Source organism: Asparagus officinalis, chromosome 7 (assembly GCF_001876935.1).
Source record: "Asparagus officinalis chromosome 7, Aspof.V1, whole genome shotgun sequence".
Lineage (NCBI taxonomy): Eukaryota > Viridiplantae > Streptophyta > Magnoliopsida > Asparagales > Asparagaceae > Asparagus > Asparagus officinalis.
In genome coordinates, this window is record NC_033800.1 from 27,724,046 (window position 1) to 27,796,134 (window position 72,089).

Below are 72,089 nucleotides of genomic sequence, written 5' to 3' on the forward strand. Positions count from 1 at the left end.
TAGGCAAACAACGAGTTGGAGGATGGATGGAATAGAGCTTCAACGATGATATCCAAAGGAGGTTGGCGGAATGTCGGGTTGAAGCCTATACAATTCAAGTTAAAGATCAAGTTCAAGCTTCATCCGCAAGTGTACCAAGTCAAGCTTAATTGAAGATCAAGATTGCTTGGGTAATGTAGTTTTAGATTTTATATTATGTGTGTTATATACTCTAAGCTCAATATCCATACACACACATTTATTGGATTCTTCGTATATATATATAGTTATATATATATACATAAGTTTTAGTTTCTATGCATATATATAGTTATATATATATACATACATGTGTTTTGAGTTTTTATGATTATATATATGAAATTATATATTTCATATTTTCTATTGTGTTTTTGAAAACATTGCATAGAATATGCAATTTTGTGAAAATATTATATTATTAGTTTATAGACTTTAATATCAGTTTATACATGTTTTACTAAGTCTATAAAAACATTTCACAAAGTTTCAAAAGTTGGTTTATGTCAAAACATCAAATTTTAAGTATCTTATATTTTCATGTTTTGGACTATTTTGTAAAATGATGTTTATTATCATGTCTACAATCATTCCCCAAAGTTTTACATTTTTTGGAATTTATTTGATATTTTTAAACAGCTTTTTAAAACCAGCAAATCAGGTTTTTCATGTGTCAGATTTCGGTCGACCGCACCGGTCGACCGATCATTTCATCTTTCATCACTGGGCGACAGAGAGTCTGTCGGTCGACCGGTCCGGTCGACCGAAAGCTCCATCGGTCGACCGCACCAGTCGACCGATGATGGTCCAGAACGTTTCTTCGTGTTTTGCTCTCCATCGGTCGACCGACAGAATTTCCGGTCGACCGACAATAGATCGGTTGGACTTCAACGACTATTTTCCTGAGCTGTTTGCTGGGGTTGTTTTTGTCTTTTGGCTTGGGGTTTTTGACTGAGATTTAGAGTGGGTATAAATACCCTATTGCTGTTCTTTTTCAACTAAACTAAGAAGTTTTTAAAGAAGTTTTTAAACAAGGGTTTAAGCTTGTTTAGTTTGGTTTAAGTTTGTTTTGGGTTTGCTGCTACAAAGAGGAGTTTACATCAGCTTTTGAAGAGTTCATCTTCAACATTTTTCATCCTCCCTTTGTGTTTATAGAGAAGTTTCCTTAACTCTATTTCCTAGCATTTCTACTATTGTATTTCATATCAATCTTATTGCTAGTTCTTATTGAGTTAAGTTTTATTGAATCTCATTGTTACACACACCCACACACCCACTTGAGCTTATTGTATTTTCATACATAGTATATTAGGGTTGTGAGAGATTGTAACATTGAATTGTGCTTAATTGAGTTCTCATCTATTATTGTAACATTGAATTGTGCTTAATTGAGTTCTCATCTATTGTAGAGAACAAATTTATATTTGTTACATTATGAGTGTTGTTAGGTTTTCAGTGAGCTAGAAACCGAGTGTGTTGTGAAGTTTTCGGTGAACTAGAAAACCGATTGTGAGGAGTGACGTTGATCGATGAGCGTTGAAAACCGACACTGTGAGGTGTAAACGTTATTCGGGTGAGCGTAGAAAACCCGGTTGTGATAGTGAATTTCTCCCCGGGAGTGGGGAGCGGAGACGTAGGACGGAAGGTCCGAACTCTGTGATCATATTGCTTGTTTGAGTTTGTCATTGGCGCATTTGTTTTTTGCATTTATCCTATATCGCCAATTGTGCATTGCTCATTTATTTCATCCACTATCTTGTTTATAGTGTTTACCCTTGTGTTAGTTTATATATCCTTGCATATATAATTCATCATATAGGATATATCTCATTGTTCATATTGTTTATCCTAGCTCATATATTTTGTTGTATTTCATACTTGCTAGGATAACTTGATAATTAATTTTAATTGGCATTTAATCAGATTAGATTAGCGTAAGACCCTAATCAACCCCCCTCTAGGGTCTAACAGATGAATCTTTAAAGAGAAATCATAAATAAGAGTTATTTTTGTCATTGAGAGACCAAATTACAAGGTCCCCTATGATTTGAGGGACTAATGAGCATTTTTGAGATTTGAGGGAGTAATATGGGATTACTCTTAGGGGGGTTAGTCACCTAGAACTTTTTAAGTAGAACTGGGATAATTGGTAAAGTGGGATAATTTTTTGACACTGGGATAATTTAGTGGAACAATGATGGGTAATTCTTAAAGTGTGATAATTTGGAAGGATAATTTGGTGGGATAATGATGGATAATATTATGAAGTTGCATAATTTGGTAGGATAATTTGATGGGGGTAATGGTGGGTATAAAATACTATTGTTAATAATTGTATATTAAAAATAATATAATATTGATAAGCATATTCTAGTAATAACTATAAAATATAATGCAATAAAACATCACTATTCATCTCAAATAATAAAATAATTTACAAATAAATAAAAATCTAAATCCCTAGAGTGACTCGACTTCCATCATCCCACATGGCTTTTATCATCCCACAGGACATCTGCCATAGAATTTCTCCAAGCTCCTACAGCTGCTCGTTGAGTCTGTAACTCGTCTTCTTTATCGGAGTCATTGTCTGCATCAGCAACATTTCGTGGAGCTTCTAGTGGAGGATCATAAATGTCGAAGTTCAAATCTCATAACATCATAAAGAAAGAAAAATAAGCATTTTTCAGCCATTAACCCTTTGGACCAATCTCATCATGATCGCTGAAACCAAATCAGCAAATAAATGAAATGTATACAGGAATCATCCATGGCCGCTAAACAGATGATCGACAGATGAATTATAAATATCCCAATCAATTTACTGAGCCGATTTAATAATAATAGATATCATCATTAACCATTCAACATCTAATCATCAATGTGATCGCAAAGTTGCTTTCTAACTTATATAAAAAAAAATAGCCCGCATATCTTTAGCACTAACCCACCAACACTATATTCTTAGGGGGTGTTAGTCAATTGGGACATTTTCATGCAAAATAGGATAATTGTTTAAGTGGAATAATATTTCGCTAGTGGGATATTTTAGTGAGATAACTAGGAACAATTTTGTAAAGCGGGATATTTTGATAAAATAAAAGATATAAATACTCTTTATGTATTTTAAACTTACTACTATTAATTGATAATTGCTTACAAGAATGTTCGTTACTATTAAATAACTTTTGGTTAGACTATAAGATATTGACAATTATTATTATGATGATGGTCTAATGATGGTGATAACCATAATAGGAAATAAGTAAAGAAAAAAATAAAAAATAAAAAATAATAAAATAAATACGAGTTCTAGTTTTTTACCACGTAGTTCCAAGCTAAAACTTGGAATAATTTGAGAGACTAGAACTCTCATTTTTGTATAGAAAAATAAAAAAAGTGGGATAATTTTGTACAATTATCCCAATTCTAGTTTTGTTAAAGTTCTGCTTGACTAACACTGTAAAATTTTATTCTAGGTTTAGTTCTATGTGACTAACACCTTAAAATTTTATCCCACAGATTATCCCAGTTCTAATTTTAAGTTCTAGGTGACTAACCCCCCCTTAACCTAAACCACTGTTGTGGAGAGAAAACTTAGATCAAACAAATAATAATAAAGTAATTTAACGTCAAAAAGCTATCAATAAAGTAATACATCTTAAAAATAATAATAAAAGATCTAATCATCACAAAAACAAAGTAAAGACAGAAAAATGAACGGATGATTGACTTCATGGCAAAGAAATTTTCTAGGCGGAGAAACTAACCAAGAGGGAGGGAGGTGACGTTTCACTTTTTTTTCCCAATTGTATTCTTTCCAATATGTGGGATAATTTGAGAGAGAAGAACTTATGGTTATATATATAGGTAGTATAATTTGTGGGATAATTATGACCAATTATCCCAATTCTAATTCTAGTAGAATTCTACTTGACTAACGCACAAAAAAAATAATATAGTTCTAGTTCTACAAAAGTTCTACTTGACTAACACTATAAAAAAATATCTCATTTTCTAGTTCTATGTGACTAACACCTTAAAAATTTATCCCATAAATTATCCCATAAATTATCCAAGTACCTAACTGGCGGTTTGGATGCCTTGTGTAAACTTGGGTGTTTATGATGCAATATGGAAAGTGATTGTCCACGTCATTGTTTTTCATTTGAATATTTACATTGTTTGGTTAGAAATCATTGTGAATCCTAAAATAATAGTAATACACTGTTTGAATTGCATAGTGTAAACTTAGAAAATGATTGTCCTGTGGAGTCCATTCAAAAGTTTCAATTCACCATGGGTAAGATTACCTCCATAATTTTTTGTGGGATTAATTTCAAAAATATGGGGGATTAATTCCCAACTACTTATATGTTTGGGGATTAATTTTAAAATATGAAGATTTGAGAGACTGATTTCAAATTATTAAAGATATCGAGAACTAGTATCCAAAAAAAAACTTAGGGGCTGTTTGGTTCGTTTTCTAGACATAGGGAAATGCATTTTCATGTAAAAAAACACAAGTTTTTAGTTTTCCAAACTTTTCCAAGAAATAGATTGTTTCGCTTTGGTTCGCACAAAAAAATGATGAGACACCAATGCATTTATTTTTCTTGTGTTTAGTTCGCATGGAAAAAAGGAAAAACTTTTTTATATGGTAAAAAGCTGACGTGGCTGCAGTTTTCGTCGATTTCACGAGGTTGAGGAAGGAATTTGGGAAGAGAAAAAAATCTAATGTGGCGGCGATTTTCATCGAGTTTCCCTTCTTCAACCCTAGCGAACCAAAGATGAGAAAAAAAATACCGACAGAAAGCTTATATCCTACGTGGCCACGAAAAATCTGATGTGGAGCCGGTGTAAAACTTTTCCACCGAGTTAAAAAACGAACCAAACAACCCCTTAGTAACCACATTTATCTCTCAATTAATATATACAACAAGAAATTTGATATCTCAAAGAAAAAGTTTATGTTTCCAGGGACACATCACCAATTGGGTAACACATCAGCAACTTATACTGGTTTTAAAGTTGCATGCAAGCACTGTAAAATGGTGAAAGCTGACCCCATGTTCTTACCACTTTACACCACTTTCACTCGAGAAATAATGCAACCAAACAGATCCTCACTAAATTGCTTTTGAAATCACTTTGCACTTCAGCAGTCTTTGCATGCAGTTTATGTTGTTTGCCCTAAATAGTTAGATATACGATGTATTTTTTAATTAAATGTTCGCCGCGATCAATTTTGCTTATTAAATGTACTAAAAAAATATGAAAAATTCCTCAAGGACTCAAAATATGGGACCAACAGGTGGGACATGTGAGATGTCCTCCTCCTATTACATAATGAGTTAGTCATCATTAATGATGACCAGCTCATTATGCAATAGGAGGGGGACACCTCACATGTCTCCCCTGTTGATCTCGTATTTTTGGTCACTGTAGCAAAGCTCAAAAAATATAGTTTCTTTCCTTTATTTCCTTGTGGCTATTAACGCGGTCAACAACAAATATTCAAGCCATGAATTGGGTCCGTTTTTAGCGCTCGATAAACAGTACACTCTTCGATCCTCTCCCTCCCTCCCCCTCTTTCTACTCACCTTCGATTATATTGTCCTTTCGAATATAATTTCCTGAAAATTTAAAAAAAAAAAAATCCCATGTATCTTTGATTTGATTGATTCTGAGAGAAGAGAAACAGAGGAAAAAATAAAAGATGAAGTTTTGCAAGAGATACGAAGAGTACATGCAAGGAAAGGAGAAGGAGCTCCCTGGGGTTGGATTAAAGAAGCTGAAGAAGATATTAAAGAGATGCAGGAGAGAATTCCAATCCGGGGATCATCAAATGGAGCCCAACCCAGTTGATGGTGGAGATTCAATTGCTAGACCCAAATGCCCTGATCAATGCCCCGGTACTTTTTTTTACACCTTTTCTTTTTTGAGTTTTTCCTTTACGTTTTTATTTTTATTTATTATTATTCTTTTCCATCTGGTTTTGTGTCATTTTGTTGGTACGATGCCCTTTTGATTGATTGCTCTCATGTTGAGTTTTCTTTTTCTTTTTAATTTTGGGTTATAATTATAAATTCATTGGGGGCGGGAAGTTGTCCTCTTTGCGAATTCTTTTTTGTTTCATTTCTTCAATTCTTTTTGCTTGATTTGTAGGATATAAATCTGATACATATCCATCTTTTGCTTTTTGTGATAAATATCAAGTCTTTTTCAATTGAAGATTACTTCAAAGTCAAGAAAGTTGTTTTCATTCTTGTTGCTTCTTGGTGTATTGCTGACATTTTTTATGTATGGAGCTCAATTTTGATTCACTCTTCATTATTTTATCATTTTCTACATTCTGAATGTCTTTCACGTGTATTATATTGTACCAAATAGAAATTGAAAGCAAAGCTTATTATCTGCATTGTAAGCTACATCAAGGGGTGAAAAAGAAAATTCTGTATCCGCTAATATATTTCTATAATATTTAGTTGGATACAAATATGGATACTAAATACCTATATCCCATAGGATATATATGTGAAATGAACATATGGTGACAGAAATATCTGAATATTTGTTGATCATACAAGTGCAATTGTTTTGACCATTAGATTAATAGTTTTTGAGATTAATTTTGATGGTCTGGAGATATAATCTTAGCTTTTGTACATGTCCAACTATTAATAGAACTCTTGTATCATATATATATTTTACAAATTTTGTTTTGTTTTTCTTTTTTGGACCTCGTATCTATTTTGCATATATATATATATATTATATATATATATATATATATATTATTATATATATTATATATATATATTATATATATATATATATAATATATATAGAATATATACGAATGAATGAGCCTCCATAATTTCTTCTGTGATTATTTATGCTTATTCTTAACTTATATAGAGAAAACTCATTGAAATTTGTTAAATTTTTTTAGCATTTCAAAGTAATCAAATATTTTAACCTATCCAACCAGTGCCTCAAATTATATGACTCATTTTGACCATCTACTATGTAAGTTATGATAACTATGAAGAACGAAACAATAATTTACTGTATCTACATGCAACCTAGTATTATCAGTACTTATCTAATGGAATGGATGTGTGCGTACTAACATCATGGGCACAATGCAACTCCAGTATTTCTTGAAGGATATACAGATAATTTTAATATTGTTTGATGAGTAAACATGCAAAGAGAAATATTTTAATTATGGTTAAACCATTACTAGGATATATGCATAAAGAAAACCCTAAAGAAAACTCTGAACATCTTTACATGTTGCTAACATGATAAATGACATACATAAGAATAAACTATACATGCATTTTACAACCTTTTAACTTTGCTTCCTATTTCAACTTGTTGCTTTGATGAAACTTTTGACAAAGGAAGATAACAAGCTCTGTAGTGTAAGTTCACTTACATGTACACTTCTTCAGAATCATGCTCGCAAATTAATCCTACAGTATCAATCTATGAGGTTTCTTTATAATCTTTTAGTCGTTTGTTTCTCAATGAAAAGATCCAAGTGTGATGAATTCATTGAAGGAGGAACCACTTCCTCGCTAACCGTCTCGATAACCTACGTGCTTACATGCAGTGTGTGATGGAAGTTTCTTCCCTGCTCTTCTTGAGGAAAAGTCGGCAGTTGCCAGTTGCTTCAATGAGCGCGCCCAGAAATTGCTCGAGTTGCATCTAACTTCAGGCTTTCGCAAGTATTTCAAGTGGTCTAGAAGCAAGAAGCGACGAAATCATGGAGTTTTAATACAAGAAGGCAGAGAGCTGGTCGCTTATGCTATCATTAATTCTGTTGCCATGAGGAAGATATTAAAGAAATATGACAAGGTATGCCACTTTGGGTCTTGCTATTAAGCTCTGGTATTTTCTTCCTGCGCGAGCCACGTATATTTAAATTGATCTATATCGGGGTATAATCATGAACTTGTTAACGATTAATTGCATATAGACCCCATGTAATTCTATTGTTCCGGATAAATGCCCTGAACTATTACCCAAAATGCGGATAGACCCACTGAGTGAATTATTATTATTATTACTCTTTTACTCTCAAGAGATCTAGTTGTCAAAAAACTGTTCTCTTTCTCACAGGGTAAAAGAGTAAAAAAAATCATCCAGGGCTCTATCTGCAGGAAAAAGTAGGAAGGTTCTATCCGAAATTGGCTTGGTACCGGGGGTCTATCTGCACTTGGGAGATAGTAAGGGGTTCTATGTAGGGTGGCACTAGAGGCACACCTTGTGCCACACCTTGGGGCACATCCCTCTCTCAGCTACAGTGCAAGGGGCCCACTTGAGATTTATTTAAAAATCTCAAGTGGGCCCCCTGCACTGTAGCTGAGAGAGGGAGGTGTGCCCCAAGGTGTGACACAATGTGTGCTTCTAGTGTTTTCCTTCTATGTATCTGCAATCGGGGGATAGTACAGGGGTTCTATCCACAATTAACCCATTCGTAAAACTTTTTCTAAATTTATGGACATGTGTAAGACGAACAATTCAAATCTAACTGGCTGATTCCTTTGTTTGCATTGCATATAGTAGGGTTTTCATTACCTTTAATTTTCAATTTTTTTAGTACTGTCATCATTACCTTTAATTATCAGTTCTTCTTTTTTTTCAACTGCCAGATTCATTATTCTAAACAAGGGCAAGCATTTCGAGCTCAAGCACAAAGCTTGCACATTGAGACCCTTAAATCTCCATGGCTCTGTGAATTGTTGGCTTTCTACATCAATTTGAGAGAGGAAGATCCCAACATGAAGGCGATCCCTGGCATATTTGGCAATTGCTTGCTCACATTTGATGATGAAAGACCCATTCTTCAATGTGGCTTATTTGATTCAGTGAAGCTTGAAGTGGATTTGACCTGTTCCTTATGCTTGGTGAGTTTGTGATTAATTTTAGTATTTTAATTCTTGTCGTGAGCTTTTGTTTTCTTGGAGTTTCTCAGGTACATTTCTCGTGTCCAATTTGGAAAAGAACTTGAAACTTAAAGGAAAAAAGTGAGTACTACATAATTTGTTATCAACAAAACCCACCAACTTAACCTCTTGGGTCAAAGTAATTCTTTGTTGGCTTCCCTTTGTTACTCTTTAAGGAGCAAAATAAGCCTACTTAACCTCTCATAAATTCTAGTAATATAAAGAAGTATGCATAAAATGTCAAGATTTACCTTTTGGAAGAGAACACTGGAACACCTTGCCACGAATTTATCACTAGCAAAAACACGCCACTGTTGTGGTGTGTTGTAGATTTAATGATAACGAAGTGATCATGATTGATAGTACATAGACAATCAAACAGGGGGGGAAAATGAAAACTAGATTGTTGGCATTTTAAGTACAAGATTCGGTAATTCTCCAGGTAGTTATCAAGATTCTTCAGTAGAAGAATTAGAAGATTCCTCGAAGAATCGATATTAGCATTAGCAGGTATACGTAGTACTTCTCTATTGAGATTATTGGAAGTGATCAATAGACTAATCCATCATCAAAAATTTAGCGGGTAGGCGTGGGGGCATATATTTGTTGTGTACGTGCACAAACCACATGGGGCTACCAGGGACCCCCATATTTATGATGTTCTTATGATTATAATCCAAATGTTTCCTGTGCAATTAGTTTCATGGGTTCATAGAATTACTTATTTATTTCAGGAGACAGTGTTCGATCCAGTTTCTCTTACCTGCGGTCATATCTTCTGTTACTTTTGCTGCTGCTCTTCTGCATCAGTTTCTATTGTCGATGGTCTCCAGTCTGCAGATCACAAAGCAAAATGCCCTTTATGTCGGAGGGTAAATTTCTTAACTATCTTTTCTAGCGTTATTTGCAGATGCTCCCCTTTGTTTTTTTTATAAAGGATGGAATATCAAAGATACGCGAGCGAGCCAGCTAAATAAAAGGATGGTCGTTACATCAAAATCAAACCATATCCCCAACTCCAAGAATATGGTTTACAAGTTTTACAATGCTAACATCATCAGACTAACATTTACACCCCAAACCTGTACATACACAAAACATAACTCCATAGTACCAAACCTAAAGCATCATGTGAGTGACAAAAACCTCTATCGCAAAAGGTTTCAAAAAACAACATTAGCAGCATCTCTCTCTTCATTAGCACAAACACCCTCTGACCCAGTGACAGGTGTTTCACATTAGTTTTTAAACTCCTATGATATCTTGTGTGAGAAATATCCAACTCTAATCATCATGTGACTCCCATAAGGAGTCAAAAACCAACGGTATAAACATCTTGGCATGAGGACTCGTAGGTATATGTGCTAAGAAAGTAGAATCAGTGTGACAAATAGTCACTTCTATATCACGTAGTGTTGTTGAAAAGATTAACTTTGGGTGCTCGTAACGTTCATATCAACATGCGCCAGGGAGGAGTATACGAGGGTGTTGTGCGCTTGGAGGAGCTAAACATGTTATTGAGACGAAGGTACCCTTACGATCCTTGGTTTTGTTTCTATACTCAGCAGCTATGGTTGTAATTAAGTGAAGTTTACCTAATTACTCCTCCTCTTAGCAGATGTCCCGTGTACTGGGAGAAGAGATTGCGGACTGAGAGAGCTGATAGAGTTCACAAGGCCAAGGAACACTGGGAATCCATGAGTCGAGCATTTGTGGGTGTCTAAGACTAAAGATTAATTCAGTTTTATTGGTTTCTTTCAGCTTTTTCCTATCATCGCCTGCGGAGCTTGCCTATGATTAATTTAGTAGCTTTTGTTTGGTGCATTAAACTTTACTGCTGCTTGCTTGTATTTAGGTATCTGTTTTATGTGTTTGTTTTCTCGAAGTAGTGTACATATTCCACGCTTGGTTTGGTTGGAGGGGAGGTAGACTAACGTAAGGGACAAATTAAAAAATTCGCTTTGGCCAGGAGTTTTTAGAGTGTAAGGTGAAGTAAAGTGAGGTGAGGAGAGAAAAAAAATGTAAAATGAACTAAAAAATTAAAAAGATGTAAAATGAACTAAAAAGTGAAGAGAGAAAAAATCGCTCCAGTTGGGATGGAGATGAGAGTGAGAAGAGAGAATAGGCTAAATGAACTAAAAAGTCATGTATCTCTTACCTCCCTTTACCTTCCCTCCTTATACTTCCTACCAAACCAAGCCTAGTGGGAGTCCTCTCGGGAAGCTTTACTGTGGATAGCTGTGCGTGAACTATTGGAAGTTCGCTATTGAATTTTACATTTCTGATTGATTCATCGTGTCACCGAAATTATCATAGAATTAGTATGCAAAGTGAAGAGATAAACTCTTCTCATCAGCAGTTTGGTTAGGGTGTCGGATTTTCCAAGGGATTCATTATCAGCGCTTATATTGGTTAAAAGCTTACAAATAACAACAATAAGAACGAGATCTTTATCACAAAATTTTGGTTTACCTAAATCAATAGTATTTTTCCATTAAGTTCTACCGAGGGAGGGTTATGTTCTAAATTAAGTTAAGTTTAACCATTGTTGTACATTTTTTAATTGCTTCTAATCAAGTTCTATTAGACTTCTGTAGTATCACTGCTCTTGTGATCTCACGGCTTTCCATAATTGGTATATATGATAAATGGCCTCAATCTATGTTCTCTCATCGTGTTTTAGGAAGAGTAACTCCTAACATTCTCATCAAAACAACTTTCATTTTTTTTTTCCAGCATGTTTTCAATTATCCAGGAGTTTGATCTTAAAAAGCAAAAGTGTTTACTTGTGAACAAATAAAGATAAAAGATGGATCACGAACGTGTCAACTTCACTGTAATGACCGTAACATTTTGATACTAGTTAAAATAAATTTTTGGTATTTTAAAATATTATTTTTAAAAAAGTATTGTATTTTTCTTGATTTTCTAGAATTTTCTATGATTTAAAAATCTGATTATATATTTATTTAAATGATTTTTATATTTATAAATTAACTTAGTGCAATAAAAATTTCTGGGATTTATCCGTTGTATTACTAATACTATTACGTATTAATTCTTGTATTATGTTGAATTATTAATTAAGTATTATTTGTGTAAATTATTGTATTATTTTAATTATTACGTATCAGCTGTCGTATTAGCATAACTGGTACGTTTTATCATGTAGATAATTGTCACATAATTATTTGATTTTAAATATAAGTAAATATATTTTTATTATTAATTATTCTCGTTTAATTATACAATATGTGTATATTTTGACTATTTTGTATCAACTGTTGTATTAGCACAACATGTACGTTTTTATTTGTAGATAATTATTCCATAATTGGTTTAGTTTTTTTTATATCCATAACTATTTATTTAATTATTTTTGTTTAAATACCTGAACCCATTTGAAAATAATCCAAACTGTTGCTCCCCGTCAAACCCCCAACAACCATCCCCTCATCACGTTCTCTCTCACATCATTTTTCCAAAAAAAACAGCTGTCCACACGCACCGTAAAATTAGACTAAGCAGCTCATCATCAATCACATCTTAATTTTTTATTATTAATTTTAAAGCTCCACACCTCTCTCCTCGATCACCTTCTCTCTCTTCTCTCTCCATGATTCTCCTCTTCTCTCTCTCTCCTCGACTTCTGAGTCCGCCACCCCTCCTATCTCAGCCGACTCGCACTACCGCTCTCGCCGCTCCTGCCTCCACTAGCCGCAAACCACAGCCGCCAAACTCCAGCCTCTCTCTCCGCCTGCCGGCGTGGCCCTCCCGCGCAGGGCCGTGCTATAGCTTTTTGTCGCCAGTGCCACCACCCGGACCCCCGCCGCTGCTCTCCAGCGCCTCCCCGAGCTCCTCCATCGCTGTCGAGCTCACCGTCAACCAGCGCCTCATCGTACGTCACGTGTTCGACGATATGCCAACGCAGATCCGGTTGCAGAACCGCACACCAACAACCCCCGTCGAACCCCGTTGAGCCCTCAATGATGACAACCACCGTCGTTGTCTCCTACACCCGCGTCGTCCAGATCCGTCCCCGCAGCTGCATCGCCGCTCATCATCAGACCCCACGGTCTCGTAGGCAAGATCCCGATACTCTTTTGACTTATCATTCAATTCTTAGACCGCTCTGAATTAATTAGTTGCTTGCAATATTCCTATTCTTACTCAGTATAATTTTAGATTGATCACATATTAATTATGCATACGAACTCGTGTCCCGAATAATTATTCGTTACAAATATAGAACTGTCGTGAACATATTGGATTGGGAACTATAACATATAGAACTGTTGTGAACGAAATGGACTGTGGACAATAACGTATGACCATTCACGTGATGACCTGCACAGATTTATTTGACGAATGATATTAAAAATAATATTGTGATAATAGATACTGTAAAGATAAAATAAAATAAAACTATTTTAGATTAATTTATAATTTTAAAGAATTTATTGACAAAATAATCAATTTAAAATAATTATTATTTTGGTGAAAAATCATTTTAGAGTAATTATAATAAATTAATAGAATTTATTTAACAAAAGAATTATTTTTAGAATAATTATAAATAATTTAAAAGAATTTATTTTGGAAAAGATTTTATTTTGGAAAATAATTATTTTTGAATTAATAGTTTATGACTGTGTAATTGATAGTTGTAGAAATGACATTTTATGTACCTTGTCATCGACATGTTGACACTCTTATTTATACTCACTCATGTTATATATGCATTTCTGATTCATCGTTAGCTTGTATAGTCATGCTCATGTCATATTGATACTCGTAATTATATTCTGTCATATGATTACTCATTTGATTCGTGCAATTGACTGATATCATATCCTTATCGTACTCACTTATGCACTAGCTTAGAATCTCGTACAGGTTTGCTTTGCAAATTCACTGCCGGTAAATATATTATTATTTGCGGCTTTGTATAAATAATCGTCGGCCGTGTATATTATTGATGGCCTTGTATTGTAATCGTTGACTCATTTGTGGTTGTGTATCATTGTGGTGGATGGCCTTCGTGCCTATGTATTTGTTTCATTCCTGTGTCGGCTATACGCCTTGATTTTCCTCCAAATGGTGGAGATGAACCGACTATATCATTGTAGGCAATTTTGCCATTTTCACTAAAATAAGGAGGGGAGATTAACGTCCTGATTTATTAACAACCCCGGTTTGACCTCCTCTATAGCTAGGATGATTCGTTTGGTCTCTTTCTTTCATTCTATTGCTCCGTTATTCAAAATTAGACCCGAAGTAGCTTTCTCGTTTCCTGCGTCGACCTACCTTCAATTGAACTAAACCTGAGTTTTCTTCTCTGTTGACGTTGTAGGATTCCTCTTTTGTGACGTCATTGTACTTGTGATTATTTTCTATATTTCATTTTCTTGGATCGGTTCCTCGTGTAGCGTGTATATCTCCTTTTCGATCGATATGAATTGTTTTCCTTATTTTCTGCATTGACCTATCGATCGTCGAATTTGATTTTATGATTTCTCACATTATCTTTATCTCATATTATATATATATTGTAATGAATCATTCTTTTAATTATGTGATATGCCTTGATATTATTGTACATGATCATTCGTATTCGTTATTTCTGGTTGTGTTTGAGAACCATTAGTAGTCATGACCATAGTAGCCTTGTGTGACCTAGAGACATGTGTCGTGTTGTTTTAGAAAAATTAGAAGAGTTGGGATGGGAAAGTTAATATTCATGTGATCGGATAAGATTGTTGATGTATCTTCCAGGCTCGCTCCCGTGGTTGGTGTCGCCACCGGGGTTGGTTTGTAGGGCTAAAGTGAAGTGTGTACATCACTTTAGTCAGTGAAATCGTTTCGTCACCCAAGTTTTGCTTGAGTTCGGACCAGGCAGAAAACGGTTTACGTGTAGTCCTCTGGCCGCATGTGTAGCGGGATTGGATGCACGTAGGGGATTTGTGAACAGTCAATTATCCGGTGATATGAGCGTACCTGTTATAGAATGGCTAGTTACATGACCTCGTTTCTTGGCTAGGTATGATTTCTTGTGAGATGTAGGCCAGTTGTGTTTCTTTTCATACATAGATCGGGATTAATATTTAATTACCTATAATTTGTGACATATGGTATATACATGAGGGTTTCCTTGTTTGGATTATTTCGCTCGACGTACTCTTGTTGTAGATTTTTAAGTATTAATTCTATCTAGTTGTATGACCTTGTTAGTTGGATGATTGTTATGATCGCTAGTTGCATGATCGACTAGTTACTTGATTGATTTTGTGGAATTTCCAGTTGCACGTTCTTTTGTCGTTTCTATTATCGTATCGATTTCCGCTTTAGATTTTCGTTCGTTCTTTTCTTTTGTGGGGTCTTGCCGTGTGCCATGCACCCTGACGTACACCTGTTTTCTCTGGTGTACGTCAGATTTAGATGATGGACAGCTTCAATTCGGAGTCGTACAGGAGCTAGAGGATTCCCCACAGGAGTGCTCTGCAGACCGAGCAGAAGAAGGCGAATCTTAGTTATTGGTCCTCCATTTACTTTTGTTAACACCTTCCATTCTGTTGATCGATGTATTTTATATTTTCTAGCATTTCTTTCAGATAGTCTTGTATAAGGGCATGTTGACCCGAATATTATGCCTGGGATGATATTCAGTTGTGATATGTATTATTTTATTCAGTGTTGTTCATTATATTCTTGCTGATTGTGATTGGGGACCTATGCCTTTGCATTGTATTATTTCCAGACGCTTAGCGTATTGGATTGAGGAGAAAAGAAAAAAAGATAGTGTATATTTCTACTCAATCTAATACGTCGCGGGCTTGTTCATGTTCCGATTTCCCGGTATTTTGGGAAGCGGGGCGTGACATTCACTAGTTAAAAACGTGCCAACTTCACCCGTTGGCATTGATATAGACCAAGCCAGGTTTGTAAATGGGTAGTTCGGATCGATCCGTGTACGAACCCACATCTCTCGCATTGGGTCCAAAATTCTCTCCCCTTCAAATCCGATCTAGATTCAGGTTGATTTGGGTCACTCCGAACCCAAATCCTACTTGAGATCGAACTGGATTTTCTCAAACTGAATACAAGCCAAATCTAAAAGCTATACTACAATCCTATATGAAATGGGCGGACTAAGAGTCGGCCGTATTGAGATGCAACCATCCCAAGTTACACCGTTCCATTTGGGCACTCGGACGGCCAATTACTGCCTTGCACGTACAAAGGAGATTTAGCACTCAAGACAACTACATCAATTCATCAATTCTAAGCTCTCCGGAGTTATAGAAGGGGTAGAAAAGAGCTAGACAACTAAACCCTGATTTTAATGTCAACCTCGAGTAAAATGAAGACTTAAATCCGTTCATCTTCGGCAAAGTTAGTCTGAATGCATCTTCAAACCGTTGAGCTATCGCTGTCCGAAATCCTGAAACAGTAGAGTAGAGGCTGCTAGCTAATTGAATTTGTGCACAAAGTACTTAAAAGTCCTTTCAAAGCAAAACCATACTACTACAAGTATTACCGAGAAGTTGAACATCAAATTACACTGCTGATGATCTTAAAATGCAATAATAGATGCAGTGCTTTACGAAATGAAAACATTGATATCATCTCATACAAAAAAGAAATGAAGTATTGGGCACTACCTATAATAATCTTAACCCCTGGGTCAGTGAGAGGTTACTTTACGTTTACATAGCATTTCCCACGCGCATAATATCGCTGGCAGAGTTTTTTCAGAGTCACTGCGGAGTGCTGCATCGCATTTAGCTTTATATCCTTGAACATTGCCTGAAATAGCATTTTCACATTGTAAAACTTTCCCATATTGAATCTAGACATTCAACAGAAAATACTGAAGTACCTGGTAATTATCACCATATTTCTCAATCAATCTGCCAATGTGAACACGTTGAATAGTTGTCAGTGGTCGCAAAGGTGCAGCTTTCCCATCCCTCCTTTTCTTCCCAAGTGCAGCTTTCAGATCTATAGAAGAAACATAACATAATATTCAAAACATCAAAATAGATGATATTCGGCCTTCTTCACAAGAGGGTAGCAACGAACCGGGAAAAAAACAGAAACGAGACACATAAATCCCCATAGTTATAATTGTGCAGATAGACCACCTGACTTAATTTCCTTTTTTTTTTACACTTACAAGAATAAAAAAGTCCACTGTGCACGCAAATTGAACTGCAGGGAGTCTATCCACAATTAATCCATGTTTAAAAGTTAGAAGTATTCAACTTTTGAGAGGAATTAAAAGTTTAGATGATGCTGTGATCTATACTTAGGAACATCGAGTCCATAGAATGAGGACTTGGTTGTTTTCCCGTAAGTGGACCCCCATTTCGTTAAGGAATAATAATACCAAGTATTAAGGAATAATGATATCAACACATTAGAATCCACCACATATAAGTGCACAAATATAAAAAACAACAGAAACACAAGGGATTGATAGAACTTTTAGTTATGATTAAAGTAAACCCACACAATAATACAAACACGGCGCACATCATTGTAGTGTTTCTAGCTTCAATAAATTTCAGCGGAGGGCCCTTTCTTTTTAAGTAGTCTACGTAACTCAAATCATTCACAGACAAATAACATTTCTAAAACAAACAAAAATAACCCATAATGCATGGAGTAAAAATAAAACTCGCGTCTTTGTTACCATTAGATATCTATCAACCTGGTCTAATCTGAATGAACAAGATTGAATCAATCAATCAACTAATTAATTGATGTTTTGGCTTTTCAGTTCCCATTAACAGTTACAATTTTTGTGCTTTACATAGATTTAACAGGGACTTTGCGTCTTGGCTATGCACAGATATAAGCATTAATCTCGAATTCTAAGCTTAATCTCAAGTAATTTAACTGAAAAAACTCTTCAAGTAATCCAAAGATCGCAACTTTTTTCAGAGGAGAACAAAAGGTTAGAGATTACCGACCATCACTCTCGAGATCGCTGCCGCTATCGATGGAACCGAGATCTTCGTCGTGATTCGGGACCTGAAGCGAAGAGCACTGGACAATCTGAGGAGTCCGAGCGCGAACACCGAGGAGATTAGGGTTCGAAACGACGCCGAAGGATCGGTAGTTTCTGATGACGCTGCCGGCTTCGTCCCATTCTCGCTTCTCGTCGGAGGAGGACAGAAGGGGCTCGGGGATCGTGAACGCGGGCTTGAAGACGCCGGGCTTTTTCTTCGGGAGAGCGACTTTGACCTTGGCCCGATTTCTTTTGAGTTTTCTTCGAGATCCACCCATGGTTGAGGTTTGAGGGGAGGGAGGCGACGATCCCCCTCAAGGTTTTTTCTAGGGTTTTCGATGACAGGGTTTTTTAGGAAGCGAACTGTAAACCCTAGATTTTTGGCTAATATAACCCCCATAACTTTCAAAGTATCAGAAAAATCCCCTTCGGTTTAGGGGTTATCAGGACACCTCTCAATAGGGGTGAAAATAAACCAAATAATTAACAAATAATTTGATAGTTGTTTGAATAACTATTCGGTCATATTCGATTCGGTAGTTCATTTACCACTAAACGAATATTTTTTAGTATTCGAGTTTACTAATGAATAGAATTTAACCAGATGTATATTTGATTCGTTTGCATATTAAATATTCGTTTAAAATTTGATCACAACTTATTATTTGTATTATTGGACATATGATGTTATATTTTTAATCCACTTACCATTTCTACTTAAGTTTTATATACTGATTTTAAGACTTAAATAATCTTAAATCTGTTTTCTAATTAAAATTTTGATTTAAATATATATACATCATATATTATAAATTAATAATTTTTATTTATGAATTTAAATACTATTTAAAAATCAAATTCTTTAGCAGAATAAATATACTTGGATATTCGATAGGTATTCGGATGAATATTTATCAAATACCAAGTATTCGAGTTCGAATTCGAAAAACTAGATATATGAATATTAGAGTCCAAATACCAAGTATTCGAGTTCGAATTCGAAAAACTAGATATATGAATATTAGAGTCCGCATTCGAATTCGATAATTTTAAACAAATACAAATATGAACACCTTAGTATTCGATTCGATTCGATCATTTACCACCCCTATTTCAAAGTTTTTCTTTTTCAGAAAAACCCCTTAGAAGCATGAATCTTAACTTTCACTGGCAAAAGTATTCCTAGGTAATTTCTTCAAAAAAAAAAGTATTCCTAGGTAATTTTTATCCACTCATGTAAAAATTGCTAATAATGTTTTTTATAGAGATTTCCTCATAATATCTTAAAGTTAAATAGGTTTTTTAACAATCCCCTAAACTTAAGAGGAGTTTTCTAATATTTTGAAACATGTGGAGGGTTTACTGTAATAAGCGCTGATTAAATGCGGTTTGCAAGTTACCAAACATCCCCTAGTGTTAGTTGCACTTGCATACCAAAAGTTCACACCATTCGTCCCTGAAGTTCTTCTAAAAAATCTTAAGATTGCTTCTAAAAACATCTTTTTAAAAGCAGAAGCAATTTTAATAAGCATGTAAAATTCTAAAACATGAGATTGCTTCTAAAAACATCTCCTTAGAAGCAGAAGCAATTTTAATAAGCATGCAAAATAAAATTTGACCAAACACTATTGTTAGCTGCTTCTCAAAAATAAAAATAAATAAACAGAAGTGCTCCAAAAAATCAATACTAAACTGACCTTTAGCTCCAAAAAAGCAATATCAAACTGACCTTTAGTATTCTAATGCTGTTGCATAGACATCATGATCATATTGTGCTTTTCATTTTATTTTATTTATTATTATTATTATTATTATTTTGTTATATAGATCATATTGTGATTTGATAAATACGCATCCAAATCGAAAACCCAATCTTCTACCTATCACAGAACTAAAGTAGAATACGGCTGTATAAATACATTTCTCCCTCATAAAAAAAGAAGCAAATGCATATGTACACTTACTCATTCTTTTTCCTAATAAGCTGGTTCGACAAAATTCCCAAACTCAGACGAAAAGAGCTCACCAAATCTACTTGCAAGTCTCGGAAAACAAACTTACAACTGTGAACTAAAACATTGACACTTGAGACATTACTCTCCTCTGCATCCATTATAAATACAAAACACTCCCCATAAAAAAAATTTGCTGGGCTCATCCCAAGTAAATGAGAATCATATTTGGAGGGAGGATAAAAAAGACTAAACAAAAATGATAAAGAAAAACATGCAACTCCCTCTCCTGACAACAACTAGATTACAAAGCTAAAATACCCGTCAATACCCTTCTCCGTCTCATTTTTTTGGAACAGCTAGCGAACAGAGTATCACTGAAGTGCGACCAACAGTCGTTTGTCAACGAAATAAACTATACATGTATCATAACCTGGCATAGCCACTTTCAAGATTCGTTGCAGGCCAATCAGTGGGCCTGAAGAGCTTGAAAGACCACATGTTCATGAGTAGGCACAGTATCAAAAGGCATGTGCCGGTAAACATTTGCCTCCAGCTGTTTATACCCGTGAAAAATCAACATCTCTTCTGATTCATTCTGCTCTTAGGTTTAGAATCTCCTTTGCGGTTCTCTTCCTGAAATAAGGCATGTGCTCCTACAATATGAAAGTACACTTAATATATACCACAAACACTTGTATCATGAAATGTTATTGTGTGCAAGAACACAAGCTGGAAATGGCAGTGCTATATCAGATGTAGCTTTTAGAATTTGGGTTAATCGCGGATAGACCCCATACTATTGCCAAATGGAACTTACTACCCCCTTAGTTCTATTGCTTTTCCCCCCAGGAATACCTTAGTTCTATTGTTGCAGACAGACACCCTGAAAAAGGTTTAAAAAATTCACTCAGAGGTCCCGGCAAAAAGTTGCACGGACGGAAACATGTACTAGTACGGGTACTGGTATGAGACATGACAGATTTGTAACATCTAGGGTACGGGGACAAGGCTATAAATGTATGTATATGTAGATTTATACGTATTAGAGTTAAAATTTTACATAAGATAATTATTGTTTTTTCATTAAAAAACCTCTTTTTTTTAACTTGATGTCCAAACGAGCCTTTAAAATAATATTTCTCAACAGGCTATGGGCTGAGACGAACCAGACCCATGCCCAACAAAGTGTATAACGAGTGTTTTAAATTAAACATGTATTACACTACATAACTGAGTACACGCCCAAATAAACGTATGCATACATTCAAGTAAGTGTCCAAGAAGTTTGGGTGCAGTTGTGAATACAGGTATGTGTCTGATACGAGTACTGCTCCAGATAGAAGTACCAAGTAACATAGATCCTCACAATAGAACTACTGGGGTAGTAAGCTCACCTTGACGATAGTACATGGGGTCTTTCCACAATTAACTCCTAGAATTTTCACTGTGTTGGTGTATTGCATCAGAAGCAGAAGCAGAAGAAGAAATGGGTTCATAACTTGTAGCAAAGATGCTACTTCAAGCATTCAACCACAGAATCAAGGCAGCAACGTCTTGAAAAACTCAAGTGAGACGGTTACAAAAGTGTACTTGAACTAAATGCTGGTTGAAATTTGTAGAAACATTACAAACCTGACAGAACCAGAGGCCCAAACCTCTACTGTAAAAGTCAGTGTACTTGAGCATGAACATCCCACAGTCAGACCTGTTGAGATTTTGAAAGTACATTCTAGTTAGATGCTATCATTCTCAGGAAATCAGCTCGTATGAGAAAAAGGATAAAGTAAAAAAGATGCAGGTTTCAGCATTTTAGTTAGATGCAGGTTTCAGCATTTTAGTTAGATGCAGGTTTCAGCATTTTATAAGAACCTTAAAAGAAGCATTCTGCACTTGAAATAACAAAAGTAATGGAAATTTGATATCCATAGCAATAATAAACTTCAAAATTAAAAAAAAATGCCAAACAATACAAGTATAGAGTTAGTTTTGCTCTAAAAACTAAAATTGTATGCATATGAAATCTTCAACAATGGGTCATGCCAAACCTCGCAAGTTCAGAAGTATGTGGCATGCATGTGAACTCGCATTCATTCATGACAGTCGAGGTATGTTACTGGACACGGTAAATTTGTAAATGGTAGGGATACCAGACATGGCTATATATACATATCGAAATTAATAAATTTAATTAAGATCAATTTTGTTTTTTCATTCGCGCGTTATTAAAACTAAAATTCAAATAATATTTTTATGTTTCATTTATTAAGGTTATAAATTGGAAAATCGCTCATTTTTTAACTAGATACCTAAACGATCTTTTAAAATCACACTTCAAAACAGTGTATCAATTGCAACGTTCCTGACCAGTGTCGGGTAAGTTGTAGGAAGTGACTACGTCAAAGAAGTATATGAGGAGTGTTTCAAAGTTAAACATGTATTATATTTATATAACTGGCTACACGTTTAAATAAAGAGGTGTCAGGTGTCCAATGAGTGTTTGAGTTGGACACGTGACAGACACAGGTACTGAAGCCCAGACAACGTGTCGGGTAAGTTAGTGGTAGAGAGTGCACATACCCAAATACAATGACGTCTACCGTATCAATACCTCATGAAGGATTAATCCCCATATTCAACTCTAAGCATGTTCTTTCTCCATTTGCATGATATTCTTGTATGAAGTACATCTTTTTTAAAGATACGTTATAACAATATGTTAAAAGCATCACCAAGGAGGTTCTTTGTGGATGGATTTTCCACACCATTAATTATCAGAGCAATTGATTAAAAAGTTTGCTTTACTGATACAAAGAAATTGTTAATGCTATAAAAATTATCTGAAGTACGTTACTTTATAATGAGATAATCAATAGTGTTCCTTTTATATTTTCTGACACATTGCCATTTTGGTTTACACTTTTACCAATTTATCTTTGTTACTGATGATATTGTAGAGTTCTCCATTTTGTCAGTGTTATTGTGGTCCCAGGGATTTTAATGTAGAAGTGCAATGTACAAAGGAATAGGGTTTTCTTCTTACAAACTATGGTAAAAAAGGCAGTCTTCACTTTCTGGATAGACCACAATTAGAACTTTTTAGAAAGACTACTGTGAAGATAAATTCTTATACTTAGCTGACCATAGAAGCAAGTATGAGTCTGTAAGAAAGTCACAAAGTTTCAGAAAATTCATACAAAGGTGCAAAGGGAGCATGAAAAGGCATACATACATATTCTCCTGGAGTGGAAGATCATCAACTATTTCCTGCTTCCAGGATGTTGTATTAATCTGTTTGTTATTCTTGTTCCTCACTTCATCCATCATGTATTTAGCCTGACATTTATAGAAGACATAGCAAAGGCTTGTCCTTATCCAGACAACTCAAAATATAATATTAAGACAAAACATTCAACAAGAGATGAGTGTTAAAATTGGAAAAGGTTCAGCATCCATAATATTTAAACCTCTACCTACAAACACAAAAATGTGTCATACCCCAAAAAAGCACATTAAAGAATCTGGAACCTCAAGAATTGTAAGACGAAAGAATTCATTAACTGATAAGATGCATTCGAAATATTGAAAATCACCAACCAATTCAACCCACATCAACATACTAAGATGATGGAAATTAAGAAAGATAAACTCACAAACTACAGCGCCACAAATAAACTACTGATTAGGTAAAAACTAAATCCCCTTATTAGCTTCCACTACACCACCAGCAACATCATAGGCAGGCATCAAGTACAAGATAACTTACAAACTGGCAATAAATTTTTGAACAAACCACCAGTAACTTGGAGAGATTCTGCTGGACAAACAATAAAATACGCCAGCAATAATCAAATCCATATGATTCTCATCAAACATGAGATAACTGAATGTTATGTCAGTGAAGTTGCTCGTGAACTAATTATAGAGCAATACATCCTCTCATTAGTTGCTCTTAAACCAATCAAATTCCCTCATGGAGACATTTGTTCTGTAGAATTCTACAAGTCAGAGGGCTAAAGTTTTTGTTAAATGTAGACTTGCTGTGAGCTACAGACAAATGATAATTTAATCTCGTATAGTTACAAGCATTGGGTCACAGGCCACTCAAATTAGATTTAGAACGAGGAAGCCCTTACATTCACCAAGCAATAGATTGGATAGGTCAGGTGAAGTCAAGTACAATAGTTAGATCAGCATGGCTTTGGTTTACTCAAAGGTTAAACTGATATTGTTTATTGGGGACTATTTCTGGTCAATCTTCTCCAATTCATGCAAATTCGAGTTTACTAACATGAGAGGACAATTTAATTTTAACCAGATAACATGTTAAGATCTGCAGCAATTAACATACAACATGACACATGGTCTTCTCCATGCGCATTGAAGTAAGCAAATGTGGAAGGGTATGTATGCAGCAAGGAGCATAGGCACAAAGGTCAGGAAGGACAAGGAGTACGAGGAAAATCATGTCCTTGTATCAGATTGAAATCAAACATTCAATCTTAACTTCATCTTATATGTAAATAGAAGTATAACCAAACAAGAGCACAGTGGCGGAGCCAGGATTTTTTTTCTAAGGAAGGTCAAAAATACGACCATCATACACCCAACATACATCTAAAACTTCCAAGTTGAAATTATAACTTAGAGATCAGAAGCACGACCAGTTTTCTTTATTTCCAATTACTAAAATATCTGAGAACAAGGTGTATATGTCAGATATATAGGAGTTGTCTTTTGGTTTGATGAATGGGTTAATTGCACCTAAATGACCTATTGGTTTACCAATTTTCACTTAAATGACCCAGTTGTAAAATGTTTCACTTAAATAACCTAAAGTATTTTCCATCTAAGAACTCTTACGCCATTATAGTTTTCTCAACAAGACGAAATGCCCCCTCTATTTAGAAAAATTACCCTCATATTCTAAGGTAGATTAGCATAGGGGTTTCATCTCTAAGGTAAACTATCCTAAAACTCATTTGCAAAATAAGTTGGATTTTCAAAGAAATTGGGGAGTTAGAAGAGAGAATGTGAGAGTTGGGTGAAAATTAGATGAAAAGGGGTAATACAGCATAGGATGGTTTAATTGTAAATTAGATGAACCTTATGGCCTGCTTGGAATCAAGGATTCCAGTATTCAGATCACAAATAATTAAGAATTCAGAATTAGCCCAATTCCAAAAGGGTTTACAAAGTATACTGGGTCTGGTATTTGAAATGACAACCCAATTAATGTCATTTGGAAATTCAGCGACTCTCTCTCTCCAAGCGCGATCATTACAATTGTTGTTGACTTCGATATCCCTCCCTGTCTCTCTCTTCTCACGCGCGCTCAATTGATCCTCTCAACTTCCTATCTCTTCCCTCCATCAATCCTCTCTCCACTTTTGCCAAAACCCTAACCCTAGATCCAAGCTCTTTCTCCCCCTAGATCGATTATGCTCATACCCAATCCTCATCCTCTATGCCCTAATCACGATTCTGCTTGCGGCCGTGGCACTTCTCATTGCGTTCCAAGAGAAGCCTGTCTATCTCCATTCTCCCTGGCCTCGCTCAATCATACCCCATCACCCCTACATGCCAATTAGGTACATATTTATTTGGTAGCTTTGGATGAATTCATAATTATAATGCGTATGACATTTTTTTTTAATCTGACATGAGGTTTTTGTTGACTGGCAATTGAAAATCAGAGGGGATTGAAGAAAATTTTATATTACTAGAAGACCATGAAATTTTATATGTATGACTGTGTTCATGCATTAATGTATTGGTAATGTGTCATGCTTGCAGAACATAATCATCTATAAGCTTATGGAATGTATCAAGTAAAAGGTTATGTAAGGTCAAATAGTAATGTTTTGGAGTCACCTTATGATTAGAATCTTGTCTAGTGATGAAGTCAAGATTAGAATCTTGTCTTATATTATACATGCATATTTATTAACGTCTTAGACATACTTATGGCTATCACAAGGAAGCAAACGTGCAATTTGCTACTAATCAAAAGGAATTTAACTGAGAAAACTGGTAGAATATATAGAAGCTTTCTCATGCCATATTCTGGCGTCAACCTTTTGTCTGCCATATTAAATTCGAGTTTAGACTCGTCGGATTATGATGGCGTGCTAATTACTTTTCATGGCATCCATGTAGCTATTGTGACATACTGCTAATTTGACAGTGGGATCTATTGGTTCTTGTTTGTTGTAGATATTGATGAAATTATTACCTTCATCCTAATACTTGTTTAGCTAAATCTTGAGCATTCTATAGTTCAATTAAATCTTAAAGAGCTAGAAACAAAACAATAAGCTCCTTGTTAGTTAAATCTTGAACATTCTGTTATTTTTAGTTTATTTTCATCTTGTTGACAGAAAAAAATGAAAAAGGAGATTTTGGGCATTGGTTATGCAATAGAGAACCGCATGAAATAAGCTTTAAAAAACAAGGCAAATCTACATGAAGTTAAATCCAATGAATTACACTAGAAAAAATATGAATCTGACACTAAGAGTTAAAGAATGAAATTTATGGCAAAAGAGTATGAATTTGTATGCACATCGGAAAAGAATGTCACCAGTGCTGGCTCTTGCTTCCTCTTGCTCCACATGTAAAAATTACTTAGATCAGTAGTGTTGGGTATCTAATTATAGATGTATTTTTTTACCATGAAAGTTATTGGAAATATTTTTTTTACCATCTGGTGGATCTGCCAGAAATAAAGATTGGCATGTAAAGTTTGGCCTTTAAAAATAATACTATGTAAGTTCCTAAGCTTCACTATTGAATCTAAGCGTTAGACATTTTGGAATTTGAATTGGTTATGTGCTAGGTATTTGTATTTTAGATATACAACTCTTATAAATTGATATTAACTCATCAAACCTGCAATTCTCTGGGGTGTTTTCCTTCAACGTATAATGCAAACATTCTTAAGACCTGGTTAGTTTTCATCGATAGATGTCACTTTCCAGTTGATTTCTGGAGATACTCCTCTCATATTATATTGGTACTTAACTTCCATTTGGATAACTTCCATTTGGAGTGGAATTAACTGCTAACATTTTCTGCAACGGAGGTGTAGATATTTGAGATAAATATAAATTTGTCTCTCTAGTTTCCATATATTGACTACAACAATTAACATTAATTTAGCACCAAAGCCCTAAATATAGACGTTTGCAATTCTTCTTTTGCTAGCCTTTTGCAGTTCAAATTTGGAGTTCGTGGACCACCACCTTCCAGTGTCAAAGTTCTACATCAGCAGTGCCTTGAAAGATATCCAAATGTCCGTCATGGTAAGGAATTAGGCAATAATTTCTTTTCATCATGAGGTGCAAGCTACATGTGAGTGTGAGTGTTTTTTTAAAGCTATTGCAAGCATTCCGTGAGTGAAGCAAAGCTTTGGAGGATGCTAGCAGTTAGCGAGGAGGTGAAGGTTGATATGTAATGGAAAAATCAATTCAAGAGATGCATCAGAGAGATGAAGAGGTTTGAGTCGAGTAGTACGAGTACTTTAAAATGAAGAAGGGTACACTTTTCGGCCTTCCAAAATTGTTACTTTTATTCTTGCGCAAGTTGGAAATTGTGAGTACGTTGGTATTTGTATATCAATCAAATGTTCATATTTGGATATCTGGTTGAGTTAGAATCTGTTAATACAAGTTTTCAAGGTCAACTTGGACTTTAGTTTTTGAAAAAATCTCATAAATGTAAGTCTTTTGGATACTATTTGAAAAGTGAATAAAAGCTTAATGTTTAAGGCCAAGTTCTTTCCATTCCATTATGTTTATTATCTCTCATCTTTGCCTTTTTGATAAACACGAGGCTTGGACAATGTGAACCATGAAATGCCGATTGAAATTTGAAACATGAGTTGAAATACACCGTTTTTTTTAATCAAATCTAAAATTTAGAAGTTCAATTCTAATGTTTCCCAAACATTAAATTTGGAATTGAGAATTTAGAATTGAAATTATAATGATTCCCAAACAATAGAATTGGTCTTGGAATTATATATTTCAAATTCTAGAATTTGAAAAGAAATCCTTGAATCCAAACGCAACCTTAGGGGTATAGATATGCATCAGAATGCCATGTGACAGGTCATATGGGAATATCCCAGGATTATTCTGACTGCTCGCCAACAGAGGGAATAAACGTCCAATATTTTGAAACTTTAGGGCATCAACGTGCAACATTTTAAAACTTTAGGGTGTTTAAGTAAAACGTTTTACAACAGGGGTCATTCTAATTTAGGTGAAAATTGGTGAATCAATAGGTGATCATTTAAGTGCAATTAACCCTTTGATGAATACTAACAGTCAGCTTATTTTTAGCATACCAGAACTCTCAGCACATTAGTGTCCATTCCCCCAAGTGAATCAAGATACTGGAAAGTTTCATCCTTGGTATTGATAACTGCTAAACACCAGTGTACATCTTTGTGTATAGGAACAAAGATCTGCATGGTAGAAATAAGCGTGTCAAATTAGAACAAATAATAAGAGAAATCCTCAGAGACAAACAGACAAGGAAAGACAACTTTACTTTGTCACATTCAATAAGGCTGTACCCCAACTTCCTCTGCGTAGTCCACCTTCTAACCGCATTATAATCATAACCGTTTCTCCCGCTAATCAGCTGAGATAGAATGGAGAGAAACTATTAGAAACCAGTAATGTTTTCCCTTTTCCCATTTAACTCAATAACCTAAAATAGAATTATTCAAATGCATAAAATAGACAAGAAATAGCCTTTTAAGTGTAACCTAGTTATTGCCTTCAAATGTCTAGTGTGTGTGTCTGTGACTCTGTATACACATACATACATATAAATATATATGTGTGTGTATATACGTATATGTGTGTGTAAAGGAAATATGATTCTAAAGAGCCACCTTAGATAGAATCTAAGGATGCACCTCTGGATGCATGGATTGGGCTATTTTAATGGATGATCCGCTCCATTCATCATGATCTAAATCTATATCTATACTACTTATAAAAGAGAATACTCATGTCAAAACTTTTGGTTTCCTTTTTTGCCCTCTCAAAATTTTTATAACTCACAATTATATCATTATGTATAAAGCTAATGATCCATAACCTCTCATTAACTATGCACCTCTTCATTTTCTTAAATTATTTCATCATTCATTAGAATATATTAATAATTTATAATGATAACAAAATTCATAAATATATGATAATTTATTATAAATAATAATTAATTATATAAATAAAAAAAATCTATTTAATATATTATTGTACATAATTATAATTACTAATTATAGTATAAATAGGGTTATATCTTTTTGTTGTAAAAAATATTACCTTGTTTTGATAATTAATATCATCTTAGTAATAAAAATTTGGATATTAATTATAAATTTAAAATATTTTTATGTTGGAAAATTATATATATATATACTCCCTCTCTTAGTATATATGTATATATAAGTATACTCTCTCTTATATATGTATACTCTCTCTTATATAAGTATATATAAGTATACACTCTCTTATATATGTATAATATATGTGTGTGTGTATATATATACTCTCTCTTTTAGTATATATGTATATATAAGCATACTCTCTCTTATATATGTATACTCTCTCTTATATATGTACAATGTGTGTGTGTGTATACTCTCTCTCCTAGTATATAAGTATATATAAGTATAGTATATTACAACGGCTACTTCTTCCCCATTGGCCCAACGGGCAACGACTACTTATGCGATTCTCTCTCTCTCTCTCAAGTTATAACTTATAAATATATACAATATATTTACTTCTAATATATGTATATATAATATATAGTTACATAATAATTTGTAAGTATATACTAATACATAATTATATAAAATATAATAATGTTAAACTAATTTTCAACATTTTTTATCAAAAAGAAAAGAAAAGAAAAGAAATTTAAAAAAATCTAGTTTGGATGTACTTATCTATTGTGATGCGATGAATTTCAAAATAAATTTATACTTATAATTTGTAAATGATTTATTAATTATTAATAAAGAATTTATTTTTATAATTTTTTATTTGTAATTTATGTCATTTTAAGTGATTAATAAAATTATTATTTTTATTAAATTTTTTTGTCTTTTTTGTATAATTTAAATTTTAAATAGAATTTTTAAAAAAAGAAAATAAACCGGTCGGGCCCGGAACCCGGCCCGGGGTACCCGGGTCCGGGCTCCGGTTTTGCCCCGCCCGGGCCCGGATTTTTGGGCCAGGCCGGGCCCGGATTTCACACCTATGTTCCGATAATTAATATCATCTTAGTAATAAAAATTTGAACGTTATAAATTAAAAATATTTTTATGTTGGAAAATTAATTTATGTAAAAATATTTGTGATCCTTGAAATTTATGAGACATATACTTTCCTTTTCTTTTTCCCAATAATATTTGGTCATTCACTAGAATATATTAATAATTTGTAATAATAATAAAATCAATAAATATATTACAATTCATCATAAAGAATTATTAATTACAATGAAATAGTAAAATTATTTATTTAATTAATTATTGTACATAAATATAACTATTAATAATAGTACAAATAAGGATTGGTCATTTATATTGTAAGCAATATAACCTTTTTCAACATTATAATATCATCTTCGTAATAAAAATTAGACGTTATAAATTAAAAATAATTTTATTTAGAAAAATTATTTTTTTATAAAAATATTATCCTTAGAATTTATGAGACATGCACATTTTTGGAAAGTAAATGTCTCATAAATTTCAAGAATCCAATAATTTTATATAAAGTATTTTCCCTAAATAATAGTATTTTTAATTTATACCGTCCAATTTTTTATTGCTAAGATAAGATTATATTAATTATCAAACAATGTAATATTATTTATAACATAAAGTCATATAATATTAAAATTTATTTCCACTATTTAATAGATAATGTAATAATATGTAATAATATATGTATATTAAATAAATATTTAATAATATAAATGGTTTAATTATTTCAATAGTGTTACTTTTTTGTCTCTATTTCAATAGTGTTGCTTAAACTAATAATTGCATTATTATTTAATAATTATACTCTTAAATAAATTGTTTAATAACATAAGCAAATTTAAATAACTATTAAATGTATGTTAATAATAGTATAAGTACTAATAATAGAATAACTTAAAATTTTTAACCATAGCGTAATAAAATAACTTTGTAAAATGTTTATATATAATTTATTATACAATATAATATTAAATACAAAAATGTCCACGTGCAAAGCACGTGCATTATACTAGTATATTAAAACACCTATAAAACAAAAATCGTGATGTTCCAATACTTCTAACACATATTTTTCATTGTCACTTTAGTTGTATGGTCGTAAATCCATTAATGTTATAATCACTTTATACATGAGTAACTACAACCCAATATGCCTAATTTTTTGTTTATACACCATTCAAAACACACACATCTACATACATACATATGGGATTGATGGTTATGAGGTGGTGGCTCATTTAGCAAAATGAGCTACCAATGATAGATAGTGAGACCGACACCTTTGATGTGATAAGTTGGATAGACCTCACCATTATAGCTACCAAGAGATAGTGAGACTAACACCTTTGATGTGATAAGTTGGGTGGGCCTCACCACTAGCCTCTTTCTTGATAGCTCATTTTGCTAAATGAGCTGCCACCTCGTAGTCATTATGAGTGTGTGTGTAAAGAGAGAGAGAAAGATGTGTATGCTTGATGGTGAACTGGATGCATCTCAATCCCACATTTAAGATTGTAAAGTACAAAGAGAAAAAGTGTCGCATGAATTGTACTTTTCATCCAACTTATCTCATCCACATCTATGGTTGTGATTCTTCCAACTCACTACTAAACACCAAACATGATGCTTGGTACCAAGCATATATATGTATATGTGTATATATGTATATGTGTGTGTATATATATACATATAGAGAGAAATATGGGTATGCTTGGTACCAAGCACAAATTTTGTGCTTGGTAGTGAGGTGGCACAATCTTCTTCACTCATTCAAATGTGGGATCACATTCACATGGGTTGAGGAGTGCATGAGAATATGCAACCATTTGAATGAGTGGAGGGAATTATGTCACATCACTACCAAGCACAACTTTTTGTGATTGGTACCAAACATACCCATTTTTCTCATGTATATATATATATATATATATATATATATATATATATATATATATATATGGGTATGCCTGCCGTATGTGTTGCCGTCACTCTCATCCACTCATTTAATGCCAGCTAGGCTAATAAAAAAGGGACTATTTTTTAATGTGTGGATCAGAAGCCATCCACCATCACTACTAAGCACTATAAATTATGCTTGGCTACCAAGTATATTATATATATATATATATATATTATATATATATAATATATATATAGGAGAGCAGAGAGAGAGAGCGACGAGCGAGCCAAGATCCTATCAACTAAAGTTGATATCTCACAAAACTTGTAGCCACATATTTATAATATAAAACACCAATTTTTATATAATCAATGATCCCTAGGCCAATATGAGTGGTTAAAAACTTTGGTGGACACACTATTCACTATTCCACTTAGGACAGTTCAATATATATCTAATATATTATATAAATTATATATAATATATATTATATATATATATACTATATTATATATTATTATATAATATAACTTTGTATGCTTAGTACCAAGCACGAAATTGGTGCTTAATAGCGAAGTGACCCATTCTCATCTACTTACTTAAAAGGGGAACCACATTCACATTGGTGCACATGGGTTGGATAATAGAATGAGTAGATGAAAAGTGACCACTTTACTACCAAGCACCAAATTTGGTACTTGATACCGATCATACCCATTATTCTCTCTCTCTCTCCTCTGTACACACACATCATACTCCCTTTAAAAGTATGTACACATCATACTCCCTTTAAAAGTATGAGTTCGGAAAAAAACTTTTCACGGTCAATATTACCCTTCACTATATTGAATATTACATTTTAATCATAACTATCCTAATCCTACCTAACTATTCTATAATAATCTTACATGAATCAACAATTTAAAATTACTATCACTACAACAATATCGTATTTGTCCTATTCCATAGCTCAACAATTTAAATTTAAAACTCCTTATAACAATATTATATTGTCCAACCCTAATCCCATCCCACGTGAACTAATTATAGGTTGTTTTGTTAGCCGTGAACTATAATCATGTGTAATCGATTATCTGAAAAATAGTCAGAATTTGATAAAAAGGGGAAAATACTTGTTGGCATAAGAATATGCAGGTTTTATTTTATAGATAGATAATGTCTATTTAAATTCCTAATTATCTTGTTTTTATTCTCTTACCATAGTAAATAGAGATCCAAGTTCACGAGGAATGCTTTCAATTGAAATATCCACTTTCTCTTTTAGAGAAAATTGAATTATCCACGATTATTATATCCAACTACCAATAGAAAAATCCATTTCAAAGACGTCATATATTGCAACATTTTATCGGCTACTAAATCCTACCGAGAATCGATAAATAGAATGTAGTACCTATTTAGAATTTGAATTACAATAGTTATCTAAATAAAACTCTATTTATAATTTATTATTTTGAAATTTGTGAAAAAACGTACAAAGTTTCAAAATTTGCAAAGAAACCATTAAAAATTCAAAATTGCAGAGAAACCTAAAATTTCAAAAGTTCCTACCTATACACAAAAAATCTAGAAATTTATCAATAGTCCCCTTAAAAATGAATTTTACAAAAAAACCCAAAGTTTCAAAATTTCAACATCAACAATTCAAACCTACAAGTATCCAGATATTATAAAATTTAGAACAAACATATGAAATATGACATTAGTAGCGCCCAACTGAAAATTTAAAATGTACAAAAAACGCACTCAAAGTTTTTAAAATCTTAGAGACAACACTTCAAAAGTTCAAAATCATACAAAACCCCTAAAAATCAAAAAAATTACAAAGAAAAGAGAGATCATTTTATATACTTTCATTAAGATATGTCAATTTAACTTTCAATTTAAGATTTTACTAGACCTTCTCAATATCTTAAAATAATCTAAGTTGTTGCTCGTAAAAAAATTAAAAATTATTAGATCAAAAATATCCCCTTAAGGTGTAAAATTTACAAAAAAAAATTAATAGGTTAAAAATTAGAATGACTATATATAAATTAAAATAACTGAATATAAATTTACTCATAACTTTGAGTAGCAAAAATACATAAGTAACATTAGTTAATTGACGACTATTTTACATATAATCAATGTGATAAGTAAAGGGGAAGCCTCCGGTCCTAGCTCCGATGACTCTGAGACAAGTCGTTCACCGACCGTCAGAGAAATCACTAATGAGTTTGAAGGGGTCTACCGATACACCCGGACTCGAACATGAGCCATTCCTTCTATCAACTATCGGAGTTTAGCCAGAGGAACTAATTCCGATGATGAACACTCAGTCATTGTGGAGTCCCAATCATCAAGCTCTTTTGTTGAACATGAGAGTTTCGTTCACATGGCAGAAAATTCTGAAGATCTCGCAAAGAGGGTTGCTGAGCAGGACTCTATGCTTCGGCAGAAGACCCTCGATGAACTCCTGGCCCTGTTGACTCAAATCGTCGCAGACAAGGCCAAATCTCAGAAGACAGATTCGCCACCCAGGTAAGTGGTTGATGGTGCTGCTTCTGATCAAGAAGCCCATAACCTGGAATCTTCCTCTGATGAAGGAAGAGAGATGGAGAACGAGCAGAATCTCCAGTCTGCCAAAATGAAAGAATTAGAAGCCTGCCTCAATGCCATTGCCAACAGGAGTGCACTCCACCTGCTGAATAGGATGCGGCCCCTTATCCTCCAAAGTTCGAAGTCCTGACGCTACAAACTTTTGACGATACGGGATCACCAAACCAACACATTTATCATTTCAAGTCACAGACGGGGAATGTAATATCAAATGATGCCATACTGGCTCGATTATTCATTGGTACCCTCAAGGGAGTTGCCTTTGAATGGTTCAGAAAACTGCCTACGGGATGTATCCAAAAGTGAACGGATCTAGAGAGACTTTTCCTGTCAAGATTCTTTGAAGAGGATACAGAAGTCTCCATCCATACCCTTCTCGTCACTAAGCAGAAGAAGAGCGAGTCCGTCAAAACCTTCATCAAAAGGTTTCGAAACATGATCCTGCGGTGTCCGACAGGTATGACACAGTCTACACTGGTGTAGACCTGTTGACACAACTTACAAACCGACCTCCTAGCCCGAATAGGAGTTGCAGAATACCGTTCCTGAAGATAACTAATCTCTCAAGGCGAACAAGCTTAAAAGATTATTGCTAGGATCAAAGCTGAAAAACAAAGTAGGCAGGATCAACCTGAGTAATCGGACCAAGCCCAATCTTCTCAGTCAGAAGGGGAAGATAATACGGCTACTGTAGGATAGCGGGTCTAATAACTATCATGTTCATAGTTACCTCTGATAGTCAAACTTATTAGATAGTGACCGACTAGGCGATGTGTCATGCCTACCCTTTTCTCCCCTGCACTTGTTTAAAACTGGGGGTTGGTTTATTTATAGTTCATTGAATTATGAGTAATAAATTTTCTGAGTTGTCATGTTTAATAGAATACCTCTGTCAATCACGAAACCTACCAAAACTATCACGTTAATAATTACCTCTGATAGTCCATCAACTTGTCAATCCTCTTTAATAGGATGACAGGTCCATAAAACTATCACGTTAATAGTTACCTCTGATAGTCCATCAACTTGCCAATCTTCTTCAATAGGATGGCAAATCCACAAAACTATCACATTAATAATTACCTCTGATGGTCCATCAACTTACCAATCCTCTTTAATAGGGTGACAGGTCCATAAAACTATCACGTTAATAGTTACCTCTGATAGTCCATCAACTTGCCAATCTTCTTCAATAGGATGACGGGTCCACAAAACTATCACGTTAACAATTACCTCTGATAGTCCATCAACTTGCCAATCCTCTTCAATAGGGTGACAGGTCCATAAAACTATCACGTTAATAGTTACCTCTGATAGTCCATCAACTTGCCAATCTTCTTTAATAGGATGACAGGTCCACAAAACTATCACGTTAATAATTACCTCTGATAGTCCATCAATTCGCCAATCCTCTTCAATAGGATGACGGGTCCATAAAACTATCATGTTAACAGTTACCTCTGATAGCCAAACTCTTCAGATAGCAGTCTGCCATGTGACATTCCTCTATTCCAACAATAGTCGTTACACTCCAATATCACTGAATGACTTGACGGATAGTGACCCACAAGACGATATGTCATGTCTACCCCTCTTTTTCTTCCCCTGCTAAGTCTTAATCAAGACTGGGGGTTGGTTACTTGGAATCCACTGGATTAAAAGTAACAAATCTTTCATATCGTCGAGTGAACATTACACTTCTGACGATCATCACCCCCACGAAGTATGAAGTCAGTTTGCATCACTCCCAATTTGTCACGTTAACAATACACCTCTGACAATCAACTTATCAATCCTTTTCAATAGGATGATAGGTCCTCAAAATTACTCAAATCGTAATCTTCCCCAACAAGACACTAAGTCTTCAAAATCTTATTCAAATCACAAGTATCAAAACTCATCGCTTCTGATAATAAACTCACCTAGCAAGTTTCCCCAACGAGACGCTAATTTCCAAAATCTTATGCAAGTCACAAGTACACATTCTTGTCATGTTAACAATATACCTCTGATAACCCACTTATCAATCCTCTTTAATAGGATGATAAGTCCACAAAGTTGCTCTGATCGCAACATTCTCTTGTCATGTTCAATAGAACACCTCTGACAACCAATCAACTTATCAATCCTCTTCAACAGGATGATAAGTACCTAAAATTATTCCGATCGTAACAAATTTTTATCACGTTAATATCACACTTCTGACAATCAACTTATCAATCCTCTTCAACAGGATGATAAGTCATCAAAGTTGCTCCGACTGTAATAAATTCTTATCACATCTCAGACAAAATCCACTTATCGACTCTCCCCAATAGAACGATAAGTCCACAAAATTACCCTGATCGTAATATCTTTCCCGTCAAGTTAACATCACACCTCTGACGACACAATCCACTTATCGACTCTCCTCAATAGAGCGATAGGTCCTCAAATTCTAGTCAAGTTAACATCACACCTCTGACGACATAATCCACTTATCGACTCTCCTCAATAAAGCAATAGGTCCTCAAATTCTAGTCAAGTTAACATCACACATCTGACAACACAAATCAACTACTGTTAGGTTAACATCACACCTCAAACAGTCAAACCCCCAATGAACTTGTTAATCCTTTTTTAACAAGAATAGCAAGTTTTCATTATAAAATCCCCAGCGGATTAAAGATTTTCTAAAATTATCCTAGTGATAACCAAGAAAACTTTTGGATTTCACTCTAAGTGAAAATTCATGTCAAGTTAATACTACACCTCTGACACTTCTAACTTTCTTTCAGTGTTTCAAGTAAAAATATAACACAGGAAGAAACAGTGACCAAGTCTACGCATTCAATATCGTAGCCAGTGATTATCATTAAATTAATAATCTCTGAATCCATATCTTGCATGTATGGGGAATTTTATCCTGAATCCTAAGTAGGGATAAATCAACGCCTAATACGCGTTACAGGTTAGTCTTTGACCGTAAAAAGGACAAAAATCCACGTATTTAACATCGTAGCAGGTTGTTATTAATACCGCCAAAATCTGTGCCTTACACGCACGGGGAATTTTATCCCAAATCCTAAGTAAGGATAAGCCTATGTATAATACGCGTTGCCGGTTAGTCTTTTACCGCGAAAAAGACACCAAAATCCATGACTCACATGCATGAGAGACTTTATCTCGATCCCTAATTAGAGATAAGTCTACGCCTAACACGCGTCGCCGGTTAATCTTTTTCCGCAAAAACGATAAAATCTATGTATTCAAAATCATAGCACTAAATCTAAGAGAGTTCATTCTTTTAGCATAACGTTACATGTGAAACGGACTTAGATAATCCACATGCTAGCCCGACTCAAACGATAGTCGGTAAAGGCTTATCAAATCCGTTGATGACTAAGCGTTTGTCAAAAATCCTACGCATGTTTGCAGGTTCATCAGCTTAATGGACGCGAGCCGAGACTTTATCTCGATCCCTAATTAGAGATAAGTCTACGCCTAACACGCGTCGCCGGTTAATCTTTTTCCGCAAAAACGATAAAATCTATGTATTCAAAATCATAGCACTAAATCTAAGAGAGTTCATTCTTTTAGCATAACGTTACATGTGAAACGGACTTAGATAATCCACATGCTAGCCCGACTCAAACGATAGTCGGTAAAGGCTTATCAAATCCGTTGATGACTAAGCGTTTGTCAAAAATCCTACGCATGTTTGCAGGTTCATCAGCTTAATGGACGCGAGCCGAGACTTAAAACAGATGAGCTAAAAAAAAGTCTTAAAGACTTAGTCAAAAATGCATGAAAGTCACCGCCGCGTCTCAAGTTCAAAACGCAAGGGTCCACCCCCGCATTCCAGAAGCAGGATTATGACGCATACATTCGCACAGGTCCTGCGTGGCAAATCCCTTCAACCAAGATGCCTTTGAAGTGAGTGCAGAGAACGACTCTTTTATGACAATGAATCAATAGCTCCAAGATCAGAGTTGAGATCCAGAGTATTCCGAAAATTTGTCCCAGTCAACCGCGAACTTTCAAAAATTTTGGAGGGGGTTCTGTAGGCTGTCTAAAAATCATAATAGATAGCTGATCTCCCATCAAACACCGATGATAAAAGTTACAATCTGACGACTTTCAGAATGCTATAATTTGAAGACTTTTACGTAGATCGATGAATGTTACAATCTGACGACCTTCATAACTGATGAAAGCTCTAATTCAACAGCCTCCATAATCAACATCGAGAGTTACAATCTGACGACAATCATATTTTTAAGAAACCAAGAGGAAGATTACAAGATGACGGTGTTTGTAACGCTCTAGAAAAAGTGACTACAAATCGATGCTCTCTTCAAATCAAAACGCAGGGTTCATCCTAGCGTTCAAAGTCAAAACGCACGGGTCGGACCTGCGTTGCAACATCAAAACGCACGGATCGAACCAGCGTTATAGCCTCAAAACGCAGAGGTCATCCCTGCATTACACCATCAAAACGCAAAGGTCATCCCTGTGTTATAACATCAAAACGCACGGGTCGAACCAGCATTATAGCCTCAAAACACAGAGGTCATCCCTACATTACACCATCAAAACACAGAGGTCATCCCTATGTTATAACATCAAAACGCAGAGGCCATGGTTGCGTTCCAGACTCAACGCAGAGGCCGTGGCTGCATTTCAGAGTCAAAACGCAGAGTTCGTGGACTCAAAACGAAGAGATCGTGGATTCAAAACGCAGAGTTCATGCAGAGCCTAACTCTGCGTTTCAGAGTTCACAACACTGTACGACCTATGCATTTTTAGCCTAAAACAGGCCCAACTCCGCGTTTTGATGTCTAAAACGCAGAGTTCGGGCCCAGAACGCCCAGATTGGCGTTTTGACTCTTTCAAAACACGAACTGAACGGTTTTAAAACCGTTTTTCCCACGATTTGGGGAGCTGTTTAAGGGGGCGGTTATAACCCATTCAGCCCCACTTAGGAGCGAATTAAGGGGACAATTACATCCCCTTAATCCTCTATAAAAACGAGTAAACTCAACTGAGTTAAGGTTGGAACTTCTTGGCTCGGATTGACCCTGGAGCTTGGTCGCAAAGAGGGGATCTTTGGAGCATTCTCAGATCTAGAGATCGGAAACAGGAGCTTCTTCAATCATCCGATCTGGAAGCATTCTTCAGCAACTGAGATCAAGAAGCTTTCATCATTGGCTTATTAACCGAACTTTCAGTTCAAATAAACTCTTTCATAGAGTTTCAAACTCGTTCAGAGTTATCAACTCATCAAGGATTTTAAACTTGTCAAGCAAGTTCTCCACAGCGTCAAACCGTGAGGAGAAGATACCGTTCCAGTGAATCAAGACGGTCAGATCGTCAACGGAAAGCAAATTCGACGCAGGCACTCGAAGGAATTGCTACCGTGAAGAACCCAATATTAAACAAAGGGGAGGATTCAAATTCATTCTCCTCTCTTTTGTAATCAGTAAATCCAATTGTAATTGAGATTAAAGGAATACAAATCAATTTTCTTTTATTTCTTTTACTACAAATTTTCCCATAAACAGTCTCAATCAAAGAAGCATTTTCAATGAAAGATGCAAGAAAAATTAGTAAGTACTTATAAAATTTCATACTTTAATCTTCAATACAAAATAAAATATAAATTTGTGGAATCAAAAACTAATTAAAAATTACATGCAAATGTTCTTGTAATAGCAACTAACGTGAAGCCAGTGATCAGCTATGTTATGAAACATAACAAACCAAACAATAGGAGGGAAATCACGATAATGGATAAAAGGTATATATGATACTTATTTTGAGTAGCGTAAGAAAAAAATTAAGATTGACATTTTTTCTTTTTCATATACAGTGAATGACTTTGTTTGATGCAACGATAACTCTTATCAGATGCATAGTAAAAGAATTCACTGCAAAGAAAAAGGCGCTAATTCCTAACACTATTTAAGTAATAAATTATAAAATCAGAAAAAATTTCATATATATGAAATTAACCTTTGTACTCATTAAACCATTAAAAAATCAAAGTGCATATTTTCAAAAGTTTGTGCTGAAAATTAGAAAAACATTCAAATTCTGACAAAGTTACATGAAAAGACAAAAGATGAACGAGCCAAAGGAAATATAATTGCACAAGAATTCAGTTGACGTAAACAATACAAACATTACCCTAGAATTGCCAAGGAAAAAATAAATATGGAGAATGATTGATCTTGCCTCAATTAAAATACGAAAAAGAAGGAATAAAGGACAATATATATTTTATACTATAGCTTAATTATTTGAGTAAAATTAGAAAACTTTAGAAGGGAGTTTCAAGCAACTTGCTATAATATTTTTATATGCTTATGTAAATGCTTTTATCATATAAAATTATACTAAAGTTACCATTCATCTTCACTTTGTCTTTTTTAAGCTTATCAATAATTAAGATCTTTTGCATTCTGGAGGAAAATATGTGTCTTGTGCTGAGCTTCTACGAATCATCTTACTATTTAATATTTTTTCCTTTTACAATAAAATTTGTCCTCAAGTCAATCTCTTTTTGTAGAAATTTATCAATATTTTTTATCCATCAATAACAGATTATTACATTTTTCTTCATAGTTAACATTGCATTTAATATCTAAAATAAACAAATCGGAGATCGATGATCTGATAAATAAATATATTAGATGAAGTTTGATCCGTACAAATTGAAAAAAGTGATATTGTGTATCTAATTATATAAAAGTACATTGATCATAGTTTAACACACAAATCCATTTCATCAAAATTTTTAAAATATTTAAAAATATTATAACAAATATAATAATCTAGGTTTACATATTTGGACTCAAAATGAATATGACTGATTTATAATAAGAAAATAAAGCAAAATAAATAAATAATTTTGATGGTTAACCACGTGCATTGCATGTGCATAAAAACTAGTATATATAAACACATGGGTATGCTTGGTAGGAAGCACCAAATTTGGTGCTTAGTAGTGATGTGTCCACTTCTCCACTCAATTAATGGGTGGGTAAGCAAGTGTGGACCATTTAAATGGGTAACTTGAAATGAGTGGATGAGAAGCATCCCCATCACCACCACGCAACAATGTATTCTTGGTACCCAGCATACCCATTATTCTCTATATGTGTGTATGAGGAGGTGGAACATTTTGTAAAATGAGCTATCAAGAGATAAACAGGTAATGAGGCCGACTTTAGTTATCACATCAAAAGTTGTGGCCTCGCTACTTATTCTCTTAGTAGCTCATTTTGCTAAATGAGCCACCACCTCACAACCATCAAACTCATATATATGTGTGCGCACGCGCGTCTACACACACATACATACATACAATTTCTATCATGATTCCAAGAGAAATTTATATAAAATACTTCAAAGACAGAAGTTCTTGAAGGCCTCACCTATATAACATTGCTGAAAACTAATTCCTCCAATTGCTTTTCTACAACTTACTACATCTTATAAATATTGCTGTCTTACGCTCCATATCAATTCAATAAAGGAACTACTCTAAAAGTTTCATGACAATATTAGAAAAAACACCAAGATCTTCTCAAAAGAGTCGTAAATATAATGTCATTTCAGCATTTATCTACTACCTGTCCAGTGTGATTCATGTGTTTGGTAGCATCTTTTTACCTAGATTTTCAGGAATTTTTAAGTAGCTCCATAAATAAGCATTCTACATGCAAGCTTACATAGACCAACTATTGAGATATATATAACAGACTGTACATGAAATGTAAAAATTAATAATATCTTACAGCTAAAGAAGAAAAGCAATCTTGGAAATATATTATAGAATGATCCTGTTTGCATAACCATCGGTGCAGTAACTAAGGTAATATATATAAAGATCCCAGACTAATAATAGAGGTAAAAGCGAAAATCCAATATGCTAACCCTTTTATAGAAAAATGTGTTGAAGAAATGGCAGTTCAGAAACTTTTTTGGTTCTCTTCTCTCCCTTTCCTTCAGTAATTCCAGATACAAATTTATAACCTACAAACAGGCAAAAAGGTATAGAATGTATCACTCAGACATAAGGTACCCAACCTTTGTATGTAATACACAATGAGATTTGTAGAATTAGAAAAGGAGTGATTAGTAGAATTAGGAAAGTAGACAATAAGTCACCTCATCGTTTAACCAAGCACCGTCAATTAGGCATTGCAAGACCTCTCTTGTAATCTCAATATTAGACGCCTTGTGTGTGACTAGGAGCTCACGCCTGTAGAAAAAGACAGCCAAATATGATACTTAACAGTGTTCCAGTACTGTTATTATAGTATTTGTCATATTATTACATGCATGCACATGCACAAGCAGTACGCAATGCATGCAAACACAAAAGGTAAATATAGGAGATACAACACCTATGCACATACCTATTGCCACTGCAAAAAGCATGTGAGACCTCCGCAATTTCTTCATCTGTAAGAGGGCTAAAAAGTCCATGCGGATCCTGGAAATATGTACAGATTATAATAGATATCAGCACATAGATAACAAATACAAACACAAAAATTGACAGTAAGAGAATTTAAGTTTGAAGAGCTAGCAAATAAAGGAGATATTGACTAAAGTCAGTTACATGTACAACTCAGCAGACAGAAAAAGAAGAACTAGAGCACTAAAGTTTGTGTTGTCAAAGAAAGAGAAGTGAATTCTAGCAATGAACAAAGTATGCTGACATCATCTTTTATTTGTTAAAGCTCGTTGGTCCTCAAGAACACACATCTTACGCCTCCCAGGTGCTGAAACAATGATTAAAAGATCTTAATGCACAGTTCACGAATATGTTATGCCAGAACTGAACTATCTGACAAATCACAGGTTTAAAATGCTCCATATAAAACTATTAAGCTGTAATTAGCACTCCGCTACTCTTAAAGAAAGACACCAGTTCTGTTATCAGAAGAGTCAAACTGTGTGAACGATAAATACTAGCTCCTGCGTCTGCTAGCTGGCTGTAGCTCTTCATGACATCTTCCAGAGAAAGCTTCGTAGCCAAGTAATTGATACAAATGATAACCAATGACTATGATGGACAAAAAGGAGGAAACAATAAGATCAGAAGTAGTTAAGTAATCTCTATATTGTGTATTTACAAAAATGTAGAAATATATTTTTCTACATCTTTGCAAGTGAATACTTAGATTCCACTGGCCAACGACTAAAAAGAAGCTAATTCGGATAGGTCAATTCAACTGCTTGCAATTCATACATCCTACATTTTTTTCATTGTGTAGTGGCAGGTCATGGTTTCAAGCGTCATCCATTATTAAAAGTGTTCATCTGATTGGATATGTGAAAGTACACTGTTCATAAAAAGAAATGCGTAGTTCTGAAGTCAATGAGAGGACCCAAGAATTTTACTATTTCAAATATTCTAGGCCTTGACACATCATAGCAATTGGCAAATTAAATGTGCAGACAAACCAACAATGCTTTGTCCTTAAAGTTCATGTAAATGCATAAGATATATTACCCCTCTTTTACCCTACAACCAATGATCCCACATATGACTACATATTTCATAGCCGCTTACAGTATATGGAAAACACAAACTGATACCAGCTATGCCATGTTAGCAAATTAAAACTCTATAGTTCCTAATTAAGCACAAGCAACAAATGCCAAATGCAGCAATCCGAAAGAGGAATTATGAGATGCAACCGATGATTCATTGTAATAAACCAAACGGTCCACTATTTATTTATAGCTACAAAAGTAATAATAGCATGGCACTTTGAGTTCAATATGAACAAACTAGTATTGTTTTTCCTAACATGAGATTTTGTATCGAGATAGTAGTATGAAACGAAGGTTATTTCCGATTTGATCTTACAGGTCGGGAGTATGTTTTAGCGTCACAAACCATTTTTCGTACAATTTATTCATTCTAAAACTAGCTCCTATCCCTATATATACACCAACAGAAGTATTACTGTCACAAATGCAAAAATTCAATAACTATACCCAAAAGTTTTTTTTTTTTAAGTTTACCTCTTTGGCTTTCTCTTGCACCCTACAGCCCTGGATCGCCGAAAGCTTCTCCTCAGTCAATTTCGCCTCAAATCCCAAATCACTCAATCTGCGATCTCGTTTCCTCGCCTGTTCATACAATTTCTTGTAAATTGGCCTTCTTCTCTCCCGATATTTATCCTCTCTCGCCTCAACACTCTCCTCCACAACCCTCCTCGCATTCACCACCTTCCTGTTCAAAACCTTCACTTCCTCTGAATCCGATGACGGTGGCGAAATCTCTTGCACAGACCCTAACCCTAACTTCGACCCAAAGTCTCTCTCTACCTTCTTATAACCTGAATCCTCCACTACATTCCTGTAGTTCTCCAATCCAAAACCCTCTTCCTTCTTCGATTTGAATAACTTCGAGCCAAAATTCCCCATCCGAAACAAACTGCGCTTTACGAGACTTGTTCTGTTGCTCGATCCGAGGTTGAAGACTCTGAGGGTTCGCTGCGGCCCGTGAATTTGGCGGGAAAGCGGCGCCGGCGGAGGAAAAGAGACGGGTTTTTGGTTGAGAGCGGGGAGTTGAGGCTGAAGCTTGAGTTTTTTCGAAGGGGGAGTGATTGGATGGGGGGATTGAGGGAGGTAGAGATCGAAGCAGCGCTTCCGGCTCTCGGTTAAAGCACCCATGTTGATGTCGGCGATGGGGACTCCATTAATGGGTTAGAGAATCCATGGAATTAGGGTTTTTTTGGCGGAGATTTCGGAACCGGGGGAAAAATTTTATGGTTTTTGAAGCGAGAGGATTTTGCTTAAGGTTCGTTTCTTTTGAGCTTGGGTTTTGTTTTCGGTCAAGTGAACGGGAGAGAAGGGAAAGTTAGTTGAAGGAGGGGCAGGAATGTAAATATTGGGTGAATATGGTGGTGATCCCAACAGTAGAAGCACAATGTTTTTCTCTTTTTTTTAGGGCTTATTTTCATTTTGGTACCCACAAGGTTTGCATAATTGATATCACAAAGTTCTTTATTGATGCTTTGTCATGCGGTTTATGCCAAAGTTTTAATCTCGTTTTCACTTTCATATTATGTCCAGATCTTCGCGTTTCAATCTCGTTTTCACTTTCATATTGCATGCTTAGCACGTGATACATTATGTTAATTATACACCTCTTGATAAAAAAATTAGTTACCATATATATTTGTGAGTATCGTATTTTTTTTTACCATGTGGCACGTGATACATTTAGTTACTGATAATTAGAGCAGTATCATCAACCTAAATGCATTAGTTTAAACAGACAGTTGTAATGAAATATGTGGGAAAATTTAAGTGAAATGGAGTAACGAAAATTTTGGAATATCATAGTGTTAAAAAAACAGGCATCAAAGTTAAATAAAATTAGTAAAGCCGTTCTGTTTGGTCCAGAAGTTTTTTTTACTACTCCTAGAGGTTCATTTTCTAGCTTTTTACAACCATCCTAGTACTATTTTGATTCAGTCTAATTGACTAGCAGCTATGAAGCACGGACATACATAACATGAAGCCGTGTCGTGTCGTGTCCGTGTCGGACACACGTGTCGAACACACGTATCCTATGTATTTTTTAGGATTTGCCTCGTGTCGACGTGTCGGATGACCGTATCGGATCCGTGTCCGTGCTACATAGACTAGCAGTTCAAAAATTCATCCTAACTTTAAGACATCACAAGATTTTATTCCACAAACTATCTCCTGTTTTGAGAAGAAACTCTCCTCGTCTCCATACTCCGGGTTCAAATACCAATACTCTTATTTTTTTTTCTTTTTCCCTTGAAGTTTTATTCGGCTTAGGAATGCACTAAAATGTCTGACATTGTGTATACCAATAATCATATGCCTTCGTAATTTATGAATAGGAAATATTGGCGCAGGTTACACGAGCATTTAGCTCATGACATGGAAAATGAAACTTCACTCCGTACTTTCGCCAAAGAGGCAAAGAGAACAGAGAAAAGAAAAAGGAAAATAAAAAAAGAACACGTTTACTTGATAACAAAATTTGAACTAGTAAATATTTCTTTAACAATTACTGCTGTTCGTGAAATTACTGAGGAACTCTTCCTCTCAAAAATCAAGAAGTGTACATTTACACTCTGCAGTATTCTACTGCGCGCGTCTATTCAATGAACTAGCCCTCTAGAGCGCATCCTTCATGTTTATTGCGATGAACGCTTTTGGTGGAAACCATAAAATTAAACTTTCATTTGTAGCTCCATCAATCTCAAGCTTCTGCGGAAGTAAATACAGCTAAGTCTGCTTGTTGACGGATACAGGCATCTCAGACCACCAAAATCTCAAGCCTTCTCCATGAGAATTAATCGCTTAAAGATCAGCTGATCGATTAGCGTATTCTTGAACCAATGCTCCAAATAGCGACGGCCTTTCAATCAAGTTGGATGGTTTATCGAATTCTTTAGCCGTTCCTGCTCAGAGAAATGGAGGGAAAAAATTCATCACACTGGCCAAATTTTTTCTTATATGAAGAAGTCGGAATCAGAATCTTTCTTTTCTTATAAACTCGAAAAACTTAGTTTACAAGATTCAAGAAAAGAACTTTTTTTTTTTTTGTCTTTTTGGAGTGTTATGTCACAAATTTGTTGTCCATCTATAGTGGAAATTCGGATACATGGTAAAGGGTTAATTTCACAAAACTGTCCCTTAGGATTGTCCATTTTTTACATAACCTCCCTATATTTTCTAAATGTAACTAACCCCCTTGAGTTTTTTTTTCAGATAATAAACCCTTTATCTGACACCGTTAGATCTGATGCATACGTTAAAATCACTTGCATTCAGCTAACTAAGTTGCCTCCTTTCATGTCCTTTTTAATTCTTTTAACCCCGAAACCCCCTTTTGGTTTTTTTTTTTACTGGTTACAGATGAGATTATTTTGCAGGAATGTTTTTGGTTTTAGGTAACTTATTTTTACGTGCGGGGGATATTTTTGTTGGGGGTATTTTGGCCCAATCAAAAAGAAGGCTAACACCACAAATTTAAAAAAATGTTTTGGGAGTTTATGTGAGAAGCCCAAAAGCAAAAGGGGGGGCTAGGTGCATTTATAAGTTTTAGAGGTGTTTATCTCAAAAAGGGCCAAACTAAGAGGTCTCGTGAAATTTGTGCAAATTTGCCCAATCTTGATGGAATTATTAGCAATAAAAAAACTCGGTCGTAAAATAAACAGAGTTAAGTTAAGTTGAGACATAAAAATACCTGCATCGATGACCAAAACTCTATCACAATCCATAACGGTGGGTATCCTATGAGCAATGCTGATAATTGTACAGGCCGAGAAGTCTTCTCGGATGATTCTTTGAATGATTCCGTCGGTCTGTGAATCCACTGAAGCAGTCGCTTCATCCATGAATAAAATTCTGCTACGCTTCAGCATCACCCGGCCCAAACACAGTAGCTGCCTTTGTCCCACGCTCCAATTTTCGCCATTATCAACCACTGTGGAATGGAATATAGCACAGTATAAGACAAGACGAGACCACTACAATTCAGATTTTAGGGAAATGAATGATATAGTTTTCTAAATTCTCACTATAATCCACTAGAGAAAAAAAAAACACACGAGAATCATGCTCTTGGGATATTCAACTTTTGAAGAATTTATAATGCAAGGAAACATATTGTTCGTGTTGCAGACTATGTTGCAACAATATCAGCTTACATTCAGAGCAAGGTTAAAGTCAGAGGTTTCTTTTGTGAGAAAAATCCTTCAAACAGAACAGTTATGATATGAGAGTAGATCAATAGTATTACCCAGAGCGTCGAGCTTTTCAGGTTTTGAAGCAACTGCATCTTTAAGCTGGCAACGTTCCAAGCCCTACGACAAGAGAAATTGCAGGAAATATGATCAGATTCTTTGATATTTTACTCCTATCAAGAGAAAAGGAAGAAGAGATTCATAATAGAAAACTTCATGAGGCAATTGTTGCTATTCACGATTGAACGGTTTGAGAGATTGCAGGAAGGCTTTTGACACCAACAACATAACAAAGGTGAAAAAATAATCGTTTTAGTGGCAGATACACCCTTGTATTATGATGATCTAACCAAGCATATCGCCTAAATAACATCCCCTAAATCTCAGATGGCGTTACTTTTCTGCCCTCGATTTGAAGGGCAAACTTTTTTTTTCCAGTTAAAATGAAAGCGAAAGTTAGTTTATTATTCCCATGCGGCATTTCAACCTGACATGGGAAATAATATGTCTTAGATTTCAGGGGTTCAGGGATACAAGTGGCTACACAGTACACCCTCATAGGTTCTGAGGTGTATGTGCAATTAACCCAAAATTGTATAAAAGTTCAAGATTCTCATACCATCCATATTTCATCATCTGAATACTGTCCGGTTGGATCAATATTGCTTCTGACCGTTCCTTCAAAGAGAACAGGCTCTTGAGGTATAATGCCAAAGCGCGACCTTAGATCGTGAAGCCCCAAGGTACAAATGTCTACTCCATCAATAATTATCTTCCCTGCGGAAGGTTCTACAATTCTGAATAACACCTGTATCAATGTTGATTTGCCGCTTCCAGTTCGACCAACTATTCCTATCTTTTCACCTCCTTTGATGCTAATTGTAATGCCATTGAGAACTAGGGGAGTATTTGGTCGGTATCTGACCTGTTGAAACCAGCACAAAACATTAAGTTAGCAAAATTTTGAGTCAACAATATAGCGTAATAACGATAAATAAACAGCGAGGAATTGGACTTGACATAGATATAGAGGGAAAAAAGAAACTTCACAGTACTCATCTAAGTTTTAGGATAAATTCAGATAACCCTCATTTATACCTTGGAGTTGCACATACCAGCTCTCAACCATTTTACTAACACCTAACACTCCTAGATTCGCATTTTGATAGAGATAAAATTACAGATAACCCCCTTCTCCTTTATGAATCTAATGGGTGTTTAAGTGCTAGCAAAATAGTTGAGGGATGACAAGTGTGACTCAAGGTATAAGCGAGGAGGTTTATCTGCAGTTCGCCCTAAATTTTAATAGGCACAAGACAAAGAGCCAGCCCCTTTATTTTGGTTGGTTTTCAATAGGATCTCTAATAATCAAAACAACTTGTATTCTTGAAATTTCAGGTAGCTGTTCTAAAATTGAAGTGATAACCATCTAGTTTCCTTTCAATTTTGATAAACATGTGCCAAGTTCATACAGGAAAATGGCATGGCTGCATACGGCACACAACATAAAGAGATTTAGGAGTTTTGAGTAGCTGGATAGTACCTTAAGATCTTGCACATCAATATTTCCATGAGTGGGCCAATTTGGTGAAGGCAAACAGTCTTTGATCTCCCATGCAGCTTCTGTTGGAATGTTAGTGAATTGTTTTATCCTTTCAGCTGAGACCATCCTATTCTCTACAAAGCAACTCATCCACACCGCAAAGAACAATACGGAGTTGAGGGAGAGGCCATAGGAAAGAGACAGACCGACAAGCTCTGAAGAAACAAAGGCCAAGATGTATTAGCTTCTATACAACTATACAAGATTGCATCAAAAGTAACACATTTACAAGCATATTTGTGCTTGTTTGTGTCTGCATGTCTGTATCTTGTTTCATCAGCCAACTATAACACTTGAAATTAAATATAAAGCAGTTCGACATTCTCAGAGAAGAACTATAAACAAGCAAGTTGAAGACTAAGATATTTTCTTCTTAGATTTCCATCAACTTACCAACAATAAGATTTTAAGGAAACTATGCCCTTCACATTTTGCTTCAAAAAAAAGGAAAATATGCTAGAAAATGAATTTCTAGGAGGTGAGGTCAAACATTATTAACCGTAGACATGTCCACGATGTTATCAAATTAACTATTTTTGCACCCAGGAATTTTAAATTCTAAAATTTTCTATTAGTTTTGAGATACCAGATTTATCATTGGAAAACTTCTCAAATCATGTGTCTTCTTTTTCAGAAATTTATTTCTCAATATATATTAATAGAAAGCACCGTTGGTAATTAAAAACATATATACCTGGCTTAATAAAATTACTGGGCAGCATGACCATTAACAAAGCAGAGATGCAGAGGACGAAAGCCCCAATTAACTCTAGCCGAAATCCAAGCCATTCATTTGCACCGTTGTTGTGGAAATCCATGGTTAAGCTTGCATTAACCCTCTTTACATTTTCTTCAGAGAATCTTTGCTCTTTTCTGAAGCATCTGATTGTCATGACACCAAGAATTGTTTCTGAGAAGTGATGGATAACAGGCGCTTTAGTTATAGATTCAAGACGAGTTAGCTCCCGCGACGTTGAAAGGTAGTAACCCTGGAGAAAAAAATTCAGGAAGGGTTACAAGTGACCAAATTTCACTCCAATTCTAATTTAAATATGAAACATAGAGGGGATTCAACAAAAGCATATGCATAAGTTTAAAAGACAAAACAAATCTTGAGATGAGTTGAAGAAAAAACTTACCCTATACCAGATGTTCAGCCATGCCAATGGAATTATGGCTATGATAGATGGCCATGCAACCTGACAGGTAACGATGATAATGCTAAGCACTGTGATATACATCGAAACGGTTAATGCCACAAAGAAGGGAAGAAAAAGATCAACATTCGTCTGATCTGATGATGCCTGAAAGATAAAAGAAAAAGAAACTACAGATATTAGTGAGAATTGAGCTGATAATACCTAAAAATTACCAAAACTTTTAACAAAATTAAAAAAAATTCATGAAAGGGAAGTTCACTTCGCACGCCTAAGATGCAGTTTTCACTTAGGAAATTGGGCAAATTATTGGCATCCAGCATTACAAACATAATAACATTGTTTATGATTGTCAAGAAAAGGGATTAAATATTACCCGACTAAGAATTCTTCCAGAAGGTGTAGTATCAAAGAAAGACATTGGCGCATGCAAGAGACTGTTGAGAATCTGTTTGAAAAAGCTTTGAGCAGTTTTTAGCCCCAAGAATACCACAAGAATGGACCTTGTGGTCACAAGTACGATTGAAACTGCAGCTATAATGGCATAGACTTTAATAAATAAAGAGGGGTTGAAAGTGGTATCTTCAGAAGTTTCATAAGCCAACCAATAATCACTGGCCATAAGTGAACCCTGCCACGCGATTGCAACAGCGACGACCGCTATGACTCCCCACCATCCCCAAGCCTCAGTTATGTACATCTTGTACACCTTCCAGCTGACATGACCGGTCTCTCTTTCTTCCTCCTTTATGAGCTTTGATGAGCCTTTTTCAGACTTGCCGGAGTTTGTGGATCCTTCGTCCTTACTAGATGGTGAGTAATTTGCAATGGGTTGATCCGATGGTTTAGAGAGTGGAATGCTGGGTTCTTGAGGGTGTGAACCTTGTTCTACGAGCTCCATGGAACTGTCATGAGCAGCAACAAGTGCTGCAAAGTCTGTACCGGAACCAAGTAACTCATTGTACTTTCCAGATTGCACAATCTGCCCATCTCTCATTACCTGTTTTGCAAATTATTATTGGGGGAGAAAAGAGAAATCAGTTTTTTCACATGAAATCAGTGCATACTGCACATCAATATTAAATATGTCCACTGTTTTATTTCAAATAACCGAATATTGAGGACATATATTTCACCACCATGATAGACAAACCTAAGAACAAAACATTTGACAGATTCCTTAAGATGAGGAATCTGTCAAATGTTTTGTTTCTTCCAAACCTGTGGTATATATGGAACTAATGACTACGTTATAAACTTCTGGTATTCTCAATGGTAAAACGCTGTGGAAGTTATAGAAGCAAGCCAAATAGCAGCATAGTGGATATATACTACTTACCAAGATGAGATCAGCGTTATGCAAGAAGTCAACCTGGTGGGTTACAAGTACAACTGTCTTCTCTCTGAGTGCACCCCTCACACATTCCTGCAGCAGTTTCATCACGACTGTCATCATTAATGATAATAAACAATACGATTTCCATTTTTAGTATTTTACTTAATTCTTATACAAATAAAATTGAAATCAGATTTAGCAGTTAACAAGTGCTTACATAAATAATGAAAAGTAGAAGATCACCTTGAAGATTTCAGAGCCAGTGTGAGCATCAACAGCACTGAAGACATCATCAAGAAGGTAGATATCACAATCTTGATACACAGCCCTTGCGAGCTGTATGCGCTGCTTTTGGCCACCACTGAGATTGATACCTCTTTCTCCAATCTCAGTCTGGTCACCAAACTCCATAATTTCCATGTCTTTCTCCAAGCAACACACACGGATAACCTCATTGTATTTCTCACGATCCATGGGAAGTCCAAACAGGATGTTTTCTTGAATGGTACCATTTTGAATCCATGATGTTTGTGCCACGTAAGCAGTGGTTCCACAAACCCTGGCCTGAAAAAGGACAATGTTTAAATTTCTTAATAGACCAAATAAAAAAAACTTTGGTTCATCAGGAAGCTTCATGTGCATGAAATGTCATTACATGCATTAATACAGTCATTACATGCATTAATACATGCAAAGCATAGTAAATTCCAGGAGCAAGTAAAAGAACCCAAAAGTGACCAGCTACAAATTACAACTTTTGCTTCCCCCTTCCCATTTCATGCACAAAATCACAAACATAATATTGAAACTCATTTTTCAAAATCAGCTTTTAATTCTTCCCTAACTTCACTCAGTTTGTAAAGTGGGGAACAAGTGTCAAACCAATGTCAGCTTTCTGGCAGCTTTCCCCCCAAAATCAAAGGTGACTTTGTGGGAAAGATGCCAAAAAGCTAACATTTTTGACAGCTTTCTCCTTTTTTACCACCCAAAAAAAGCAATAGGATTTTAGCGTGAATGGGAGTTGAGACCTGGCCCGTGAACTACTGCACAAAACCTGTGACAGCTGAAGAAAAGCTAAAGTTTACTGACACTCAAAGTTTCAACCAGTCAATTCAAAGCACTAATCTCAAAGCCTATATCTCTAAAAACACAGAAAAGGGAAAAAAAAGTTTCAGCTTTACAGGTGTAGTCCAATCATAAGCTTTTTCTCCGTATCTGGAAAAGATTGCTTTGATAGTTCTGCTGTAGTTTTGGTATAGTTTAGTTATGTTGTTAGGATGAAAGGATGGACTCACTTTACTCTAACCATTTCATAACCAAGTAGATTTCTCTGCTATGTTCTTCCATTTAGTTGAGTATAGAAAATAGTACAACAAATATTACCAAGTATGGGAGTAGTCAGCATTTATAAGTAGACTTTTTATTATATACCACTAAAGCAACCATGTTTGCAAATTAAAACCCCAAATATGTTGTAGGTAATTTGTAAATATCCAGTGATTTGCAGGCTATATACAGGTAAAAACACCCTTATAACTCTTACAGAGAAGTTAGGTCCCTATGGACCAACATTCACTAGCCAACTAAGGAGTTCAAACAAAAGAGAAGATAGTCTAAGGTTAGAAGCTGTAGTTTTCATTGTGTCATATTACTCATATCTATCGAAATTTCGTAACAATACACAACAAAAACTACAGAATTAACTATAATTGTGGTCTTTGCAAATTGGTCAAAAGAAATTCATTGCATCTCCTTAAAACTCATTGTCCGTTGACACTAAAACACAGCGAAAACTGAGAATGTGCGTACTAAATAAGAATTAAAATGTTGTTATCTTTTCCTTAGTGGGCATTCGTATCGACGCCTAACAAATTTAAACTAGGATAAGAATAGAGATCTGGCTATATTCTTTAAAATTTATTTTCATAGAGATCTGACTATATTTCACATTGGAATGATAAAACATTAAAGGATAGAATAGACTTCATGCATGCAGCTGAACTCAAAAAAAATTTATAAAAGATATATAAAAGTAAATTAAAGTATGAAACAGCATTTACCTCGCCGGAAATCTTGTGCATCTCACCAAGCAAGCACGACAACAATGACGACTTCCCCGACCCAACAGTCCCAACCACCGCCGCCAGTGTCCCCTTCTTGATCTCAAGATTCACATCCTTCAACCAAGCCTTATTACCATTCTCCTCTCCCCCGTTCCCGTCCTCGTCATCCTCCCACCCAAAAGCTCCATCCTTAACCTCAATTGCAACTTCATCATCGCCACAATGCTCAGCCCATTGCACGGCGTCATCCTCCAGCTCGCCGCTGGTCATGTAACTGTCGAGCCGTTCTAAGGAGATCATGGCTTGGGAGACGGAGATAAGAGCTTGAGGGAAGTTGCGGAGCGGCTCTTGGAGGATCTTGAAGAAGGATGTGGCAGTGAAGACGAGGCCGGCGTCGAGGCGGACGCCGAGGAGGACGGAGGTGCCGAAGACGAGGGTGGAAATCATTACGGGGGCGCTCCAGAGGACGATTATGTTGCCGGAGATGGAGTACATGAATCTGGGTCACGATTAAATTTGAATTTTAGCGGACAATTCGGCATAAAGAACAGAGAGTCTTAAAAGAACACTACTGCGCGCGGAATCAACAAACCGCCTGATCAGTTATTTGTTATCATAGTTATTATTTTATTTTTTAACGGAAGCTTTTCTATTGTTTAGTGTACAACCATATAGCTCATATTCGACTGAAAAAAGGAATTAATATGATTCATGAAAGGATTATATATGATAATTGATATATATTAAAAAGATGGAAAATGATATAACTAAACTATAATTTCTACGCTACTTTTACACCATGCTGAAGCAAACCAACCCACATCTGCTTCAGTTATTTCGTTCCCACATCTGCTTCCTTCAACGCATGGGGGAAAAAAAGAATAAAAAAAAAACCCAATTACCATACTTTGGTTATAATCCAAAGTGGAGGGGAACGCAGTCGATATCATCGACGATAAAACAAACCAAACCATTTGTTATTCATCAGGTTTGTGAACAATATTTGTATTCTTGCAATTGTTTCTATTGCAAAGAAATAATCTTTTTGTTTTTCGGTAAAGTTGAGAACATCACCGTTCATTGTAGCCTTCTCTCGTTCTTTGCCGCTCAACGAAAGGAAAAAAAAAAAGAAATTAACGAAAAGAAAAAGAGAGAGAAAAAAAAAGATCGAGAAGGAAAAAAAAAATCGGTAATGAAAAAGTTGAACAATAGCTTTCAAATGAAGGCAGCGAATTACTAATGTTTTTTATTAGTTTAAGTTGGAAAATGAGAAAATATGAAGAAGAAGAAGAAGAATATGAGCAGCGTAATTTGTTTCTGAATACAACAGGCAGTTAATAAGGTACATAATTAATAAGGTACGGTTAGCAGCGCCAACTCAGCGTAGCTTAAAATCAGTACTCGTTAAAGATAGCATAATAAATACTGTACAAAAAAATGGCATAATAATTAGATGCTTATGATTGAAGAAATGATCCTTGCACCGTCAACTGGAAAAGGGATTCAAAACTAATATAAAAGATTCGGATCCTGTGCGCTCTTGGATAAAATCTTAAACTTAAACCCCCTAAGGTTTGTTTTCTGGTATTTCGGAAGTTAAGAGAGGTTATCTGAAATTTGTCGGAACCACAAAAAAAATAAAAATAAACTTTAATCAAGATTCAGAAAGGGGGCGCGCGGAAAGAAAAAGAAAAAAAAAAGAGGAAATTACCTGGTGAGCCAGCCAAACTCCTGCTCTCTAAACCCCTTGATCCTCCGATCAAAATGATCCTCCCACGCCTGGAACTTGATCACCCTCATATAATTCAGCATCTCATTCATGGCCTTCATCCTCTTATCCCTCATCGTCATCAGACTGAACTGGTACCTGTTGTTCCTCTTGGTCCCCAGGACCACGAAGACCAGCACCGCGGCGATCCCCACCACGGCCGTGCGTCACGGCGGGCCCCAGGTAGCAGGTTACAGGCAGCGCCGAGCGCCACACGACCTGCAGCGCGCATTCAGCATATGATAGTGTATCTGCGCATCATGTCCGAGAGCTGCTTGGCGTGAAGCTGCGCCCCATGTAGCTTGCAACGATCACTCGCCACGCCTGCCCTGGCGCTTCTCCTCCGCGGCGCCACGACAAGCCGAGAGCCCTTTCCGGTAAGAGCGAGTTATGGGGTGGACCGCGATCAATCATGCCCAGCTTGTGGGAGTGGAAGTTGTACTGGTGGCCGCAGCTGGACCTCGAAGACCTTGGACGCGAGGAGGGCGGCCGCAGAGGGGAGGCCTCGTGGGCCGCTGCGCGGCCCTCGGTGAAGGCAACGAAGCGGGTCGAACTGAGGGTGGGGCGCCACGTACATTGACGGGTGCAAGCGGAGGGAGGGCGACGGGAGCGGTGAGGTGCGAGTGGGCAGAGGCAGCGGAGAGCGCGGAGGGTTGCGGACGGCGGTGCGCGGGCCCGGGCGCCGAGGCGGGCGCAAGTTGGACCGGAACTCTCATCGTACAGCGTCTCGGCGCGGTGGCCCGGGTGAAGAGGGAGGGGACGTCGTCGAGGCGAGAGGCGGACGTTGTAGCCCTTGGTGAGGAGGGGGTTGACCAGTGCCACGGTGCGAGCGACAGGAAGGGACGGCCGTTGCTGTAGCCTGTTTGCGTTGGATGGCTGATCCCGTCCAGGCTCGGTTTTCACCGGCCGTTGCTAGTCCTCGGCTACGACGGCCCGGCCGAGCAGCATTGACGGCAAGAAAGGCGAAGGACTACCGTTAGCCCAGGAGGAGGAAAGGCCGGAGGAGGTAGTCGTCCGCTCTGGGCCGATCGGGTCACCTCCGGTGGTCTAGAGGCACTGAAAGAACGCTGCGCGATCAAAAGCGGTGAGGACGACGCGAATGAGCCAGTATGGTCCGAGAGGGTGAGGCGGGTGAGCGGGGCCGGAACCGCTTTCTGCGTGTCGCTATGAGAGCGGCACGGCGATCACACGAGGAACTGGGCGAACGAGAAGGAAGACTCGCACGAGCGCGCCGCCAGAGGCCCTCGTGCGCGTCGGAGGATTCGTGTGACCGCGCACCACGCCGAGGGTGAAGGACTGGCGAACGGCGGGACGCCGAGAGCGCGAGGGGATGTACTCTAGACAGTAAACGGAAGGTCGAATCGGGACCGATCGACGGGGAGGAGCCGAGGGAGTGGCTTGGCTGGCCTCATCGGTGACGTCACCCGCAGCGGCGGGATAGATTGAGCTATTCGTAGCGCGAAGAGTCGCGGCAGGATCACAAGGAAGATAAGATCGACGGCTGGAGAAGAGGACAGCGTCGAGGGCAGGGAGATAGGGAGATGATACCTGAGCCATTGGGGGGTTCACCGGCATGAGGGGGAGCAGCAGGGAGAGGGGAGGTGAGATAGGAGGGCGCGTCATCGGCCACCGCCCGGCGCGGGTGCGATGTGAGGACTACTGGCGGTGACGGGAACCGAGTTAGATACGAGCGTGTGTGACGCGAGAGAGAGATATATATATATAAAGAGATGGTGGGGGTTGATAAATCGAGGCGAGGGAAGGAGAGAGGTTAGAGCATCTCAATCACTCTCTAAAATCTCTATCCCTTCAAATTTGGAGAGTTAATTCTCTCCCATCACTCTATAATTTTAAAAACCTCTAAATTTATAGATGGTTAACTCTCTAAATTTAGAGAGTAAATCTAGAATTTAGAGAGGTTCTCCAAATCACTATTTAAATTTTTATTATTTATAACTTTGCCATTTTCAGGTATTTAATTTCTTAAAAATTATCGTTTTGCCATCATTCTTAGTCATTTAAATAAGATGTTTAATTTCAAATAAATATAGTTAAAAATTATTAATCTATTTTTCAAAATAATTATATATTTAGAAAGGTCCCGTCGAGATCTTCTAAATGAAACTAAGATTAATTTATTTTAGTATTATTATAAAATTACTTTTTTTAAATTAAATAAATAAGTATCGGACATGAAAATTTAAATACAAGGATCTGTTTAACTTGCCCCGTAAGAAAATACAAGCATAAATTATAATATTTAAATTACATTCCTTTGTTGTCGTGCCTCTATCATAAATGTTCAATTAGCGCGTTACAAAGCATAAAATGAGCTTCTCTTTCTTGAATCTTCCTATGTCGATCAAGGAATCGTTGGAATCGTTCGGCATCATCAATCTCCATCTTTTCATGACTTGAAGATTCGTCGTGAATAATAATCTCTGGTTCCGCATAGCGTTCATCCTCCACAGTCATGTTATGTAGTATAATACAAGCAGTCATTATGTCGTGTAGTCCCCGCTTTCCCGAAGAACGTGATGGTCCCAAGAACGTTGAGGTTTATGTTTTGCGACCTATGATATGTTGTATTAGAGGTTTATATTTGCTTCCTTGTTCTATCGATGTATGCTTTGTCACTATTATTTTAGATTTTATTTTTCTAATATGTTGTATTGCATTATTAATATTGGGTTCATTTTAAAACTCTCATCCACACCTTCCTAATGTTATTATTTTTTCCTAAATAAATTATTAAAAATAAAATTATTGATGCAAACTATATCCAACATTATTAATTTATATGGTTTTTTTGATAAAATAATAAAAAGAAAAATATTTAAAGAATACGGGTTGAAGCAAATCTCCAAATTTCTCTCTCCAAATTAGTTCTAGAATATTCTAATTTGGAAAGTAGGGATGGAGACGCTGTTAGGCTGTGGGAGAGAGATGCTGTGGAAAATGGCTGGGAAGTGAATTTAGGAGCGAAAGGACGAAGGGAGGTGAGAAGATACGGCCGCCATCCTTGACACGTTGTTACTTTTTAGTCGGTACTTTTTGTTGGTTGGTTTGTGACGTGCTAAAACGAAGGGACCATGAGAAATATGGACAATGCTCGCGGGATTTTTCCACTTCTTATTTAGGCATCCGTTTGGTTGATTTCCTATAATCAAACAAAGCAAATAGTGGACGGAAACTATCAAAAAGCTGATTTTCATCCATTTTTTTACTAAAAGAGCCACGAAATGGATTTTCTAAAAAATTAATTGCATCATCCAATAATATTGTGACAATTTATCTCACTATGTCTTCTAGTCAACCAACACAAAGAATCATCAATATACCTATATTGATTCAGTGATATGATCCTCTAATCAAATCAAAGAGGCCGGTAACAAACATCTTTTAGACGATCATCAAGATATGAGATGCCTGATTTTGTGTATTGCATGATTATGATTTGTTTTGAGTGTAATTCATGAGGATATTGTGACTACGAAGAAATCTAGAATTAATACTAAATAAATCAATGGTGATAATAGAACTATTAATATCTCCGTTAATTTTTACACTAGATTTAGATACTAAAATAGCATTGAGAAAAGTAAATTTTGGCAAGGTGTAAATTATGGTTTCGTAGCAATGTGGGATCCGCCTTTTGATCAAGTCAAGGTGGACGAAGGACCTAAATGTAAAACCATGAGGCTCCAACTAAAAATAGTACATTTCATAAAACTCTTCTTAATTTTGTACTGTTTTATTAGAAAATCCCCTTCAACTTTTATTATTTTCCCAAAAAAATCCAAATAGCATGAACCACATTTTTCATATTTTTTTAGAACAATTTTACCTATCTATTTGAAAATGGTTTTTCTATAGAGTGCCCATGGACACTCTATAAGACAGGAGAGAGATAGAGAGAAATGAATTATGCACAGAAATTAATGCAAATCAGGGGTCAGGGGGGTCATGAGCTATTCATTTCTCTCTATCTCTCTCCTGTCTTATAGAGTGTCCATGGGCACTCTATAGAAAAACCGATTTGAAAATAGCTATTAACTCTATGAGACATTTTCCCCACCTCCTCTAGTGTTGCATAGGTTTCCTGAGAACACGAAAAGTTGAGAGCAATTTTTCTGAAATTTACTCATGAATGTCCTCATACTGCAATTTAAGATCGGGACCACAGAACTCGTGATTAATGACATAAGTTGAGCAGCGTATGTTTGGAACCCGTGAATAGTAAATTATATTAAGAATAATGTATTTGATGGTGTTATTAATAATGCGATTACATAATTTTTTTTTAAATGCCTTAAGGACCCAAAAACATGGGATCCTACATGGGACATGTGAGGTGTCGGCTCTCCGTCCCATGATGCACTGTTCATGGGACAGTGCATCATAAGACAAGAAGCCAACAATGTCCCATGTAGGGTTTCATGTTTTTGGGTCCATGTAACACCACTTATTTTTTTTTAAAAAAGCTTTGCTACAGGGACCCAAAACATGGGACCAATAGGGGGGACAAGTGAGGTGTCCCCCTCCTATTGGATAATAAGTTGGCCATCATTAATGATGGTCAACTCATTATCCAATAGGAGGGGGACACCTCACTTGTCCCCTGATGGTCAACTCATTATCCAATAGGAGGGGGACACCTCACTTGTCCCCCCTATTGGTCCCATATTTTGGGTCCTTAAGGAATTTTTCTTTTAGAAATTCGGAATCCACCGCAGTAATTCATAGTAGATACTATATGCGCGGATGTTCCGAGCAATGGTCGATGTTTATCGTACGTCGGAAGTCAAAAAAGCGTAGACTCCGCCTCTCCGCTGCCAGAAACTGGATGAATTTGGGAGGTGACTCACAGCCGCGAGTTATACTTCACAGAGAAAACTGGAAGACAAAAACAAAATGAACGGAAAAAGACAGGGGTTGCTTCTAGATGATCGGTTCCGGGTCCAATTTTATGCGGTTGATTCGAGGTTTACACGTAACAAAATTCCAATCATATAATTTGTTAAGGTGCGGCTGACTCGGTCTTTTATGCAAGGGGCGACGAACCAATTTAATGTTATATGCTTTATGACCGTTCAATTTGATTACAAACTTAAGTACTGAACTAAATCAGGAATCCGTTGAATTATGATATATATATAGATGGAAATAATAGATATAAGATGAATCGCACATTGTTAGTCATATCAAAAGGTGTGGACCTCGTCACTCTCTCTCTTAATAACTCATTTAGTAAAATAAGCCGTCACCTAATACCCATCATTCTTTGATTGCAGAGACATATAAAACCAAGAAGGAACAGACTAGTATTATATTTGGATGCAAACTGGCCTAGAAGTATATTAATCTTGTTTGAGGAATTCCACGGCGTATCTTTGCGAGGCTAAACACACGCGTTGAACTAAACAAATAAGAAACACCATACTCTTTAAGTAGTCTTAAAAATCTATCCAAATTAAAGCATCAAACTTGTTATGAATTATGGCGGGTTCTGTTTTATTTTATCTTTTAGAACTTTCCCTTTAAAAGTTGTCATTTTGAATGGTTAATAAGATTGAGTAGGCTCCATCTTCCTTTAAAAAAACTAAGGTAATTAACACACTAAAAAAATGTCCCCACTGAGATAAAATAATTAACGTGCTAAAAAAAGTCCTTGCTGTGATAAAAGAAGGGACAAAGAAAGCGTTGTGCGCAGCGGAAATTTCGGCAGAGTTTCTGGTGCACAATAAAAGAGAAAGATCCAATAAGAATTCTCGTCTCACAAGGAAACAAGAATCTGAAACGAATATCTCAACAAAGTGAGATATCAGCTCTTCCTCTCATCAGTTCTAGGATTGGCCTGTCGAAAGATTCTAATAAACTATTACAATTGCCAAAAACACAAAACAAACGATTTTACGTGGTTCGGCAAATTGTCTACGTCCACGTCCACGTCCACGGGGTAAGGAGGGGAGATCTACTATTAGAGAGAAAAAGAATACAAATGGGTTTACAATCACACAACTCTCACAAATTAAACCCTCAAATAGGCTCCTTGTTTTTCTTCTCAAAAAAGTCAGCCTCCAAAACTTTTCTCTCTGTCAATTTTCCCCTTTACAGCCGCCAAAGCCTGCTTCTCCCCTTTTGCACACCTCTTCACGAAGCCCTAGGGTGAGTATTTATATCCGCTGGTTCTTAGCCTCCCACGCGGTTACATCCGCTAATTCTTAGCCTCCCACGCGATTACATCCGCTGGTTCTTAGCCTCCCACACTGTTAAATCCGCTGGATCTTAGCCTACCACGCGCAAATTCAAGACCCGCTGGTTGCTTCTATCTCTTCATGCAGAACCTCAGAGAACCCGTTGGATCTTAGCCTCCACTTGCTTTATCTCCTCACGCACCACTCTAAAACCCGTTGGACTCTCCACTTGCTTCATGTTTGGATATAAAATTATTTTCTTCATTATATAACTCATTATAACTTTGATCGTTACAATAAGTTCAAAAAGATCGGTCATTTTATAAGACATTTACACAATGAAATTAAAAGATACAATTCTCGTTCAAACAACATACAACAGGTGTTTATCGCCTATTGCTTTGCGTGGGATCTTCGCCTGTGCCAGGGATGTCAATATCCGTGGACCACCTTTTATCTGGATCCGGTTGATTGGAAATTTGGCAGAGCTTCGTCTTCGCCGAGGAAGTATTTGATTTGAAGCGTTGAGATTGACCAAGCGAAATCAGCACTCTTCTCGAGATCAAGATCAAGCATGATCTCAAGGAAATGGGGGAAGCGGGCTTCGGATCTCTCGAACTCTCCTTCTTTATGCTGAAGATCTCGCCAAGATCTGTCAACCCTTGCTGAAATTCGTGCTCCTTTGACTCCTCAATTCGGCAACACCTCGCCCTCTTAATAATAATTCTGCCCTTGTGAAATGAGCCCCTAGACCTGTATTTATAGGCTTCGGTTAGGGAGTTTTCGGATAAGAATTGATGATTTGAACTTATCTTCAGTTAATAATAGCCTAACCATGTTTATAGATGATATCAAGTCAGTTGGAAACCCCTGGAACAGATAAATCCTGAGAAAACAGTTCAAAACCGTCGAAAACACATCTGGAGGTCGACGATCTGACCCGCACTTGCGCGGGTTAGACAGATCCGACCCGTGCGGGTGCGGGTAGGATTCGTCCAACCCGCACGGGCAGTATTTCGGTCTTCGCTGAATCCTTTTGTGTTTTCTAACTTTCCAGGACTTGTAGTTTTCTGCCGTTTCGTTTACTCGCCCGTCGTGGTGACTTGTACGCTCCGCGCGAGTTGACCGACGCCCACGAGTTGATTGACGTGCGCGAGCAGATTGAAGCGCACAAGCTGATCGACGCGCACGGGCTAATTGTTGAGCGCGTTCGGACACTTGGAGTTGATTGACATGCGCGAACTGATTGTTGGGCACGTGTTGATTAACGTGCGCGAGTTGATTGGCGCGCAGAAGCTGATTGGCACGCGTGTATTGACCGACGCGTGTTTTCGTCAAAAGTTGCCTTCATCATTGATTTCATTAAAACTTCAAACGTTACAAATGAATTCAAACAACAAAGAAATAAAAATTACAACTTTCTTGAAAATAAACACAAGATCTGTTCGTCGTCTCTTGCTTGCATGGGTCTTTAGCCTGTGACGGGGACGTCGATATCCGTGGACTACCTGGCAATCAGATCTGATACAGAGCTTCGTCGATCCGCGAGGAGATCTAGAAACTTGAAGCACCTATCTCGGATAAAGCGAGATATTTGCTCTTCTTAGTATTAACACAACGTGATAATACTAAGGATCGGGTACGGGTGACGTAGATCTGACGAAGAACTCCTCTTGCGTTGAAGTGCTCGATCACTCTTCACTCCGGTAGGGCTTCGCCTATTCTCCAAAATTCCAGATCTGAAAAAATGAGGCCTAAGGCTTGTATTTATAGGCATGAGGGATAACGGAGCGGTTAAAACGGACTACAGGGCCCAAATCCGCGTTGGGACACCCCTGGGGTGTCTCAAAAAATCCAAGACACCCTTGGGGTGTCTCGAAAAATCTGAGACACCCCTGGGGTGTCTCAGAAAATCCGAGACACCCCTGGGGTGTCTCGCATTGACCGAGACGCTCCGTTGAGCTGCATTCGTCCGCTTCCGCTGTAAATTCTTCGTCCGAACTCGGATTTTAGTGATTCGAAGTGCGTTGGAAGTCTGACGAAGAGTTCTATCAGTTCCGATGGTTGGATTATCTGTAGGATGAACGAGACACGAAGGGCGTTGTTCCTTTTGTAAATATCGCGGGGCTCTCGATTAGCCCGTGCCTTCGTAGTTCGTCGATTCACTTCAATCGTTCATCGACATCAATCGAACTCCTGTGGATCGGATAGTGACGTTCATTGTCATTCCTTAACACTGACCTGTTCGTAGAGACCTATAGGCAATTTTCGATGCCTACAACGCGTGCGAGCTGGTTGACGTGCGGGTGTTGACCGACGCGCACGAGATGATTGACGTGCGCGTGTTGACCGACGCGTGCGAGCTGATTGGCGCACGAGCTGACTGTTGAGCGCATAGGCCACTTGGTTCGCCGTTTCGCTTCCAGCGCTTGTCGGTGTCAGATAATCCTCTTAGACTCGGACAACGGCGTTCGTCGTCTTCTCTCTATCTCGAGCTGTGTGCGGACACCTATAGGTATTTTTAGACGCCTACACTTCATCCAACAATTCTTCACCTCAGTGAAGTTTTCCCAAACTGAGCCGACACCAACCAAACCAAATATCTTACTTGTTGTGTCCAGTACGAAGTGAAACAATTCACGATAATGGACTCAATTCACAACAAGTCGAGAACCCAAATGAGAATACGAACAAACTCCAAAGTTGGTATCAACCCATCAAATCGGCTGCATCATAAAGAATGCATATGTATCCTCTTGCCCAAGGAATCAAGCCTCACATAGTTCATCCAAATGACCGTGAACGACCTCAATCCAATAGAAGAGTTCGCAACTCTTCTCCAATCTCATCAACTCTGTGGCTGATAGCACCTCCAATAACGTCAAAGTGTAATGAATCAAACATCTCCACCTGAGGTGAACCAATGGCATATCCAAACTGCATCTATCAGTTGCACTCAAATCAACCAACTCTTCATCTGTATCCAAAATAACATGATTCCTAATCTGTGTCACCTCAGATGGAATCCCAAACGATGTAGTATGATCCGAAGAATGTGGAGTAATCACCACCCAATGTGAAGTAGCATCGCTCTCCACCTGCTGTGATACCTCTATGATCTGTCCAAAACTCTCCACCTGCTGAGAGGCAATTGGCTTCCTCATCGAAACCTCATTCAAAGTGACACAGCCAGACCTATCTTCTAATGGAGTTTTACCTCCAATCACAGCAGTTGACAACTCTTTAATAGGATGATCCGAATATGTCGAAGCCTTAGAACAGAAAGTCTTCTGCAAACCATTGCTTAACAACAAACACCGATCCTCCTCCAGCAAGACACGGTTCTCCAAATTTACCACCCTATCTAGTTGCCCTAAGATTTTCTTTCCAACAAAGTGTCTCGAAATGCCGTGAGCTCAGCTCTAATATAGAAACAGGTCCATCTTGTACCTCCTAACAAAATCAGAATGAAGTACATTTACCTTTCTGTCCATCTTACACTTCTTCAAACTGTTAGAGGCTACTAAGACTTTCTCTAATGGGGATTTGGTTGCAACCCAAACACGCCTAGAATAATCACCAACAAAGGAAACCAAACGCATATTACCTCCCAATGATGCCCCCTTGGGAGGCCCCCAAACATCCACGTGAACTCCTCCAGAACGACCCTTAGCACGATAAATAGAGATACCAAACTTCACCTCGGTCTTCTTGCTCACATCAACATGTTCACTGGACTTCAAACTGTCGGTCTTCGCACCCTCTTTCAATGTATACGAGGAATCAATACTGGAATCACCAAGACCCAAATGTCGCAGTCTAGTCGAATCAATAGAAGTCACCACAACTCCACCTGCCACTATACCTCCAGTCAAGTAATACATGTTATTCCTCCTGACACCCTTCATCATAATCTGAGAGTCTTTCACAATTTTAAGAACCATGTCCTCAATTTGAACATTCAGACCCTCTCTAACCAAAGCTCCAATCGAGATCAAGTTTTTCCTCAAAGAAGGAACATATCTCACATCATATAACTCCCTGACAGACCCATCAAACATCTTAAAGTGAATTCTTCCTATCCTAAGGATCTAACATGCACGATTATCAGTCATGTACACCACACCACTATCCAGCTTCTCAAAACTGGAGAATCATTCCCTTCTAGGGCACACATGATAGGTCGCACCACTATCCAACATCCACTTGGATTCCTCCGAATAGCAACCTGTAGGACTGATAGAAAGGGAATAAATAGAAGTAACAGAAATATTACCATCCGATATAACGATGTTTGCTTCTGCTGATGGTTGCTTCACTTTTCCCTTCTGCTTATTCTTCATCCATTCGTCGAGCTTTGGGCAGTCTTTCTTCTAATGACCAGTCTCGTTGTACCAAGCACACTGATCTTTTCCAATTGTAGGATGTTCTACTCTAAACTGTGACTTCTAATTCTTCCGGTTCAGATTCTTCCCTCTTGCGGCCAACGTCTCTGCTACCGGCTCAACTGAAGCCTGCTTATCCTTCTTTCGAAGCTGATAATTTACAAGTGAAGTAGTGACCTCACCATACGAAAGAGATGCCTTCCCATTAATCAGAGTAAGAACGAATGTCTCATATTCCTTGTCGGGTAAGAAACTCAATAACAGTAACGTCTTGTCCTCATCTTCAATCATAACATCCACATTCTCCAAATTCCTAAGAAGTTTTGTGTAGTTATTCATGTGATCACTAATGGAGGTCCCCTTCTTCAATTGGAAACAATAAAGTGTTGGACCCTAGAGGGGGGGTGATTAGGGTCTTATACTAATCTAATCCTAATTAAAAGCTAATTAAAATTATATTGATTAATTTGATCTTGCAAGATATAAATGTGAACAATAAGGATGAATAAGAATACGCTAAGCAAAACACAAACACACAATATTTTACGAGGTTCGGTCACCACGACCTACGTCCCCGCTCCTCACCTCGAGGAGATATCCACTATCACAATCCGGTTTGGAAGCCAGAACTTCTACACACTCGGTTTACAAGATCACCGAAAACTCTCACACTACACAAACACTATGCAATCACACTTTACACACTAAGTGTAGGAACCTACCCCACGTCCTCCTCCTCAAGTGCTCGATTACAACCTCTCCCTAGGTTCGTCAATCGACGCCACTCCTATTGGATTTGACCCGTGTCTCGCCTCACACTTCTCTCGGTGTACAAGTGTATTACAAGTGATTCTCACAAATAAAAGTTAAATACAATGATTTGTTCTCAAATAACAAGTGATAACACAATGAAGCTCACACTCACTAAATCACACCCCACAACCCACACTATATAGTATGAAAATATTAAGCTCAATAAGTGTGTGTGATAACAGTGAATGAAACTCAATATATATAGCTAAATGAAATGAAAATGAAATAATAAGCTATAAAAGAGTTTAGAAGACTTCTCAAACAAGAAGAACTGTAGAGATGATTCCAATAGGATTGAATGCCACTTCTTGTTATAGAAAAACTCCTCTTTGAAAAACTGATTGATGAAATCAACTATTAAACAGCTCTTAAACACAATCAATATTTTCTTAAACACCAAACTTGGATTTCTTAGTTGTAGAGATGAAGAACAACAATGGGGTATATATAGCACCCCAATACAACAGCAGAAAGTAAGTAAAAAGACCAAAAACCCAGTTTGAAAACAGACAGAAAAACTAGCCGTACAGGTTTTGGGGCTGTTTTGAAAATTCATTAAAAATATCAAATCAACTCCAAAAATAGTGAAACTTTGGGAAAAGTTTCTAAATGATAAAATAAACATGTTTAAAAAGGAATTTTTGGAAAATTCATTTTCGTTTGTGAAAACTACCTATTTTTGAAAAATGCTTAGAAAACCTGTTTTTTTATGAAAGTGGAAGTTGATATAGAACTTGCAAATATGCATATATATATATTGTGCATGTATTATATGTATATAATGAAGTACGAAAGTGCTGTAAACATGAGATAAAAGTTATTGTAACAACGTTTGATGAAAAATCATTTATATGATAGAAAACGTCAAAAATCGTGTTTAAGTGTACATATATTGAGCTTCGATATAATCATACAATATATGTAAGTAAACCAAACATATACCTAGGTAAATCCACACAAATGAACTTGAATCTTTAACGCTTGATTGACGTGTGTTGAAATACCTGAAAAGAGAACATAAACACACACTAGAGAACTTATTAGTAATAAATTATTTGCCAAATCATCATCAAAACTATAGGGTCAACAATCTCCCTCTTTTTGATGATGGCAAACAATTTATACATGTCAAAACTATAGGGTCAACAATCTCCCTCTTTTTGATGATGGCAAACAATTTATACATGAATATGAAATATAAACTGATAATCCCACATATTAGCCAAAACATGAATAAATCATACATGAATGATCACATAAGCCATATATAAAACGAATCATTTGTAAACCATATGTGGTATTTTCTCCCCCTTTGACAACATCAAAAAGGAAAAGAGAAACAAATTAGGAGCAACGCTCCCCCTGCATATATGCACAGATAAGAATGATGTATACCAAGAGCTCCCCCTGTCAAATTGACTGAATGACATCTATTAAACATATATAGGAGCTAAAACAACAATTATCCATCAAACATATGCATAAACAATATAAGTAACTCAATTACATATATAGGAGCTAAAACAACAATTATCCATCAAACATATGCATAAACAATATAAGTAACTCAATTTCTACAAACAAAACATGATTATTGTTTTAACCATGCATTGATCATAAAAGGATAAACTAGCACAAACAATCACAAATCATCATTTAATCATCATAGATGTGCATATATATAGAAAACATAAAAGGTCACATAAAACAGACATAAATGTAGTTTGTTCCTCAAAGCATCATAGAGTTATTACACTCAAATAAAACAGAGTTATCAAGTTTTACAACCCAGAAGAGAACATCAAAACAAATATGAACATCACATAAAGGAACTCAAATCAGTCATCACCATCACCATCACCATCACCATCACCATCGCCATCATCATCACCATCATCAGAAGAGCATGAGCCATCAGCATGGTCCTCACCAGAATCAGACTCAGAACTAGAAGAGGGATCCGGAATCCCTAGAGACTGACGCTGATATGAAAGAATTGTCCTAACATCCCTTTGAATAGTTGAGACCTGCTTCTGAACGTTTGAGAACTGAGTCTCAAGACGGTCCAGACGCTCACAAATATCTGAAGAGGATGAGGTAGAGGCTCTAGAACGGGAGCGAGAGGATGATGAAGGAGTGGAATCAGAAATGGACATCTGCATTCTAGAAAGAGAAACCTTATCAAAGAAATCCTTCTTAGATTCAATCTTGGGTTCATTGGTGAGGTCAACATTGAAGTGTTGAAAGATGAGGGTGAGAAAGGAGCCAAAAGGTAGAAATTTGGTATGCTTTGATGCCATATTATTGAGAAAGATAGTTGCCCAATCTACTTTTATTTTGGCAAATATACGGCATTTATCTTGTCAGAGGTAAAGTGATCGAAACTACCGGTCTTAGGAATCAAGTTTTGAGCAACGATTCTAGCGATGAGTTTGGCAATCGGATTGAGTGAATTGTTGTTCATAGGATAAGAGAAGCCGGGTTTAAACATGAGTTGGTTGACAGCTGGATCACTAAGCTCAACAGACATGAGATCAACGTCACCTGTTAGGATTTGAAGAATCCCCGCAAGTTCGTTGGCAGAAAAAGTTATTGCAATATTTTTAACAGATGAGGTTATGGTCAAACTACCATCAGCAGAGGATGATGTGGACAGATTGGCATAAAACAGATAAACTAAAAAAGGATAGAAAGGAACTTTATGTCCCTCATCGGACAGATTGGCATAAAACAGATAAACTAAAAAAGGATAGAAAGGAACTTTATGTCCCTCATCTAGCAATATATCTAACCCAACATTATGAAGGATAGACTCAGTGTCATACATGAATAACTGAGGATATACGATATATCTAGTTGGAAGAATTTTTAGTTTACACAATTCTCTATATTTCCTAACAAGAGATTTAAACAATAAAAAATCCTCAAAGTGAGAAGCTTTTGTAGAGGATGAATTAGACTCTGGTTTTGATCTCTTTTTAGGAGGCATAATCGATTAGGGTTTTGATAGATATGAGATATGATTTGAAAAACCCCTGTAAAAAGAAATTTTGAGCAAATTTAAAAACTTCCCTAAAATAGAAACCCTAGATTGAGAATGTGAACATAAGAATGCAGAAATCAAAAGTTAAAGGAAGAATTTACCCACAAATTCTGATGGAAATCGACAGAGAGGAGCTGCGGTTGAACAGATCGGGCGACCGAAAACCCTAGCTCTGCGATTTTGAGATGGGAGGAAGAAGAGAAGTCAGATGTTTTGAGAGAGGGAACAACGGTTGGGATGAGTGGATAATGGATTCAATGGTGATTAAGAATTCGGGTCCAAAACAGATACCCAGTAACAAAAACTGAAACCCGATAAAAACATAAAGCTGTTGCAGTAATTTCCTGTCGGTCAACCGACGTGGTCGACCGAACCGATTACAGAGAGATCGTCGGTCGACCGGGTCGGTCGACCGCGAGAAAATAAAGAGCAGGTTAAAGAAGAAGACCGGGTCGGTCGACCGCGAGAAAATAAAGAGCAGGTTAAAGAAGAAAAATGGTTTTGAGAGATTTTTCAATTTAGACCTTTTGGAAATTTGTTTTATAAAATACTAAAAGTTTTATAAGATATATATAAGTGTTTTTAATTATAAAAACATACAGATAATTTATTTTTAACATAAAGAATATAATTTGTCATTTAAAGCTCAAAAAAAAAACTAATTATTCAAAATAAGAACAAAACAAAACAAAAAAAAAGACAAAAAAAAAAACAAAAAAAAATGTAAAAATTATTTTGGTACCCAAATTATTTTGGTACCACTAGAACTTGGGACATGACCCCTATCATTTAAATCCAAGGCCCTAGGGTTATGAACCCGTTTGGGCATATTTTGTGCACCGATACGATCAAAGCAAAAATTATAAACGTGACCCATACGATTGCAATTTGTGCAATGTAGAGGTTTGAATGGCTTACGTTGATCGAAATAGAATGCACGTGGTTTATTTGCAAAAATAGATTTTTCTTTGTAATTATTTTGCAAACGAGAATTTTTTTTTCAAATCGAAACAAAACATGGCCAAATGACCAAAACGACCACAATAATCACATTTATACACATGAGCATGTTTATGATTTACACTATGTGTGTGTACATGTGTATGGGATGAAGAAGCTTGATGGGATGCACAATCATGAATAGGTTTGTCAATTTTTGGTGCATTATGACAAAATTGAGCTAAATGGCCTTTAAGACCGCAAATAGAACATTTATGAATTTTGTC

The 72,089-nt window shown here is 36.4% G+C and overlaps 4 protein-coding genes across 9 annotated transcripts; 1 reads left to right on the plus strand and 3 right to left on the minus strand.

The window, feature by feature from the left end:
- LOC109846560 (probable E3 ubiquitin-protein ligase BAH1-like 1) lies at positions 5,579–15,569 on the plus strand. 2 transcript variants are annotated; one of them, XM_020415806.1, is made up of 7 exons: positions 5,579–5,933; positions 7,643–7,887; positions 8,685–8,939; positions 9,713–9,850; positions 10,448–10,506; positions 10,597–10,690; positions 15,411–15,569. In XM_020415806.1, the coding sequence occupies exons 1-7, from the start codon at positions 5,738–5,740 to the stop codon at positions 15,414–15,416; spliced, it is 993 nt and encodes a 330-aa protein (XP_020271395.1). In that variant the 5' UTR covers positions 5,579–5,737; the 3' UTR covers positions 15,417–15,569. The 2 variants fall into 2 exon arrangements, with proteins under 2 accessions (XP_020271395.1, XP_020271394.1); XM_020415805.1 differs by lacking the exon at positions 15,411–15,569 and having other exon boundaries at positions 10,597–11,115.
- Positions 16,114–18,355, minus strand: LOC109850199. Of its 3 annotated transcripts, none has more exons than XM_020420150.1 (4): positions 17,954–18,355; positions 16,858–16,979; positions 16,640–16,784; positions 16,114–16,419 (listed from the first exon to the last, which is right to left on the minus strand). In XM_020420150.1, the coding sequence occupies exons 1-3, from the start codon at positions 18,267–18,269 to the stop codon at positions 16,674–16,676; spliced, it is 549 nt and encodes a 182-aa protein (XP_020275739.1). In that variant the 5' UTR covers positions 18,270–18,355; the 3' UTR covers positions 16,114–16,419; positions 16,640–16,673. The 3 variants fall into 3 exon arrangements, with proteins under 3 accessions (XP_020275739.1, XP_020275740.1, XP_020275738.1); XM_020420151.1 differs by having other exon boundaries at positions 16,114–16,439; XM_020420149.1 differs by lacking the exon at positions 16,114–16,419 and having other exon boundaries at positions 16,468–16,784.
- On the minus strand, positions 19,900–45,623 carry LOC109848578 (putative ubiquitin-like-specific protease 1B). 3 transcript variants are annotated; one of them, XM_020418150.1, is made up of 10 exons: positions 44,786–45,623; positions 43,165–43,241; positions 42,914–43,007; positions 42,680–42,778; positions 28,500–28,592; positions 28,294–28,413; positions 23,176–23,279; positions 21,579–21,651; positions 21,341–21,390; positions 19,900–20,599 (listed from the first exon to the last, which is right to left on the minus strand). In XM_020418150.1, exons 1-9 carry the CDS (start codon positions 45,437–45,439, stop codon positions 21,388–21,390), a joined length of 1,317 nt encoding a protein of 438 aa, XP_020273739.1. In that variant the 5' UTR covers positions 45,440–45,623; the 3' UTR covers positions 19,900–20,599; positions 21,341–21,387. The 3 variants fall into 3 exon arrangements, with proteins under 3 accessions (XP_020273739.1, XP_020273737.1, XP_020273738.1); XM_020418148.1 differs by lacking the exon at positions 21,341–21,390 and having other exon boundaries at positions 44,786–45,622; XM_020418149.1 differs by lacking the exons at positions 19,900–20,599; positions 21,341–21,390 and adding an exon at positions 21,397–21,499.
- Positions 46,755–56,633, minus strand: LOC109850780 (ABC transporter C family member 14-like). The gene is made up of 12 exons (XM_020420852.1): positions 56,369–56,633; positions 54,655–55,156; positions 52,838–53,158; positions 52,598–52,684; positions 51,635–52,258; positions 51,241–51,405; positions 50,796–51,090; positions 50,042–50,256; positions 49,118–49,423; positions 48,555–48,618; positions 48,000–48,239; positions 46,755–47,211 (listed from the first exon to the last, which is right to left on the minus strand). The coding sequence occupies exons 1-12, from the start codon at positions 56,506–56,508 to the stop codon at positions 47,111–47,113; spliced, it is 3,060 nt and encodes a 1,019-aa protein (XP_020276441.1). The 5' UTR covers positions 56,509–56,633; the 3' UTR covers positions 46,755–47,110.

Coding starts and splice junctions, on each gene's coding strand:
- LOC109846560 (XM_020415805.1), top strand. CDS start 5,738: ATGAAGTTTTGCAAGAGATACGAAGAGTACATGCAAGGAAAGGAGAAG. Junction 8,940..9,712: donor TGACCTGTTCCTTATGCTTG/GTGAGTTTGTGA, acceptor TATTTATTTCAG/GAGACAGTGTTCGATCCAGT. Junction 9,851..10,447: donor AATGCCCTTTATGTCGGAGG/GTAAATTTCTTA, acceptor AACATGCGCCAG/GGAGGAGTATACGAGGGTGT.
- LOC109850199 (XM_020420150.1), bottom strand. CDS start 18,269: ATGGGTGGATCTCGAAGAAAACTCAAAAGAAATCGGGCCAAGGTCAAA. Junction 16,980..17,953: donor CAGCGATCTCGAGAGTGATG/GTCGGTAATCTC, acceptor TTTCTTCTATAG/ATCTGAAAGCTGCACTTGGG. Junction 16,785..16,857: donor AATATGGTGATAATTACCAG/GTACTTCAGTAT, acceptor ATGCTATTTCAG/GCAATGTTCAAGGATATAAA.
- LOC109848578 (XM_020418148.1), bottom strand. CDS start 45,439: ATGGGTGCTTTAACCGAGAGCCGGAAGCGCTGCTTCGATCTCTACCTC. Junction 28,593..42,679: donor ACACATTTTTCTATAAAAGG/GTTAGCATATTG, acceptor ATTCTATCTCAG/CTGATTAGCGGGAGAAACGG. Junction 28,414..28,499: donor GCCTTATTGAATGTGACAAA/GTAAAGTTGTCT, acceptor TCTACCATGCAG/ATCTTTGTTCCTATACACAA.
- LOC109850780 (XM_020420852.1), bottom strand. CDS start 56,508: ATGACGATGAGGGATAAGAGGATGAAGGCCATGAATGAGATGCTGAAT. Junction 52,685..52,837: donor CTGGCTCTGAAATCTTCAAG/GTGATCTTCTAC, acceptor AAACTGCTGCAG/GAATGTGTGAGGGGTGCACT. Junction 48,240..48,554: donor TGAAAAGCTCGACGCTCTGG/GTAATACTATTG, acceptor TCCATTCCACAG/TGGTTGATAATGGCGAAAAT.